We start from the raw sequence: 72089 nt of genomic DNA, 5'->3' as shown, positions 1-72089 counted from the left end.
ATTGGTGGGAAGCTAGCAGCTGGGGTGGGGACAGCAGAGCACATAGCTAGAACAGCCTACAGCAGGTAGTTAGCAAAGATCAGGACAACAATCTCTTATTCCTCCACCCAGCATCATGTCCTTCTTCAGTATCTACCCAGTAAGGAGATATGAGGTTGTTCTTAGAGCCAACGGCATTCAGGAGCAGACTCAGAATCACTCCTCTCCTCTTTTGGGAAGGGGGAGGTAAGTATTTGGCTATGAACACAAGGCCTCTGCTGTTTGAACGATGCCTCCAGCCCTCAGTGTCTTGGCAACCCCACTTTACAGACTTGGGGGCAGAGGTTAAAATTCCATGACTTGGTGGCCAAAGGTTGTTTGGTTAGATGGGACAAGCTGGGAGGGTGGGTGCCTCTGCTCCTGAGAGATTTACCTAGGCTGTTAGCCAGGTCCCCAGGAGCCAGTGAGTTTCATGCTTTGTAAATGCTGTGGCTTTTACAGAGGGATGTCGGGAAGCAATAAAAATCTCCAATAGATTTACTGAGCAGCTGAATGCCAGCATTTCTTCTCCCTCCTGCTTGCTCTAGGACCTACATGCAGACAGAGCAGAGGCCTGAGAAGGCTTTTGTGGCTGACAGCCAGGCCTTTCATGGTTTACAGCGTGGAGGAGACCAAGACACAGGGAGAGGGGGAGGGCAGCCTCCCTCTGGGGCTCAGTCAAGGGATAAGACAGACCAGTGCAAGAAGTCAGGGTAGTGGGGGATTAGCTTCTTCTCTCCCAGGGCCTTTCTGCCCATCCCACCATGCTCAGAGCTTCCTGGGAACCAAAAGAATCTTCATGGTGGGTCTTGGAGACTCTCTTGAATCCTGGCTGTCCCACATACCATCTGTGTGACCAGGGACTCCATTTTCTTTTCTGGGCCTCAGTTTCTCCAGGTCTACTCTAATAGTTCTTGACTCCTGCCAAGCATCCCCCTAAAACACTGGTCCCTGAACAGAAGCTCTGGTCTGGCTCCACTGGCAGGGACCTGAGTCAGTAGTTCTAGGATGGTACTGTTCAGGACAGTGGTCCACTTCAGCAGGCAGCCTGGGCCGAGACTCACTTCTGTGGAGGACTGCTGGTGCCAGGTGTTACTCTAGGGTCTTGCCCTCCTGCCTGAAGATAGTCACCTTCTTTAGGGGTAGTAAAAAGGCAGTAGTACATCCCTGTCTCCTACTGTGTCAGGCCCAGCATCAAGTAGCATCTGCTGGGAGTATCTGGTGCCACATGAAGGCCAGTGACCCCTCCAACACTCTCTCTCTCTCTCTCTCTCTCTCTCCCTCTCTCTCCCTCTCTCTCTCTCTCTCTCTCTCTCACACACACACACACACACACACACACACACACACACACACACTCTGAGCCTTCTTTTTCTCCTTCCTTATTTAATCCCTGAAAGCCCCACAGAGCCACCCTCTAGGCATGTCTAGGGTTTGTGCCTCATTCCCTCACTCCTGCCAGACACCTTGGCCTCTCCCTGCTTGACAGTTGTCCCTTGTCCCATTCCTCTCCCAAATATTGTCATCTGTTTTCCCTGCTCTGGCCAAAGTAACCATCAGCAAAAACAAAACAGACCTCATAGCACCCCAAAGGCTATTGCACTTCAGACATTTTTCCTACCACCCTCACTCATAGGGCCTTTGATCTGCTCCTTTTCATGATGGGGCACTGGGCTTGATGCTTTCTGACAGAGGCTTCAGGCATGGAGCAGGGATGTGGGACTGTGACATGGCCCCTGATGTCCACTCTCTGCTTGTCACCAGCACATGGAGAGGTACATTGGCTACTGGAAAAGATTCACCCAAGTTACTCCAGGAAGTGTGATCACAGCCTTCATGGTAGGAGGACAGTGATAGAGAGGTGAGTGGGCAGTGTAGCAGGAGCTCTTGGAATGGGGCAGAGGTAAGGAAGGAGCAGTGGGGAGCAGGGGGAGTGAGCCTCCACAGGAAGGTCCTGATCAGCCTGTTGTGAGAACTTTCCGGCACTTACAGATGCTAGGTGATGGAACAAGCTGAGCTCCTGCCCAGGCTGTGGAGAATGAGCAGAGGGGCAGAGAGTTGTTTAATGGTCTTGAAAATGCTTCCCCACACTCATGGTTCCATCCTGGCCTTGCTATGTGTACAAGCCATGTTGAAGCCAAAGGATGGGCTGGTCCTGGTTCCTTTGGGACTAAAAGTTTCCAGGAATGTGGACTCTTCAGAACTGAAGCTGGGCAAGTCTTAGGGATGAGTTGGTCACTCTGCATGAGAGCATCTGGTGGGGTGCACCCTCCCAAGCTATGTGGCTCTGTCCCTCACATGAACTCCAAGGCGGGCAGAAAGATTCAGGGCCTCCCTCCTTCCCAGCCCCACCTGCAAGGAATATAGCTTGGTCCTGCTGGGATGGCGGGGGGGGGGGGGGGGGGGGGGGGGGGAGGGGGGGGGGGACCGATGGAATCTGGGGACTGGAATCCTGGTGATGACAGGCCCTGCCTCTGGAGGCTTATCCCATTTGCCCTCCCCTTACCTTCATCTGTGACTCTAAGGTGGTGGCCTGTGTCTGGTAACTAGAGAGATGGATCCTATGGGCACCCACCACCCTGTGACATAGCACATTGGTTCCTTCTGTTCCTTCCCAGTTTCCCAGATGTTTTCCTACTGTGGATGGGGGTGGGGGAGGGAACATAAAGGTGACTGGGTCAATGTCACACAGAAACCTGGAAGGAAACCAGATCTCCCCAGAGAGTCTTCCAGATGAATTAGCATGGCAGAGCAATGTGTGCATCTGCCCTGCCCAGCCCTCTCTATCTCTAGCCTGGGCCTGTTTCCTCCTTTGTTGAAAATGGAGTCTGGTCCAGCCACACTTCTCAAATCTTTTCTCCTACCTCCACCTCCTGCTGAGATAACAAACCTCAGTTATGGTAGGGCCTCAACTGGCCAGGACTCCCATGTGTCCTCGGTATGTAGAGGGAAGGGCCCCTGATGTCAGAAGAATGGAGTGGTGGGACAGAGCTGGATGTGACCCTGTGAGTGTCCTCCTCAGCTTCCCTGCCTGCTGCTCATGGGTGGCCACTCTCCTGGGCTGTGTACTACAAAGGAGGCTGGCTGCACATGAGGCCATTGCGGCCAGTGCCCAGGAGCCCCATGCAGAGTGCAGGTTTCCTAAGGGAATTGGGCTGTGGGGCCAACTAGAGCATGTTGTGGAGGAGCCCACAGGAGGCCTTCTGCTGTCCAAGGCACAAGAACATTTTGCTCAGGAAGGCCAGAAGATCCTCTTAGAAATCTTAAAGAAGGGGCTGGGAAGGTGGCTCAGTGGTAGAGTGCTTGCCTTGCATGCATGAGGCCCTGGGTTTGATTCCTCAGCACCACATAAGCAAAAAGAAAAAAAAGCCAGAAGTGGCATTGTGGCTCAAGTGGTAGAGTGCTAGCCTTGAGCTGAAGAGCTGAGGGACAGCGCCCAGGCCCAGAGTTCAGGCCCCATGACCGGACCCAAAAAAAAAAAAAAAAGAAAGAAATCTTAAAGAAGAGGAAAGTGAGTGAACTAGGAACTGGACTGTGTCTCTCTGGTGGCCAATGAACTCCCTCCTCTCCTCCCCAGGGTAGGGGCCTTCCTCTGCCTTGTCATCCACCTTTCCCACTGTGCACACTTGCTCTAGTTCTATACATATGTTTAGTGCAAAGTTTCAGGTCCTGTCTGATGGTCTGCCACCCCACAGGGTAGAACTCTTGGTACCAGTTATATGATGGGGCACAGACAGCCTGTGCACAAGCCTTCCATCACCAGCTGGCAAGCATGGGCAGGGCCATCTCAGCTAGAAGGGCCAGGAACTTGGCAAGAATCCCATGTAATTGATATGGTGGTATTTGGAGTCTTGAGAAAGGCTTTCTGGAACAAGAGAATTTGGAGCTTGACCTTGAAGGCAAAGCAGAATTTCAAAGCATGGTGACTCCTGGATTTGCAGCTGGGGAATGCTAGAATAGAAAGGGGAACAGCATTCCCAGAGGGGTGAGAGAGAGTGCAGGGAGGTAGAGTGGGCTGAGTTTGCAGATCTGGGAAGTTCTGACTTAGAGGAGTGGAGAGCCAGAGGGTGACTGCACAGGGATCACTTGGCTTCATGACAAGTTTTTCTTTTTGTTTTGTTTGTTTGTGTCTCTTTTTTTTATTGTGAAAATGCCATACAGAGGAGTTACAATTACATGGGCAAGGCAATGAGTACATTTCTTATCAAGCATTGTTTCCTCCTCCTTTGTTTCACCTTCCCATCTCTCTTCCCCTCCTCCTCCCCCCACCAAAGTTGTAACATTCATTTTTCGACATAACGTCTTGTACATCTCATTGTTGCAATGGGTCCACCTGTATTCCTATTTAAACAATTTGTTTTTTCCCTTCTCCTCCACAAATTATCCCAATAGCAAATACAGTGAAAACAGGGGTTATACCATGGGGGAGGGACATACAAAGCAGCAAAGAAATCATCTTATAAATATGTTAGAAACAATAGCAAGAAAGAAAAACCATTTGAATACTTATCTTGGGGTTTATTTTGCCTAACATCAACTTGTCTGACCATTTCTGCTTGTCTCAGATATATACTAGTTCTTGCCAATAAGGGAAATCATGAGACCTATGTTTCTTTGGGCCTGGCTTACTTCATTTAATATAATTCTTTCCATTTCCTAACAAATGGGGAAATGTCATTCTTTCTGATGGAGGCATAGAATTCCATTGTGTATATATACCACATTTTCTTGATCCATTCATCTACTGAGGGGATCTGCATTGGTTCCATATCTTAGCTATGGTAAATAATGCTGCAATATAGTTGTGCTGGTAGTTTTAGTATGGTCTTGTTTGTGATTATTCGGGTAAATGCCCCAAAGTGGGATTGCTGGGTCATAGGGGAGCTCTATGTAGAGTATTTTGAGGAACCTCCATACTACTTTCCAAAGTGGTTGAACAAGTTTACACTCCCACCAACAATGAGTTTATATAGAGCCGGGAGCTGGTGGCCCATGCTTGTAATCAATGCTGCTCAGAAGGCTGAGATTTGAGGATTGCAGTTCCACTCTAGCTTGGACAGGAAAGTCCATGAGACTCTCATCTACAATTAACCACCAGACAATCTGAAGTGGAGCTGTGGCGCAAAGGGGCAGATCAGTAGCCTTGAGCACAAAAGCTCAGGGACAGTGCCCTGAGTTCAAGCCCCACAATTGACAAAAAATATATTATGCAGAGTTGAACGAGCTTGTGTCTCCAATGCCAACGAAGATGGCTGGCTGCCATCCTGCAGGGTGGCAGAGGGAAATTGGGTGTGGCCTGGCTGAGAGTGGCTTCTGTGCTCTGGCAGAGGTATTGCTAGACTTGTAGGTATAGCTCCCTCTGGAGGCTCCTAGGTAAAGCAGGGCCCTGCCACCCAGGTGCTTTGTTCCTGAGAGGGACTTTGAAGAGCCTGTCTCTCCAGGGAGCTCTTCTAATCTAGGCACAGTCTGGCAGAGGCAGAGGGAAGGGTCAGGATGGGCTGGCACTCTGGACTCTAATGTGAGGGACATCCTTCTGTGAGTTCACTCCCCATGTAGCTCTGCGTCCCTCTCTGGATGCTAGCATTGTGGTCTTCTCTGTTCTCAGTTCCTAGTCTATAAAATGGGGGTAACCACACCACTACCTCCATCCCTAAAGGCCTGTGGGGAAAGGGCAAGAAGAGCCACAGCCTAACCTCATACTGCTGCCTGTCCTATTTCTTGAGGGGCAGGGTGGGGCTGGAGAGGGAAGGGCATGATGGTGGCTCCATTGGTCACTTGAACTGAGATGAGGGGTGTCCTGCATGGCAGGGCTGGAGCAGAAAGAAGGCAAGTGTCAAGTCAGCACTGGTCCCTTGAGGCAGGATCTCAGCAGGTGATCTGTTGGCAGCAGAGGGCTTCTGACTTGTCCTTGCATGGAATCTACACTTTAACCAGCAGAGTCCTTCACTAAGGAGCTTCACCCATGGCTACTTTGGGAGTCTCCCTACAGGTTGGATGTGCTGGAGATGAAATTTTGATGGGAACTTGCTGAGATCACAGATAAGTGGGAGAACTAGGCAGTCCATCCTGCAGGCTGACTGCTGTTGGTCCTGTTTCTAGTATTCCTTCCAAACACTAGGGATGGGTGGTCATGGCAGTTTTGGGGATCAGGAATGAGACTCATTAGAGACAACAGCTGCTTGGAATGGATATTCAGCTTGGATTCCAGACCCCCACCGTCTGCAGGGGGCCACCTGTCAGACCTCAGACTGCCCCCCCCCCACGCAGTTCATATTCCAAATAGGAGTGGTGTGGTCACTTACTCATACCTAGTAAAAGCCAGAGGGAGGAGCAGAGGCAACTCCTGACTAAGGTCTCAGAGCTCATTTCTTTGTTCTGGCTCCCTAGGGGATGGAATAGTTGACCCTCCATACATTGGTCCTTCATGGACTTCCTGTGCCCTAAAACTTTCCCAGGAGTTTGGCATACTGGCTCAAGCCTGTAATCCTAGCTACATGGGACCCAGAAATTGAAGGATTGTGGGGATTGTGGTTCTAGACCAAGCCAGGCATAAATGTATTACAAAATAAGCAGGGCAAAAAGATCTGGTGGAGTGGTTTAGGTGGTAAGGAACCTGTACATCAAGCACAAGACTTTGATTCAAGCCCCATCTGCCTGCTGAGTTGGAGAAAAGAAGTAGGATGAAGTCAGACCCAGAGAACATGGCTTGTGGATCTTTGTTTAACTTCTCCTTCTCTGAACCACAGCTTTTGAAATGACAGAAAGTTGGGAAACTTGAGCCAAGTATAATGGATTATGACTATAATCCTAGCTACTTGGAAGTTAAAATTGGGAGGTTCATAGTTTGAGGCCAGCCTGGGCAAAAAGTTCTCAAGATCTCATCTTAATCAATAAAAACCTAAAGCCTTTCATAGACACCTGTTATTTCAAGTTTATGTAGGAAGACAAAATAGGAGGATCATGGTCTGCCTCACCATAAATGCAAGACCCTATTGAAGTGGTACAGCACCTGCCTAGAAAGCGCAGTCCTGAGTTCGAACCCCAATAAGAAGGCAGAGGCTTCTTCCCCATGCAAGCCAGGGCAGTAGGGAGAGAATATTTATCTGTCTCTTAGAATCTGTCCTTACCATGGCTGTACTTGAGACAGCTTCTGAATTATGGGGCCTTGGGAATATCAGCAGGCTATGAGGGACAGCTGTTCCAAAAGAATCCCCAAGAATTTCCACAGATAGAGACACCTGGGTAAAATGAAGACCTGGGTTTCAACAGATGCACAGTTCCGTCTACTGTCCAGGGAATAGAGCCAATTTGCATGTATGCAAATTGACTTGGGGACTCTTGTTGACTTCACATGAGCCAACGGTGGAAGCACAGCTGCCAGGGCTCTGGTGCTGGCTTGTGCTGCATTCACAGTGACCAGCTGTCCTGCTGTGTGAAGGCCACACTTGAGGACTTTACCCTCAGACAAAAGGCCAACTGTCTCCTGAAGAGAAGTGGACAATTCCTGGGCTACCCGCAGAGCTATGGAGGAGAGAGCGGGATGATGAGGGGATAAGAACACGCTGGCTGTTTTCCAGTGTCTGAGGTCTGGCCTAGGGAGGAAGAATCCTGCTGCTTCCAGGTGGTTCCTGAGACAGTGCTAGCTGTGGAGGTGGGGATAGCCCAGAGGCAAGTTCCAGTTCAAATGGGGAAGAGTTTGTAGCTATCACTGTCCCCATTGGCTACTGGAGAGACCAGAAAGGGAACTAAAGGTCTCAGCTCCCTGGGAGCTTTGTCACATGTCTTACTCATCCAAAAGAATGCTGGGTCCAAAGGCTTCTCAGAAATGGTATGAGGATCCACCCCCTGTTCTTGGTGTTATCTGAGAGATGGGCCTTGGACAAAACACTGAGAGAACCACAAGAATCAGGCTGGTTCCACCTGTCTAGAAGAAACTGGTCTGTGCACATGGTGACACAGGCTGTATGTGGACAGTGAGTAGCCCAGCCCTGGAGAAATGCAATGAAGTTCTGGTCACCGTGGGCCTGGGATGTAGAAAAAGGGATCACAGGTTTAGGAGTAAAGAAGGAGTTGGATGTGAGCAGTTGACCTCTGGGATTCCTTCATATCCACAGTTCCATAGTAGAGAATAACACCTGCCAGAACTCTAAGTGGCACACAAGATTACTGAGGATGGAGCCAAAACTTGAATATTGCTGGCTGGAGGAAAGGCACAAGCAGGAAGTGGGGAAGCAGGCCCTCAGAACAAATGAGGTGGGCATAAAATTAACAAGGCTGGAAAAGGCTGAGCTCAGGGACTCTCTTTTGAAAAGCACTTGTCTCTTAAGAAAAATGAAGAAAAGAAATTTGGGCCATGGAGTTATAATGGAGATTGTGAAAGTCTCTATCAACAGTGAGACAACTGGCCTCTTGGAGGACAACACAAGATGCAAATCTGTGGGTGTAGGGTGACCCTTAAATGCCAGGCAGGGCAGACATGAGTTTGCCAACATGATGCTGATGAAAGCAATTGGAGCCACCATCTCCTGCCATGCGTTGTAAGTTCACACTCAATTCTCCTGAGCATCTGAGGGTTGACACTTAGAGTAACCACACATTCTGAGGAATTTGTGGCCTGTCTGTGAATCACCTTAGATGGCCTCAAAGAATTCTCATGTTTGGTCCCACTGAGATAGTAGGGATAAAGGATGCTTCAGTCACTCTCTGAATGACTAGTGGCCTTCACTCTTTTTTTGCGGGGAAGAGGGGTCCTGGGGCTTGAACTCCAAGCCTGAGTGTGTATTTGAGCTCTTTTTGCTCAACTAGTGGTCTACCACTTGAGTCACAGCTACACTTCCAGCTGTATTAATGGTTAATTGGAGATAAGAGTCTCATGGACTTTCCTGCACAGAGCTAGCTTTGAACCTTGATCCTCATATCTTCTCAGCCTCCAGAGTAGCTAAGATTACAGGCATGAGCCATCAGCATCCAGCAACTTTTACCTCTTTGAAAAGAAGAGAAGCTGATGCCCAAGTGTCTTAATGTTCTGATACCCTCTCCACCCCATGGACTCTAGTGGATTCTTTTATTTTGGGGGGGGGGGTCCGGTCATGGGGGCTGAACTCTGGGCCTGGGTGCTGTCCCTCAGCTCTTCAGCTCAAGGCTAATGCTCTACCACTTGAGCCACAGCGCCACTTCCAGCTTTTTTTCTTTTTGCTTATGTGGTGCTGAGGAATCAGAACCAGGGACTCAGGCATGCAAGGCAAGTGCTCTACCACTGAGCCACCTTCCCAGCCCCCTCTAGTGGATTCTTTTCTGGTCTGTCCCAGTCCTTGGTCTGACACTGTGGGCAGAGGGCACACTGAGTGGACATATCTATTCAATCTGTGCACTTCTATGCCATTTGGAAGGGTTCAGGTAGCTGTGTGAGAATAATTCTTACTCAGAATTGAGCTACCATGTCCCTGAAGCAAAGGACAGCCCCCTATTCTAGCTCTTCTCAAGTTCAGGCTCCTTAGCTCTTGGCTTTCATCCAGAGTTTAGATTTAGGAGTTAGTTCAAAGAGTCTATCAAAGACAGTTGAGGAGGGTCTGCGCTTGAACTTCAGGCTCCTGCTTGGCTTCATTTGTCTGGGGAGTGCTACAACCAGTGCTCCAGCAGGAGTGCCACAAATGACTAGATGAGGGTTCTTTTGCTCTGTGCAGCTGGAAGTCACAAATAGGCAACAGACTTAGGAGCTAGGCTTACAAACCCTAGGCTTTCAGAGTTAGGCCCTTAAAGCTAAGAATTCATGAGTCCCAGCATTAAAGATCAGAGATCTATAGACCTATATGCGTATGTTTGATCAAGTTCTGAGCCTTCAAAATCAGGCTTACAGTTCTAGATCTGGAGAACTAGAGGCTTAGGGTTCTATGCTGCTAAATCCAGAGACTTAAAACTGCTCAGGCCATAGCCTTACTGCTGCCCAGCACTCACCCCTGAACATTGGGCATGAGAATCCTTGGTTATTAACAGCTGCTAGTGTTAGAGCTCCCAGGCTTTGTATGTCAGGTCCCTTGGGCTCTTTACCGCTGGATGTGCTCTGGAACTCTAGTTACTTTGAAGTCCCTTGCTTTCTGCAGTCTTAGCTATCCATATTCTCTGTTCCTGGCCCATCCTCTCTGAAAGCCTTCAATTATCTCCTTGCTGTTGTTGTTGCTGCTGCTGCCACTGTTGTTGCAGTTAGAACTGAGGCTGGAAGCTCTCTGCTCTTTATGCAACCATAAGCCTGTAAGACCCATGATAATGACCACAAGTGGGCAATACAAACAACTCAGAAGTCTTTATTAGGCCTAATGTTGCCAAACTGGGAAAGGTAATACAGAAAGGAGATCTTTCAGATTCTCCCAGAAAGTATGAAATAGCTTGGTTATATTGTAATACTACCAATCACAGCCTCCCATGTGCACAGCATCTAGGTCTACCAGTCACAAGCCTTACATAGCACCAAGCCTTAAATAACCTACAAACTGCTGCGTCACTGAGGAGGTGCTCCTCGATCCCGAGTGTGATTAGTTGTAGGACAGGAAGGGCCATCTAGAGTTCAGTGAGGAATGTGACCTGTCTGGAGCAGTTGTGACTGAAGAGAAACCTCCTGAAGTAGGAGCTGAGATTGCTGTGGCAGTGGGGGTGGAGTTTCCTCAGACCTACTCTGGTGTTCAAGCCTGCTGTGCTTCCAGGACAGTTGGAATAGGTGTCAAAGGAGTGGTGGCTTGGTTGAGGGCATCCAGCTCAGGGAACCAGGGCAGAAGGGAAGAGGTCTGTCAGCTGTCAACTGAGCAGCCAACTGACTTGCTCTTGACAGCTTCATCCATTTAAAACATTAAAGTGAGTTGGCAAGAAAGGCCTAGGAAATTAACATTTCCAACAATTTTAAACAATGATTACCCCCTAACTATAGGTCCTTAGGGAGGGGTGGGTCCCTCTGATCTTTTTCAGCAGGAATGGCATATGAAGGGGGACCAGTGGAGAAGTTTCAAGGCCTAGCCACCCTGCTCTGGTCTTGGGTCCTGCTATGCAGCAGCACTGGACTAAACTGAGCTTCTCCAGGTACTGGCCCACACTCTAGCCCAGGGAAGGAGAGAGATAGAGCCCAAAATCTGGGGAAGATCACAGCCTCAAGGCACCCCCATACACTGGAAACCTTCATAGCACTGATAAGATTTAGAGGCCTAGAGAGGAGAGAGTAGTGGCCCAACATGACACAGAACAAGAGAGGAGCAACAACGAGGAAAACCCAAATCAGAGCTCCATTCTCCTGAGCCTCCTGAAACCAGTGTCCAGGAACAGCTCCTCTGTCTCTTCAGCCTTACCTGTTTCTCAGGCATTTCTCCCTACTCCTTGAGCCACTGTTTTCCCCAGGTGTATGTGAGAGATGAGACTGGAGCTCTTTAAGGGGGGTATTAAATGGTTCCAGTTACCCCATCCACCAGGTTTGGTCAACATAAAAGGAGAATGTGAGTGGACAGCTCTCTGTCCCTAATGTGCTGGCCCTCAGCCCATTGTCTGTCCCTGGGAGCCTCCACCATGAGCTAGAAACCCCAGCTGCCCTGTGGGCCTACAGCTTGGGCTTTTTCTAGTTGAACTCATCTTTTCTTGTGGTCTTACCAGGTCACAAGGCCTTAGGAACTGTCACCAAAGCCCCAGGGCTTGGGGAAGTCAGTTGTACAGAGGCAGCACAGCCCCCTCCAGGAAAGCAGAGGACCCTGGGGGCAAGGAGGGGGAGGAGAAGAGGAGGCTGAGCTTGGCAGCTACTTCACACCTTGTCTGATAATTACCCCATTGATTTTGGAGTCCATTCTCCAGAAGGACCCAAAAAATCAATCCCCTCTAGAAGCTATTCTTAAAGTGGCAGCTGTCCCAGTTACTTGACTCAGCCCTTCTATTGAAGAATAGGCTGAGGAGCTCAGCGTACTTGGGGCTGATGGGTAACCTCCTCAAGATCTCTTATCTTTGGATAGGAAGAAAACTCACCTCATACCTGAGAAGGCTGATTGGAAGATGTTCAGAAAGTTTTTACCCCCAAATGTCCCTATGGCTATGATGTCCTGCTGTCATAATTCCACTATTAAGGTGTCATTTCTTTTGATGAATTCAGGTTAGTAGTTCCAGCTTCCAAAATACAGAGTTGCAAGAAGAGGAATGCTGTTTAGGGCTGCAGCATTCCAGTTCTCTAGGAGTGGAGCACAGGCCCCTGAGCATCAATAGAGCTCTGTGTGAATAGGGACAAGTGGGCAGATATCAGGATATGGAGAGGGGGAGTAACAACCTGTCTTGACTTAGTCTTTGGGGTGACTTTTCCCAATGCACTCTGGTTAAAAGCCCAGAGAAATCAGGCCTCCAGCTGGGCCTTAGGTGCCAGCCACAGATATGGGAGTCCCCCAAGTCAGGCATGAAGGGAGCAAGTTACCAGATATGATTGGCCTAGGGAGGCACAGAGCTGCCTCAAAATTCTGCCTCAGGTAGAAAAGGGTTGTGTCCTCCCAGGCTTATAAAGGGAACTCAGAAGAGCACTTGAAGAGCAGTTTGAGGTATAGAAACTTTAAGGGCTGTATCCTTGGGCCTCTGCTGCCTGGTGGACTGTCTCTGTAGCAGGGAGGGAAGATGGAGGAGCTCCTGGTGGCTGGACACCTGGTTTGTCCTGGTCCCTAAGCCAAGCTTAGGGAGGGCCAAGGATGCTATGGTCTTGTGGGACAGGTGCTGGTAGACAGTGTTGTTTCTTTGTGGAGACTCTGAGGGCCCTGAGGTCAGAGGACTGGCCAAGGCCACACAGTGGCTCACAAAGAACAGGCCTGCCACTAGGGTTTTCTGCCTCGCAGCTCTGAGATTCCTACAATGACATTGGTTTGAGAGGCTGAATAGATTTCCCTAGATTTCTAGGGAGTCAGGAGAGCTGCAGTGGGCAGGCATTCTGCAACCTGAGGTTAAATACTCCATCATTCAATAAACAAAGGCACAAGGGCATATGATTTGCTGATGCCACATGCTGAAGATAATGTGGTGGGGGCAGGGGAGCCTCTTCTGGGCTCCTCCTCTCTGACGAGCTGCCCCTGCCCACAATTCTACTGTTGGTGGGAAGTTCTGCTGCTGATCCAGCCTGGTTTTTGTCCCTAGCCATCCCATTGAGGCTGCAGAGATGTGAGTTGTGTCACTGAGGATCAGCCATGTGCTGTTCCTTGGGGAACGTGATGACATCACTGTACTCTGGCTCGCTGAAACTATATTGTTAGCTTATTGCTCCTTGTTCCCACAGCCCACCCATGAATGCCTCTGTCCTCAGAGGACTGAGGATGAATAGAGAGATTCTCTGGCCTTCCCCACTATTGCAGTTCCCTGTAGGGTGTGTCCATTTTCTGTCAGGCTGGTGTGTGTATTTGTGGGGGAGAGGGTGTGTGGGAAGCAGCATTGTGAAATCTTTACTGCGGTTTATCTTTTTTCCAGTCTGCGAGCCCCATGAGTGCAAGCATCATGTATGTTTTGTCCATCACTGATCCCTATGTGCCTGGCTTGTGTGGGAGTAGTCAGCAAATGTTTGTTGAATGACTGAATGATTGAGAGACTGAATTAGGAATTGCTTCTCCCTCTACCCAGTGGGAGACAGGAAATCTCTGGGTTGCTCACCATGCTATGTGGCCTTTGGTGAGTTGTTGGATGTCTCTTTGTGCCTATCCCTAGGAAGGGTATTAACTAGATAGAATGGTTAGTGACAGCTAAGCACTGGTAGAGGTAGTGGGCAGGAGGGTGCTTTGTTTGGGGAAGGCACCTGTAGTGTGAACAGCTCTGCCTCTTCCAGGGTGATTTCTACATTCAGACTGACATTGGAACTAAGGGGCACTGGCATAGGTGAGTTGGGCTCACAGTGGTCCTAAATGGAGAACTCAGCAGGGTTAGGCTGACTCTCAGGTTCCTTCAAGTCAGAGTCAGGCTCAGCCTGGAGCAAGACAGAGTAGCTGGGAATGACTGATGTTTGGGCCTGTTTGCTATAAGTGCCAGTCAGCTGAGGCTTTCTGAGGGTGGCAGTCAGCACAGGGGGAGTGGGTCTCCTCTAATTGGTTTCCCACACATTCACAAGTCTCTACTATATATAAAACCCCTTTCTAAGCTTGGTGTCAGGGGCTCATGTCTGTAATTCTAGCTACTAAGGAGGACTGAAGTTCAAATCCAGACAGGAAAAAAAATCAATTAGCCAGAAAAAAAAAGGCCAGCCTAGAGGTGTGAATAAGCAAGCTGAGCAAGCATGAAATCCTGAATTCAAGCCCTGGTACTTGAAAAAAAATCATTTGTCTGATGTCTGGCCGTCCTCTCCATAGCCCTGAGAAACAGGCATGACGGGAGATGACATCCATTTTACAGATAAATGAAATAGAGACCTGAAGAAGAAACTTGCCCAATGTGGCTCAGAAGATCGGAGCAAAGCTGGGCAAAGCCTCAGGGCTCCTGACTTTTCCTCTGGTTCAGTCACTGCCTAATGGCTAGTTGTTCCCAGCTGTTTGGGGCATTCACACCCACAGCCTTGTACCCACCAATGCCTTACAAAGGTAACAAATTAAGCCTGCCTATGGTGCTGCCAGCTCTGTCCAAGTCACCCCAGTCATCTGCAAGTCATATCACTGACATCATGAATGTGTAAAATTAATTTATTTAGTTAAGGGAGGTGTTAATTAAGAGTTCTCATTTATTGTGTCTTTGCAGATAGCTCTAAGGGCTTCTGAGTTGTCACTGGTAGTGACAGCAAAAGCTAATGGTATCATAAGTTATTAATAGGACAGTTCAGAGGGAGGAGTGGGGGGAGGGGCTGGGGCTGTGGGGGAGAGGCAGGAGAAAGCTGAGAATGTGGAGAGGATGGTGCCCTGCCCTTTCTTGTCAAGACAGACTCTCTTCTGTAGGTTGGTCCAGTCATAGACATCCTCCAGGGGGATGAAGGGCTTACTGCTAGGCCCAGCAGTGCTCAGAATTTGAGGGGAGATGATATGTTGGTCCTACCTACACTGCCCACTCTGTTTTGCAGTCTGGTCACCTTCTCAAAGCTCCTGTATTTGCCTGAGGCATGCTGGTTCTTTCTCTGCTTGCTTGCTGCCTCTTTCACCCCACTACAACTCTAAACACCTGGCGGTGCAGATAGTGACTGGTTTAGCCATGGACCTCTGGAGCCTGTAACAAACTGTGGAGGCCTGCAGAAATCTGAAGGAAGAATGAAGGATCCTCCATCTCCTGGATAGTCTCCAGTTCTGGTCTTGCTTAGGGAACTGGAGCTGGGATTCCTAGAGGAAGAGGGCAGGTAGATCAGGACACCACTAATCCTGCAGCCTCCCTCATCCTCCCAGCCTTGCAGCTGTAGACATTCCACTCTTGGGAATATTTGCTGATGAGACATGGAGGGTGTCTGACCCTTCAGCTCTGGGGAAGGCTCGACAGGATGAGGTGGTGGGTAGGAAAGCTCCAGTAAGTGTTACACCATGGGGATGGTAAAAGAAGAAGGGATCTGAAATGACTTTTAGTTAAGTCACAAGGTTGTCAAGAAGCCACTTGGTGCAATGCAAGGAGTGCAGCTGAGGAGCTCAGACATTCAGGTCTGTTCCTCAAGATGGAAAAGGAAGAGTCTGGGGAAGGAGGCTAGGGTCTAGCTCGGGCTCTAGAGGGAATGACAGTTTCTTCATCTGTAATGTGGAGATAAAACTATATTGCCCCATCTCTTCCTAGGGCTATTTTGGGGATCAGAGAAGATCATTGGGGAAAACAGATCATGGAAGTAAAACTACTTTAAAAACCACCATTTACCATATAAAGTCCTCAGCAGTGGCAGAGAACTGTGACTAAAGCCGAAGTGACTGGATTCTTGTAGGCTGGAGACTCTTCCAAGGGTCCAGGTAATCCCTGGTCACAGGAAAAGCCATATGTCCCATGCTTCCATCTCACCAAGGACTGTTCAGACCAGGATGCAGCAGAAAGGGCTCGTGGGGAACCCTTATTTTTGGCAGGGCCACCTGAAGTTCCTGCTCAGGGACCTAAGCATGGAAGTTCCTGGGGATGGAGGAGAGGAAGCAGAAGAGGATAGATTAGTAGTTATAAACCAGAAGCACTGCAACCAGTTGGGGACGGGACACCTTCTTCATTTCCTTCTGGGGGCAGAGATACCCCAGGATATGGTAAAGGATCTCCTGTCCATATTCAGCTGCTGAGCCACAGGGAAGACAACTCTGGCCAGGTTGGCGGGACCCATTGTCTCTTAGAGGTCATGTAGCTTTCCTTTCTTATATTAGGCTAACACATCCTGTATTCCTTGATCCCAGCCAGACTAACTGCAGCCCCAACTGTAACCTCTTGGGTAGTCTTTGGGCTCTGCATATAAAATTGGGGGGCTGACAAGGTATAGATCTTGAGGCAGAAGGTACAGAAATGAGGAGTCTCATATGCATGGCTCTGGGCCCAGAATCCCACAAGACATGGAGTCATTCATTGCCCATAAAAGGAAAGTTGCTGTGCAGTAGGGAGGGTGAGGGAGCTAAGGCAGGAATAAGTGTACACCCTGGTTTGGGATGTCTGGGAAAGGTGTGTTCTCTAGAAGAGACTGCCAACTTTCAGTGCAATGTGGCTGACACATGGTTACCCTTTGTGAGCTCCCTTGGGGCCAACATCTCTCCAGCATCTCTCTTGGATACCAGTAAGAGTACAAATGGCCTCTGTCAAGCTGGTTTATATCCTAGGGCATTTCTCTGTGATTTCTTTCTTTTTTTGGGGGGGGGGTCCGGTCATGGGGCCTGAACTCTGGGCCTGGGCGCTGTCCCTCAGCTCTTCAGCTCAAGGCTAGCGCTCTACCACTTGAGCCACAGCACCACTTCCAGCTTTTTTTTCTTTTTGCTTATGTGGTGCTGAGGAATCAAACCCAGGGCCTCATGCATGCAAGGCAAGCACTCTACCACTGAGCCACCTTCCCAGCCCCTCTCTGTGATTTCTTGATTGGAGAGGCACTGGACAAATGATAAGTCCTCACTCTATAACTGAGAACTGTCTAGAACCCCTCATCTCCCTGATGGCAGATAACCAGAGCTCAGAGACCATTCATTCAGGGTGAGGAAGGCAGCACTGAGAAAGTTTTTGTTTTGATTCAGGTGCCTTTTTAAAGTTTAATATAGATTCAGGGGCTTGCCCAAGTGGATTCTTCAGAACTTTCTTTTTCCCAAACAATCCCTCCAGAGATTAGCTCAGCTTGTGATTTAAGTGAAAATCTCCAGGTTTGTGATGATTCTGGTTTTCTCTCAATCATTTAACGCTTAAACCCAGAGTATGCTTTCTGAACAGGGACCACTGAAAGCACTCATTTTGGAAAGACAAGGGTCATGGCAGACATGTGTCAAGAGGAGAGAAAACGGGGAGAGGAGAGACAGGAATGCAGTAGGAGAGGTGAAAAGACGGTATCAGTAAACCAAAGAGAAGGAAATGTTACAAAATCAATGGGTTATGAGAGAGGAGGAAGAGAGAGAAAAGATTGAAGGAAAGAATCACAGATGCAGAGTAAAATGTGGAGGAAAGACAAGAGGCTGAAATGAAAGGGAAAAGGAGAAGCAAGGGCCGTGAGGTAGAAAGGTGTGAAGGGGGTGGGAGTTAGGGTGGAGGCACAGAGGCATCAAGAGCTGGAGTCTTTTTCTCTACCAAGCATCTGTGCGACCGATATACAGTACAGCTGGGCTTTTTTCTTTTCACTTCTTAATTGACATCTTTGAATCTGTCCTCACTTGACAAATCAGGCCACTTATTATTAGTGATGACAGGGATAAATATCACAAGCATTCATTTTACATCTGGGTCCCCTGATAATAGAAGTTAACACATCACCCCTCTCCCTGCTACTCTCTCCTCCTCACTCCTAGGACTTCTTTGCAGAGAAACTGTGTGACCAGGAACTGTCCATGGCTTGCCTGGTGCTGAAATCACTTACAAACCCCTTTTGGTTGGGGGAGGGGAGAGATGCGGAGGGAGTGCCTGGAAGGAACTGTACATGATCTTCAGTGCTCAGTGACCTTCCAAGCCCTCAGTAATGCCAAAGGAAAAGATGATGGTGGCTGGGAGCAGTTAACAACCTATATACTGTGGGCAGCATCCACTGTCCTCAGGGCAGGAGTGGTGTGACCCATCTCCTCTTCATAAGATGAAGTCCTTGTAGACTAGACAGTGACTTACATTTTTTCATGTCTGCTGGTAGCGCTTCACAACCTAGATATTTGCAGCATGTCCAGTCCTCCTTCCTGTCTCAGGATTCCCATCCACAACATGAAGGCTTGGATTGAATATTCTCACAGGCTCCTCCAAGCTCTCCCTACTCCTAAAAGCTATAATAGATCCCCTCCACTTACAGGATCAGGTACAAACCCCTAAAGAAGGCCCTGAGCTTCTCACTGACCACTCCCAGTTCCTTATACTAGACTAGCCTTCTGTCTAGCTCGAGCCATGCTCTTCCATTTTTGTCCCTGACCCTGGGCCATCTGCAGCATCCTGCTTCCTCCTCTAACTCTCTGTTGCTAATCTGAAAGAACTGATTATTCTGGCGCTTTTCTACATGTTTCCAGATTCTAATGCCAGGGTCTTGACACCAGGCCTTTATATTCTATGGCTCCCCTTTAAGGGCTGTGGTCCACGATGTGAATAGCACTCAGGCCATGCTCTGGGGAGCAAGGATGAGGGCATTGTGGTATTTTGACTCATCTGTTTCTTCCTTTTTCTTTAATTTTTACATTTTTGATTGTTAAGATGTTGTACAGAGGGGTTACAGTTACATGCGTAAGGCAATGAGTACATTACCTGTCAATCATTGTTACCACTTCCCTTCCTTGTTGTCCCACTATCCCTTCTTTTCCCCAGTTCCCACATTCCTATCCCCCCATCCTCCTCCTCTCCACCCAAAAGTTGTAAAGATTGTTTCCAGTACACTGTCCTGTGGATATCTTTGTTGCAATAGTCATCCTGTGTCCTTGTTTCAGGTTTTTGTTATTCCCCTTTCCCTCCCCAGATTAAACATATATATATTATATTATATACATGATTCATATTCAGGATATCAAAATTAAGTACAGTGACAATAGGGGATATGCCATAGGGGAAAGAACAAAGGAAACAACAACAACAACAAATAAAATCACATGGTACATTTAAAACAGCAACAATATTGCAGCACCATTTACTGAAGAGGCTGTCTTTCTTCCATTCTATATTTCTAGCTCCCTTATCGAAGATTAGGTGGCTATAGGTCTGTGAGTTTATTTCTGGGTTTTCATTCTATTCCATTGGTCCTGAGGTCTCTTCTTGTGCCAGTACCAAGCTGTTTTGATTACTATGGCTTTATAGTAGAGTTTGAAATTTGGTATTGATATTCCTCCAGCACTGTTCTTTCTGTTAAGAATCGTTTTTGCTATTCGGGGTCTCTTATTGTTCCATATGAATTTTTGGATTGCCTCTTCTATTTCCTTGAAGAATGAGGTTGGAACATTGATAGGTATTGCACTGAATTTGTAGATAGCCTTTGGAAGTATTGCGATTTTCACGATGTTGATCCTTCCAATCCAGGAGCATGGAGGTTTTTCCACTTTCTAAGTTCTGCTTTGATTTCCTTTTTAAGGTTTTTAAAGTTTTCATAGTAGAGGTCCTTCACTTCTTTAGTTAATCACCTGTAGAAAACTAAAGCTAGATCCTTATATATCACCCTGCACCAGAATCAACTCCAAATGGATCAAAGGCCTCGGAGTCAAAACAGACACCCTGAAAATATTACAGGACAGAATAAGAGAAACCCTAGGTCTCCTTGGCACAGGCTGAAATTTTTTTAATAGAGACCCAAAAACACAACAAGTCAAAAAATGGTTGGACAAATGGGAATGCATGAAGCTGCAGAGCTTCTGCATGGCAAAGGACATAGCTAGCAAGATCAGCAGAAAGCCCACAGATTAGGAGAAGATCTTCACTAGCCATACAACAGCCAAGGGTCTCATATCTAAAATATACTTGGAACTCAAAAAATTAAATCCCCCAACAACAAATCCACAAAGAAACAACTGCCAGATAAATAAGTGTTCTAAAGACTTAAAGAGAAACTTCTCTGAAAAGGAAATAAGAATGGCCAATAGACACATGAAGAAATGTTCAACCTCCCTAGCAATAAAAGAAATGTAAATCAAAACAACACTAGATACCACCTCACCCCAGTTAGAATGGCTATAATCAAGAACTCTAATAACAACAGATGCTGGAGGGTATATGGACAGAAGGGAACCCTACTGCATTGTACACTTGTTCAACCACTTTAGAAAGTAGTATGGAGGTTCCTCAAAAGACTCCACATAGAGCTTCCCTATGATCCAGCAATCCCACTTTTGGGACTGATCACAAACAAGACCATACTAAAGCTACCAGCACAACTATGTTTATTGCAGCATTATTTACCATAACTAAGATATAGAACCAACCCAGTTTGTAATCCAAGCTCCTCCCATTTGTTTGTCTGACCACCTGCAGGTGGCAGGAGCACAAAGGCTCTTTATAGTAGCATATACTACCTGCTGTGTGTGTGTGTGTGTGTGTGTGTGTGTGTGTGTGCGCACGCGTGCGCGCACACGCACATATGCATGCACACCCATACCAGTACTGGCTTGAACTTAGGGTCTTGCAGCCTTGCTTGGCTTTTCCACTCAAGACCTGTGCTCTATCACTTGAGCTACACTTCCACTTTGGCTTTTTGCTGGTTTATTGAAAAAGAACCTCACAGAATTTTCTGTCTGAGTTGGCTTTGAATCATGATTTTCAGCCTCCTGAATGGCTAGAAATAAAGGCAGGAACCACCAGTACTTGGCTACTACCTACTTTCTAAACACCATTCTTGTGTGTCTCACCACAAAACCAGTGTCTCCCACGTCATGATCATTCAGACTCCCTACCCTGTGAGTAACTTTCTCTTCCCTACAGCCTGTAATGTTAGACCCTGCTATCCTGGCATGTAAGGGATATACCAGACCTAAGAAGGGAGAGAGACTGAAGTGTAAAAGGGAAAGCATATCATTAGCCTCCATGTGAACCTCCAACAGTTTTATCCCTACTGTGGCTATTGAGATCTTCCATGATCCAGGTGGTCAGTCTGGCCTAACATGGGCCCATGGTGTTTGACTAAGGAAGTAGATAATATGTGGTTGCTTTCATCACTTCCTAGCCATTTGGAGTACTCTTGGAGTCATTAGCTCACCTGATACCAGCCATCAAACCCCTAAGGGTGAGACAATTAACACTGGTTCTATCTTCAAGATGAGAACACTGAGGTCCAGAGAGGAAAATGATCAACCCAGTATGGTAGATGGGTGAGTAGCATTCAATCACCACTTGAGAGTGCCCTAGGAAGCGGCACTGTGGTTCAAGCAGTAGAGCGCTCACCTTTAGCTGAAGAGCCTAGGGACAGCACCCAAGCCCAGAGTTCAAGCCCCATGACTGACAAAAAGAGAGAGAGAATGCCCAGCCCCCTGTCAACAAATATTTACTAAGGTGCCATGCTAGAAACTGGGAGTATTCAGGCAAGTGAAAGTGATGTGCCCCATGGCTTGCAGGGTCTTCTGGAGGCCTCAGGCTTCTCCATCAGTGGATCTCTGACCTCCAGAGGGACATGCACCACAGGCTTACTGGCTTGAGAGCTCTGGGTTCAGATTTCCTTTGAGGTTGGAGGTATGGCTCAGTTGGTAGAGTGCTAGCCAATGAGCAAAAGCATTGGGTACTGAGTTTGAGTACCAGTCTCAAACAAACAAAAAAAGGGATTCCCACACCTGGGCTCTTTCTCCTTCCCATGGGGCTTTCACTGAAACTCATCTACTTCAACCTGAGTGTACCCCATCTTTGGAGTGTCTATTGACTCCTCACAGGGTCTCACCTGTAGCTTCTACCTGCCAACACTTCCTTTATTCCTATAAAATAAAATCCTGAATGAAAAAATGAAAAGTAAAGAATCAACCCCAATTTCTTATTGCCTCGAGATGTAAATAAATGGAGACATCTGATCAACCTATAGTCAGGCCCTCCAAGTTTTATCTAGATGTTCCCACACATCAAACTCTCACCTCATCCTCATTTTTAGCCCACCCAGGCCAGCTTTGTCTTGCAAAGTGGCATCATCACAAATGCATCAGCCTCTTCTCCTGCTAGCCCATTCAGGCTCAATTACTTCCCAAGCTGTCTGGGGTAATTAAGTTACATTAGGACGCATTCCCCATATCCCTCACAATAATGCAGTGTTCAAAGCCCTAGGCTCCTGTCTCTCTCTCTCTCTCTCTCTCTCTCTCTCTCTCTCTCTCTCTCTCTCTCTCTCTCTCTCTCTCTCTCTCTCTCTCTTCTCTCTCTCTCTCTCTCGGAACTGCCACTGCTGTACCAAGCCCATGTCTGCCTAATGCTCTGCACTGTGATTGTGGCTAATTACTCCACAAACAAGCCTCATTAGCAGTGGGTTTGGACTGGAAGGCGGGGAGCAGACTGCCTTCTCTGCCTCCCTCAGCTCACCTGGTCAGAGCCTGGTGTCCCTTTTCCCTCCAGTCCAGCTTGCTTTGCTCTGTTGTTCCACTGCAATTGAAAGGGGGCTAAGGACAGTCTCAAAGAAGGTTCATCTCGTTGATCAAAGGCATAGACTCAACTATAGGCCTTCCAGAATTTTCTACAGAGCTTTTCCCCCACTGCTGGGAAAACAAACTAAGTCAAAGAGGAGCTAACAAACCCACTCAAGGTCACATGGCACAAATTAAATGTGCTATCTTTTCTAACTACCAGAGTCAGAGAGGCAAGGATAGACTAAGTCAAATTATGCACAGCCAGGACCTTTCTAGGTCCCAAGGGCACCTAGAGGGGTTGGATGGTACATTCTGCCAAGGGCTCCACACTTTTAGTCATTTCTAGGCCTTGATATGCTCACATGGGATAGTGTCCTGCCATACTCTCCTTGTCACCTAACTCCAGGCTGGCACCTTCTATCACTGAGGTCTGGCTTTCACAGAGAAATCTTGCCTCACCCCATGTCTGGGTTGATTCTCACATGTGTACCATGATCCTCTAGGATAAATATCAGCAGGTACCATTCTTTTTTATACATTTTTATTGTAAAAATACTGTACAGAGGGGTTACAGTTACATGAGCAAGGTAATGAGTACATTTCCTATCAGCAGGCACCATTCTAAGCAGGCAAACCTAACATCCATAAGGACTATAACTCTACCAGGGTCAGCACTAAACTATCCCATTCTTGTGGTCTGCTCAGGGTCAGCTTATAAGTGGCCTCTGACAAGAATCAGTAAAAGGAAGATGGATGACTAACAGTGGTCATCCATCTCTGTGAGTTTATATTTCCCAGTCTCTCTCTGTTTTAAGTTGGTAATGTGACTTGTTTCAGGCAATGGAATGTACAGAGATATACTTGTTACTTCTAGAATAATGTGACTAAGTGACTGGGGTATTTTCCCTAAATTCTTTTCTCTTGTCTGTTTTCTGGTTGATATCAAGGCGATCTTGAAATTGCAAGATGGTGAAGACCCAAGATAGAAGAAGCCTGGATCTCTGAGTCACTGCATAGGGAAGAGACATTCAAGAAAGCTGCACTCATGGATCAGATTTTGCATGAGTGAGAAATAAGCTTTTTTCTTTTGTTTTGCTCCATTTTGTTTTGAGACTGCATCTTGCTATATGGCTTGGGCTGTCTTTAAACTCAAGACCCTCCTGCCTCAGTCTCTCAAGTGCTGGGATTACAAGTGTGTGTCACCATGTTGGGCTCAACAAATAAAGTTAACTGAGCAAAGTCACTGGGCTGTTGAGGCTGTTAGAGTAGCTAATGAGAAGTACTCTGACTAGTATAAAGGAGTTGAACTTGGTGGAATGCACATAAAGAATGATTATTTCTTCCTTCACAGACTTTAAATTTATTCCTATCAGCTCTCCTTTTCCTACCTCTTGACAATACCTTGGGCAGATTCCATTGTTTTTGGTCATTATTGGTTGTAAAAAATATCTAATTTTAGCAATTAGGACTCAATTTCAGGGCCAGTCCTGTTTTAGCCAAAGCTCCATACTCAAATCCAGTTTAAGACTCCTTCCTTGCCCCAGCTTGGGTCTGACCCATAAATGGAGAAGAAACTTGATTAATTTTCCTTCTGTCTTCTCCCCAGAGATCAGTTGCCCCCAGATCCTGTCCTTGATTCTTCATGGCAAGGGAGATAGAGGTATAATAGAACAAAAGATCAAAGATCATTGATACCCTGGGAGTTAGGATCCCAGAGGCCAGTGGTTTGGGTAAAACTTTTGTGGGTTTTGGATGTGTTGGGTGACCCACAATGCAGCATATTTCCCTTGTGTGGCAATGCAGAATGCAGCCCAGGATGACTTGTATTATTCCTGTCTTCTCCCCCTTCCCACATAGTTTCCACCAGAGTGGATATGTCCCAAACCCAAGGAAATTCAAGACTTATAGAAATGCAGCAAGCAGTCTACTCCACTAACCCCTCCTGTTGAGTGGCACCTAAGCCAACATGAGCAGCAGAATGGCCAGAAATAATAAGTCCTAAAATGCTTGCAGTTGTCTGTCTCATTTCAGGGGTCCTAAAGAGGGAGGAAAGAAGCTTGAAAAATAAATGGGGCTCAAAATTTGGTAACAAGAAGTTCAGAACATTTAAATCGAGGGGAATATTTGGGCTCATAAAAGGCTTCTGGAATTTACTAATTTAGGATTTGGCTAAGTGGAAAGGTTAGGGTGGGAACAATTAAAGCATGAGTCTGTAACATTGGTAGCTCATGCTCTGTGGAGCATGTGATGAAAACTCCTTAGGAAAAGTTGTATGTATCCATGTATAGACATTATTTCCCAGAGCATTTTCCAAAATCCTGAATCCCTAATCCCTGAGTCTCCCAGAGTGTTCATGAAATTCCAGTTAATTACTTCTGAGCCAAGGTGCTGGTTCCCCTTCAGGCTGAATTCTTCAGTTCAGACCCCTATGGGGCCCTGCTCCCACCCTTGCCTTCTGCTCAGGCTCTTCCCAAGACAGAGAGCTTGTTCTTCCTCTCTTCATCACAACACTCCTGCCTCCATGGCTTCTCCTCTGTTGCACCTCTGGCCAAGGCTGCTTTTCTTTGTGTCCCTTCAGGTTTCACTGCTGTGCATTCTTCTTAGGAAGTTGTCTATAGTAGAATTCTTAAGAGGTTACCCGTAGATTCCTGTTCCTAGATACTCAATTGACTATGAATTCAACTATGTAATGGAGGAACTTTGCTGACAGAATGTCACTAACCAACCCACCTTCAATAAGGTAGATAATAAGCCTAGATTATGTGGGCAGGCTAAATGCAATCATGAGCCTTGAAAGCAGAGGTGAAGATCAACATGGTGGCTCATGCCTATAATACCAGCTACCCAGCAAAGAAAGAAGTCAGTCTGGGGTCAACTGGGGTAAAAGTAAGAGACCCTACCTGAAGAACAAATAAAAGCAAGAAGACCAGCTATGTGGTTGAGTTAAATCCCAATAATATAAGCAAAGCAAAAAAAAAAATGGCAGAAGGCGACACAGGAGCCCATCTGAGAGACACAGAAGAAAGGGAATGCAGTCTCAAGAAGAGGCAGAAGGAGAAGTGAGTGTGGTTTGGTGTGTGAGGAAGACTTGGATTTTTATTGCTTCTTTGAGGATGGAGAACAGTACCAAGAGCCAAGGATTGTGCAGTCTTTAGAAACTAAGAACAGCCAGCAAGAAAATAGGGCCCTCGATCCCACAAATGCATGGGTGTGAGTTCTGTCCACAATATGAATAAGTCTAGGAACAAATTTACCCATAGAGCCTTGAGAATGAAACACAGCCCTAAAAACACCTTGATTTTGGGTATAAACCCAAGAACCTAGAGCCAGCTGAGTCATGCTATACCTGAACATCTGACCTGAAGAATCCTGCTTTTAAATCTGTGACAACTTCTTACAATGGGAACATAAAATGAATGTATCTTTTTCGGGGGTGGAGGGGGGTCCGGTCATGGGGTCTGAACTCTGGGCCTGGGCACTGTCCTTCAGCTCCTCAGCTCAAGGCTAGCGCTCTACCACTTGAGCCACAGCGCCACTTCCAGCTTTTTTTTTCTGCTTATGTGGTGCTGAGGAATCGAACCCAGGGCCTCATGCATGCGAGGCAAGCACTCTACCACTGAGCCAACTTCCCAGCCCCACGAATGCATCTTTGTACTGGCAACACACATATTGGTTTCTTGGGGCTAGAAGCTGCCTTATAAGAACTTTGGTTATGCTGAAGTGCCTTTGTTATAAAGATTAAAAAAAAACTAGCCACAAAGAGAAGCCACGTGGGAAGAGAGAGATGTCAGCTCCCAGCCATGCCAACTAAAGCCACAGACATCACCAAGCAAAGACAGCCATCCCTATGGATTCTTAACCCACAGTATACTGTGAATGTTATTATTATGTACAGTATACTGTGCATGGATTCATTAAGAGTTGAGGTTGTTTGTGGTATAGAAACACGTAACTGGAGCAAAACATATTGGTTCTAGCTCCTAGGGCTCTCTTCTTTCAGTACCTGGGCTCACAGTGCTGCACACACTAGATTCCAGAAATACAAATAGCTTATAGTGTGAGGGCTCAGGTCTAGGTTGGTCCATCGCTCTGTTCAGCATGTTGCACTGCACATCTCCAGATGCTGCTGGGCAAAGCCAGCATTCAGAGCCTGCACCTGCAGTCAGTGTCTGTTAGAACAGGGATAGCAAGCTGCTGTCTTGGAGCATACCACTAGATCTCTCCATAGGCCCTTGGTGCTACCTGAAAGCTAGTTGGTTCTGGTGGGGACAGCTCAGTCATGCTCTGTTCCTGCCCAGGGACTGCTTTGTTCATGTACCTATGAGTTTGGAGAAGTTCCCATCTCTTCCCTATTATCTCCTCCAGGGCCCACCCCCATCTCCATCAGACCAGGGTCTCCATCAGATCTGCCCCAGCTCCATAAAGCTAGCTGACTCCCAGCTACTCCCAGGGTGTAATAGGGAACCTTATACAAACTTCATAATAGGTTAAGGTCAAGCCAAACAACCCAGAGATAGCAACATGTTTGTAATCATTGATAGCTTTGTTGTCTTAAGTAGACTCGGGCAGAGTATGCCTCAGATTTCTTGAATCCCAATGATCCCCAGAATGAGGCTGGACACCAAAGAATAGCCTGGCTCCTGATATTTTCTCCTACATCCCAATTCCCACCAGTATCATTGACCCCTCATATGGAAAGGGCAGAGTGATACATAGCACAGCATGGACTTACATACTTCCAGAAATGGGTTACTCACTGTTTCCAAGGCACAGTTCTAATGGCTTAGTGCTGAGCATTCTTAGAACATTCTATTCTTCCTCCTTCCTCTGTGTGTGTGTGTGTGGGGGGGGGTGTACTGGTACTAGGGCTTGAACTCAAGGCCTTAGGCTCTCACTTGACTTTTTTGTTTAAGGCTGGTGTTCTACTTGAGCTACACCTCCCCCTTTTTTTTTTTTTGCCAGTCCTGGGCTTGAACTCTAGGTCTAGGCGCTGTCCCTCAGCTCTTGAGCTCAAGGCAAGCACTCTACACTTGAGCCACAGTGCCACTTCTGGCTTTTTCTGCTTATGTGGTGCTGAGGAATCGAACCCAGGGCCTCATGCATGCAAGGCAAGCACTCTACCACTGAGCCACCTTCCCAGCCCCTACACCTCCACTTTTGGCTTTTTGCTGGTTAATTGGAGATAAGAATCTCATGGACTTTCCTGCCAGAGCTGGCTTTCAACCACAATCCTCAGCTCTCAGTCTCCTGAGTAGCTAAGATTACACGTATGAGCTATTGACACCCTGGCTCATTTTTGCATGTGTATGCACACCTGTATTTGGGTAAATAATTGTGTATGTTTATGGTGAGTCAGGTGAACATGTATATGAAAATATGTGTGTGTGTGAGAGAGAGAGAGAGACACAGAGAGAGAGACACAGAGAGAGAGAAATGGCAGGGTGCTTGTGAGACTGCTGCTGGAGAAGATGGCAACAGACCAACATGGCAGCCTTGAACCTTTTCCTGAGCAGCTGCCCCTGTGGTCCTAGTAGATGATGCATTTGTCACATAGTAGGCCCACACAGTAGCTTAGTGAATTAAATCAGTGCCTGCTGTAGGCCAGTGTGGTTTCTGGGTATCCAGAGCAGATATAAAGCTAAGAGGCTTGCTGGCCAGAGGCTTGCTGGTCAGTTATGTGGTGCTTTCTGGGTCACCTGACTCTTCTGCTGGGCTGTTTTCACCAAACCTGGTATATTTAATTCATTGCACTGGTGAGGGTCCAGCCCAGCCAGGGCTGAAACCAGGACACTTCCCTCTCCCTCTAAAGCCTGTCCGACTCTGCCTCCCCCTTCCTCCCACGCTCTCTGCTCTGGGAACAGGAAGCTGCCACAAGTACCCATTGACATGGTGAACTGTAATTAGTATTTGTCTTGGTGAGAATGGCTGTGGGCAGTTGGCGTCGCCAGGGTAACTACATCAAATGTTCTTTCTACTCTCTCTGTGTACCTGGGCTGTTTTGCGGGTCACCCTACACTGGGGCCCAGCATCTAGCTGGGTGACTCCAAGCCAGCCCCTATCTTCTCTGGTGTCAAAGAGCAAATGGGATGGCAGGTGACAATGGCTGGCACACAGAAAGTGCCTAATACATGTTGGCTTATCAGAAGAGCCCTAGGCTCCTCCCCAGCTGCGGGGGTCATGTTCAGGGGGGTGAGGGAAGAAGATCTCAAGCCTTTTCTCCTAGTTTTCCCCAAGGCCAATGGCTACCTGGGAAGTATCTCAGGTCCTATTATTTGCCAGCCAGCTCACTTGCTGCTTCAGTCTCCAGACATGCAGTGTCCCCAGACTTTACTGGAGCCAAGGGGAATTCCGTCTACCTTCCAGGGTAGCAAAACCCACCCCTAGGCTAACATTTGCTGAAAAGTGACTGGCCTAGGGGTGCAAAACCCTAATGGACATTATCTTCTCTCAGGGTCTTACCCTAAGGGAATTTGATATTCTTTGCTGGGGTGCCTTGGTCAATACTCCCTTCAGGAGACTCAGTTTCTCCATCTGTAAAACAAAAAGGTTGCTCCTTACCACTCTCAATGCCCTGTGTCCTTATGGCTCTTCTGGAACACTACAAACTGTCAGGTAGTGTGGGTGGCCATGTGGTTTCCTTGGCCCTCCTACCACAGGCCAGACCCAGTAGAGCCCACTGTCTATGAGGCTCTCCTCCCCACCACACACCTCACCAGCTCAAGGCTGGCCATCAGCTTGATGAACCTGCCCTTGGCCTCAGTCTGCAAGGTGCTGGGTTCACTGAGAACCCTGCTTTCTCATAAGAATCAGGCCAGGTAAGGGGAAGAAGCTCACTAGAGAATGCAAGGGCCAGAGAATGGGCAGTTTCCTAACTAGTCACAGGTGCTAAACTCAGATTTAAAACTGGTTCTCCTCTGGAAGCTGGGCACCCCTCAGCATCCTCTCAGGAATAAGATTGGAGGCAGTAGTGTGGCAAGAACCCATCTCTATGGGGTAGCTAAAGTGTCTGGGATGTGAGGACTTCCTCCTCAGTCCCAGCAGCCCTCTGTGCTTCTGCTCCAACCCCTGTAATCGCCCCCCTCATAGCTGTCATCCTCCTGAACCCTGCCTAACCTATAGCTCCCCTGGTCTCTTCCCACTCTGCCCACCACTCCTCTCAGGCCAAGCCCACCCAAACTCTTGGCCTGGCTCTTGACCTGTTCCCATGGGCACACCTCCCACATGATTGATCCTCCCTATCACAGTGGTCTAAAGCCAAGCCATTACTCACACAATAAACACATATTTAGTACCTACTGTGGACCAGATCCTGTTGTAGGCCCTGGGGAGAGAGCAGTGAAGATGAGCCACCCATTCTTTCCCTGAGAATTTGGTCTGGAGTTGAGCAGCATGTGTGCCAGTGAGCAGCAGGACTGAAGGGAATGGGGACATCTCCCTAAAGGACAAACCCTCAGATGCCCACACTCCAGAGTTCCAGGGTGTCGGAGGCTCTCTCCTCCAGGCTGTCTACCTTTGCAACACAGGTAACTGGGAGAGTGGAGTAGAGCTGAGGGGCTTTGGGCTGCCCACAGGGAGGTCTGGAAGCAATGGGAGGGGACAGGAGAAGGTGGGGCTCTGGAGAGCACACATTAAGTGAACAAGCTCTGTGATTATTTGACCTGTGGAGTCCACTCTTGTCAGCATACCGTGGGGCAAACTGAGGACTAGTGGGATTTGCCTGACATCACCCATGGAGTTCAATCTTCTAACTCTCAGTCTCATGTTCTTCCCACAGGATCTCAGCTCCCTCTTCCTAGATATAGTCTTTGACACACCCACCCCAGCCCCTGCCTCTTAAGTGGCCTCAGTGTAGGCCCTGGCATTGTTGTCCATCCAATATAGGTCAATCCCTGAGCACCCCAGTCTTTAGTGAAAACCTTTCCCTGGTACCACCTCGTAATGTCAATTGATTAATAATGACATATTTTAGTTGATGGCATAAATTTATTTCTGAATTGTGCCATAAGTGAGTCATTAATTTCTTTGCCATGGGAAATGAAGGTATCTCTGACAAGTATGGTATCTAATTCTATAAAAGAGGAGAGGCACTGAACAGATGATTCTATTAAAGCTAACATTGATAATCCCCACCCCCATTTCTCCCTCTAGTGTGAGGATTTCTCTATTTTCATCCCCCCACCTAGTGTCGGGGGCAGCATCTATTCTTCCAAGGAGAAGTAGGGGCTCTTGCAGTTGGGGAGGGCAGCCTCTCAATACCTTCAGCAGTAATCAAAAGATCCTGTGTACTTACTGCAGCCAAATAATGTCCTTATTGGATGCTGTTAGGATACGGTTGCCATGGAAACACACAGGATCTCGACCTGCCAGGTTTGGATGCCAAACCAGGAACATGTATTTTCTTCTGTAAATGGCTAGAGTCCTAGGGCTGATGGGAGAAGAGGGGACCAAGCTCCAGAGGTTGTGCTGTCAACTTCTATACTGGTCCTTTTATGAGATAGTATCCTCTTCCTCCAGAAAGTCTTCCAGAATTAGCTTTTTCCCATGTTTCACCTACTGTCCCCTTCTCCTCCCACATGGGTGGTTTCTTAGCCTGCCTGACACTTGGACTTCTTCACCAACCTCATGTTCCTGTCTCTTAGACTGTCCAATATTTTTATCCAAGTGGCTCTAGGCATGCCATTCAGCCTTTCTGTGTCTTGTTTCCTCATCTTGCATGGTGGAGGTGGGAAGGGGTATCACTTTTTTTGTCTGTTTATGAGAGCTCAATGAGATCATGAATAGAAAGTGATTAGATGTGGCTGGCCTGGGCCAAGTACTTGATCTTTGGGAGACTTGCACACCATGGCAGGGGAGCAGGAGCAGGAACTAGAATCTGTTCTGATTTGGCTCTGTGGCTGGCCTTTGGCTGGTTGTGTGCCTGGGCTGGTCTCAGAGCCTCTGCTCCTTGGATTATCTTTCCAGGGGAGATGATTGTACAGGAAGGATGGCCATGCTGCCCAGCCTGCCAGCTCACGCTTGGCATAATTACTAACATCACAGTGGACACCTGTTAGGTGTTTGTTACCCCCAAAGAGGCCCCAGAGTGCTGGGCTCCCAGGAAGTCTCAGGCCATCTGACCCACCCCTACAACCCCAGAGAGACTGAATTGGGCTTGGAAGTCACCTCATTAGCTCAGACCTTGGACTCCCTGGGGCAGCTTCCTACAAACCTCTTCTCTAAGGTCAGAGACCAGGGGTCAAAGGTTACTTGCCTCCTGCCTAGCTCCAAATACTATGTCTGGTCAGATGCTGGGGCCCCGTCTAGTCAGTTCAGCTCCAATTAGTACCCTGGGAGAAATCCCAGCAGTGGCCTCCAGACTATGGGGTCCTGGGGCACCTCACACTCCTCCTACCATGGAAGTTCTGACCCAGAGGGCACAGCTGGGCCCCCGTTCCCTATCCCCTACTTAATATGGTCTTGTGCTGGGTGACCTGGGTGAGCACCCTCCTTGCCATCATGTCTCTATCTATAGAACAGGGTGGCACTAGCAGGTCCCCAAGGCCTTGGCGCTCACAGCCCCACCTGGCCCTGGCCTCTATGGCAGGATGGGCTGTGGGCTGATTACAGGATGATGAATGGGAAGGGTCTTGAGGTACCCAGAGCTCCAGACAATTTGGGGAGAATTACTAGTCACCCTCTATTTAGCACGTGATTTAGCTGACTCAGGATTGATTACTAGCATGGTCATTAATGGCATTATTAATCATGCTGACAGCAGTAGCCACTGTGCTTTTGTTTTTATTCAAATTACCTCCCTCACCTTAGGCCAGCCTCTTCAGGAGCATGCTTTCTATCCTGATGTACATTTGGGTAAACCAAGGCAGGGAGCTGCTAGGTCTGACTAGCTGAGATCAGTGAACAAAGCTGGAGAGTAGAGCTCAGCCTTGCCAGTTCTGAGCCCAGGACCTTTAGTCCCTAACCCAGCTACTGCTTCCCCTGGCTCCTCATGGGATTCTAGTCTTGCATGTCCTCACCAATCTCTGCTCTGCTCTACATGAAAGATCTCTATGCAGCCCACAGCTCACCAGACTGGAGGTTCTGGCCTGTTCCACACAGCTTGAATACTGAGAAAAGTGGAGGCTGACCACCTTTGACTACAGCCAAATGAGTACCCTAGGAAGGGAGGTGCCAGCGCCTTCACTGGGTTTGAGGCAGGTCATGCCCTGGCTGCCCACAGAATTCAGTCCTCTCTTCTCTGCCATAGCTTAGCTGTCCCAGGGCTCATCCTTGCTCACAGCTCTTCACTGGTGACCCCTAGGTGGGTGGAGTCCAGGCCTGAAGTGACTCTGCAAACTTCCATTCTTCTGCTCTCTATCTCTCCCCTGTGCCCAGGTACCAGCCCAACTGACTCAGCCCTTGATGGCTCCAGCCTCTCTTTAGCCTCTGGGCCTCTCATGTTCCCTGGCTTGGCAACTATTCTTCTCCCCTCATTTCATCCTTCTACCTTACAGATGTTGCACTTTCTAAGTATTTCCCAACTCCTCTCCCCTACCCCAGCTCTCCCTGGGTGTTTATTTTTTGTTTTGGGGGGATTTTTGGCCCTTGTAGTACCTCTTCAATACCCATATCCTCTCCATGGAAAATTGGGGTTCCAGTGGGACTCCTTCTCTGTCTCTTCCTAGTCCCTTAGTATCCTTCTCTTGTGGTCCAGGAAGCCCACAGCATTTTTACTCTGTCCTCTGAGCAGCTGCCACCCAAGCCGTTTGGGTTCTCACTATGGCAGGAGGCAACCTGCCAAAATCATCCAGTTGATTACCTGCTGACTGGAGATAATTCAATTTTTTAAAAAAATTTGGATTAAAATCTTTTCTTTAAAGATTGTCTTTGAGGATAAGGTCAAGAAAACAAACAACTTCGGGAAATATGATAAACAGACATCACACCCTTTTTCAAATAATGTATCCTTCCAACCCCCAGGATGCAATTTGAAATGTGTGCAAAGATTTACATCCAAGGAAGCTCATCACAGCTTTGTTTATGAGGCCAAAATCCTGGAAATAGCCTAAATGTCCAACCCAGAGATTGGTTAAATAAATTATGTGGAACCCATGTGATGAAATACTATACAGCCATTAAAAATGAATGTTTAATGACGTGCAAAAATGTTCACAAGATATTAAAGGGGGAAAAACAGTTTGCAAGTAACATGGTCTGTATGGCTCCAACTTTGCTGAAACACAAAGAAAGGAAGAAAGAAAGAAAAGAAGGAAGGAAGGGAGGGAGGGAGGGAGGGAGGAAGGAAGGAAGGAAGGAAAACAAGCCCAAGGCCTCTGAGGTTATTTATGATATTGGTTCACTACTTCTGAGATGCCAGCTTCATTAAATCCTATTTCCATTTAGCTCCATGGAGAATGAAGGCCTGGTCCTGAATCCAGTTGGTACTGTGTGTTCTCTAGGTGGCACTGGAGCTTGAGCCTCAATTCCCCTTATCTATAGGATGGGGCAAGAAATGATATGATGGCACAAAATGCAGAACAAATGCTGAGTGCTGGCAGCTCATACCTGTAATCCTAGCTACTCAGGGAGCTATGATCTGAGGATCACAATTGAAAAGCAGGCCAGAAGCAGGAAAGTCTGTGATAGTCTCCAACTAGCCACCAAAAAGCTTCAAGTAGACCTATGGCTCAAGTGGCAGAGTGCTAGCCTGAGCACAAAAGCTCAGGAACAGTGTTCATGCCCTGAGTCCAAGCCAAGGACTTGCACACACACACACACACACACACACACAAAGATGTTAAACAAATAATGTTCAAAGATAGCATGTGTCTGTGTGAAATGTCTTCATAAATAAAGCCTGTAGAATTGTACAAAGAGCAAGAATAATGGGTATTTATTCTATTAACCTGAGGACTCAGTACAGGAGCACTGAAGTGTGGGACCCCAGCCCACCGTCATCTCAGGCCTACCCTTCCACCCCTTCTGAACTTGTCAGCTTTCTCAGTGCTGGGTTTAGCACCCCCTGCTGGTCCTGAGGGCTCCCAGCACCCTCACACCCCCAGTCTCCCAAAGTAACGAGTGACCATAGTTCTATGCCCAGCCTGAAGACCATGGTCCTTCAACACCTGGTTCCTACTTTAGAGCCCCTTCTCTGGCTCCTAGCAACCTATCTATCTGCCACCTGTGGGGTGGGGCTGGACCATGCTGGGAGCTGGTCCAGCCTGCACTGCAGGCAGCAGAACCCACTCCTGTTTCTCTGTACTCCAGTCAGATCATGTCTTCCATTCCTTCATTGGCAGGGCTGGGTAACTTTACCCACTCCATGAGACAGGAAAAGAGGTTCTCACCAAAAGAGGGTGAGCTGCTCTGAATCAGGGAGTCACTGAGTTATGACAACTCCAGGCCTGGCTCTTCCTACCAGCTCTCCCTACCAGCCCCTGTAGAGGATTTGGAGTACACTCAGGAATCAGCTTTGGAACACTACACTCTATTGTTTCTCTCCTCTCTCTCCTTGCCTGTCTTTCCCTCCTTTCCCCTCCTTTCCCCTCTTCCCCTTCCTCCTTCCCTCCTTCCTTCACATCCATTTTTTGGCAGATGGAGTCAGTGATCTTCAGATTCAGCAGTAGAAAATGACAAGGGGGTTCAGTGTAGTGAAGGGCTGAAGAGAAGATGCTATTGAACCCTGCCCATATCTTTGTCCAGCTGCCATCCTGTCCAGGAGCTGAGCTTACAACTCTGGATACTTCTCTCGGAGAAGCTGGTGGTGCTGCTGCTGCTGGAGAGCTAGAAGTGTGGCAGCCTCACCTCTCAGGACCACCTGCCTGTGACTTTCCAAGAGGGGACAGAAGCCTGGCCAGACTCAGGCCTGACAGCCCAGCTGTGATCTGCTCTGCAGCCTCCTGCTCTGTGCCCTCTTATGAAACTTTCCTGCAGAAGTACTCCCCTAGTGCTTCTGGTGCCCTAAATCCTTGCCTCAAGCTCTGCTTCCAGGGGCATGACATGGGACAGGTGGGGAGGCCTGGTGTGCCTTTGCTAAGTATAGCAGCTAACACTACACGTGGAAGTTCTGTGCCTAAATAGAACAGCTTCCAAGCGTATTATTTTTAGAGAGAGAAAAAAACTTGAATATACCAAAAGATCTACTAGAGACAGTATTGAAATTGAGACCTAGAAACACTTTTGGATAAACGTGGCATGGTGTTTATTCCTGGCAGAGGGGCCTAATGACAGGGACTAGATCTGGAGGTGTGTGTGACGAGACCACCATCATACTTGGGCACTGTGTGTTCCGGGCAGAGCCTCCTGCCTTCCAGCTGAGGCACAGGAAGATGGACCTCACCTGCACCCAGCCTCTGGGGAAGGCTCTGAGCCAGCACCCTACAGCTCCTCCCAGAGCTTCTCCTAGAGCCCAAAGGTGTCCCTTCTTCAAAGGATACCTGGTGGCTCAGGAAGCCATGAGAGGAATTTTTGTCCCAGTTTCTCCCATTGTCTTTCAAATCTCACTTCCTCCAGGAAGCCCACAGGTGGCACCCATCCTCTGAGCTTCTCCAGCCCCATTAGCTGGCTTCAGATGGCCTGCACAGGGATGCACAAATGGGACAGAAAGACCTGGAATTTGGGGTCTTTGGGGACCCTCTTATGTGTACAGGCTGAGCAGCTAGCAGAAACAGTGGTGGAGAAATGCACACTTCTAGGTAGGAAGACATGGGGTGGCTGAAACTCCAGGCAGCCTTCAGGTGGTAGCACAGCATGGCCTGAGTCAGGCTCACACGGTTACCCTGGGCTCTGAGTTGTAGTGGGACCTCTGTGGGTCTCATTCTCTGCTCTATCCTGGTTCCCAGGACAGAACCTGGCACGTGGAAGTCAGTTATTGAGTACTGTGGACTGAGTCAGCCCTGAGAAAAGGCCTGAGCCCAAGACTGGATGATACTGAACACAGGCAGGCCCCACGTATCTCAGGTTGCCAGGCCAACCACAGACCAGGAAGATGCCTTGAAGTTTCCAGCTTACCAGCTTCTCAGGGTAGAAAGAGACAGAAAGGCTGCCTCAGGGGAAGAGGTACTGGGCTGACAACTTTGGCTCCCAGGGTGGCCAGGCTCCAGACAAACAAGCCCAACCTGACCAGGATTGTGCCAGGTGCCATCGAGCAGTTTACACAGGCTGCTGAAGTGTGCCACAATTACAGGGAGGCATATTTCAACACTCCTCATCCACACACCCTCTTCTGGTATCCCTCTTTTGGCACCCAACCCATCCTTATTGTGGCAGGGACAGTCAGGAGTAAGGAAGATAGAGATAACCCACCGTACCTCCTGGTTAAGCCAGGAAGGACAGGTAAACAGAGGGGATGTCACAGTAGTCCCCGCAAATGTCCCTATGAGTAAAGGTTCCTGCTGGAAATGGGGTCCATTGCTAAGTGTTCTAGGAGAATTTAATGAGAAAAATTTAGCTGTGTAAAAATAGAATTAAGGTCTGGGAGCCAGTGGCTCAAGCCTTCAATCCTAGGAACACAGGAGGTTGAGTTCTGAGGGTTGAGGTTCAAAGTCTATGGGACTCCTATCTCCAGTTAACCATTAGAAAACTGGAAGTGGCACTGTGGCTCAAAGTGGTAGAGCACTAGCCTTGAGCAAAAAGTTCAGGGATACTGCCCAGGCCCTGAGACTGACAAAAATGAAGAAGGAGGAGGAGGAGGAGGAGGAGGAGGAGGAAGAGGAGGAAAAGAAGAGAGGAAATCAACAAGTGTGACACTATAACCTGAGGTCATCCTCAGTGGCTAACATCTGTACCCAAGGCAGAGGGAAGGAGGGTCCACATATCTATAGAAGGTGCATGTAGAACAGACACCCCATGAAACCATGATGGGGGACGTCAAGGAACAGATGCCCCTACCTCTCTCACTATCGCCATCTGTCCTTGAAAGGAGCAGGTATATATGTACCAGATCATTGCTGGCTTGTTATTTTCTGTTTCTGGTATTCCCTTGAAAATTTATTCCCAAACCCTCTGTGCTTCTGGGAGTTTCTCAAGTTCCCCTGTAACTTTCTAGAAGATACTGTTCATTTAAGTTAGCTAGACTTAGTTTCCATTGCTTACAACTATAAACCCTAAAAGATACAATGCATGGTCCTGTTCCTCAACACAAGAAAAAGGCCTGCCTCTGTTAGTTCTCACAATCAGGCAGAGGGTCCATAGAAAGGGCATTGAACCCATCCATTAGTCAGTAAACCTTTGGCCATCAAGGACCATAACCCAGCTGGAGTCTAGCTGCCATCAGGGCCCCAGGCTGATCACTGATCACCTTTCAGAAAGAATTTATGGATAGACTTGTCCAGGGTGGTCTCTTTTGTTGGGCTGACCACTCACTATTCTCCCTGACTCTATAGTACCCACAGTAAGAGGAGTATGTGGAAGAAACATGATGTCCCTGGCTCAGAAAACAGGATAAAGCAGGCTTGGGTGGGAAAGGTGAGTAAAAAGTGACCATAGTGGTCTTGGTAGGACCAGAGCTGGAAATCCACTGTGAGCTAGAGACAGAAGATTCTAAGGCACTGGAAGGAAGGCAAAGGATGGAGCTGCAAGTGGTCCAACCAATTCTGCTGTCAGTCAGACTTGAGGCTCAGAGGCTAAGAATGTTACTAACACATCTGCTTTTCTTACTTCCAGAGCTCAGACAGGGCTGGAGACAGAGAGGCCACAGATGTGACCTCTCTCACTTCAAGCACCCCCACCTCATTCAGCCTCCCTGCCTAATCTCAACACCCCCTCCCCATCAATTACTTAGTAAAAAACCTTGGTTTTCTTGCATAAGCAAGAAGCGCTTTGTTGGACATAAGTTATAATCCAATTACACAATAATTACATTGGGATGGCTTTATAACTACAACATTAATTAACTTTGATAGATCTCATTCATTACACACATGAGGATTCCAGAGTGGGTGGAGTCTAAGAGGCAATAAGATAGAGCTAGGAAGCCATTAGTGTCCCAGACCCTAGGAGAACAATGGGGGAGATGTCTTTAGGCCACTCCAGTCTCCCGAATGGATGTAATCTACAGATTCAGATGCCCCAAACTTTTCCTCTCCCTCAGTGCTTCTAACTTTATATTAGGAGGAAGTCAAGAAACTCTATTGTGGCCAAGTGCCAGTGGCTGATGCCTGTAATCTTAGCTACTTAGGAAGCTGAGATCTGAGGATCACAGTATTGTTATTATTAAGGTATTATACAAGTACCATTTTACAATCCAGGTAATGCGTACATTTCTTTTGGGGGCAATGTCACTCCTTCCTTCATTTTCCCCTAGTTTCCCCTCCCCATTTCTACCTATAAGTTGCATAGATCATTTTCCACATAATATATATTGAATATTATAATTGTGTTTATTCTCCCCTCTTTCCTTCTCTCTGAGTCCCTCTTTGCTTCCCTAAGAAGCAGAAAAAGAAAAACAAGCAACAACAAAAACCACACACACACACACACACACACACACACACACACACACACCACAACCAACAACAACACTATCACTAAAAACCTGTGAGACTTTTGTCTCCAATTAGCTGTCAAAAAGCCAGAAATGTCAAGTGGTAGAGTACTAGCCTTGAGCACAAAAGCTTAAGGGCCATACCTTTAAATTCAAGCCCTGGGACTAACATACACACACACACACACACACACACACACACACACACACACACACGCACACACCAAACAAACACAGTGCTGTCAGAAGATTTCCCAGGGCAGGAAGAACATAGAGGACCTATCTGCTTATCCAGGGAGGCATGGGAATAGATGGCCATGGGCTCAGACACTGGCTGGGATGCAGCCTGGGCCAGTACCTAGACATTATCCACACGGTGCCACCTCCTCTCAGGCTTGTGTATTGGTGGAGTGTAATAGGGTGGAGTTCTATGATGGGAGGGGGGAGGCTACAATGTTTTCTCCCAAGCTTCAAATCTGGCAGGACATCCATACCTGGCTTCATTTGAGGAGCTGAGTCTGCAGACAAGCACTCAGGCAGTGTGGATACTGAGGGTCATAGTGCTGGCCCCAAGGCACCCAGGTGCCAGACCTCTTCACTCTTGACCTCTGAACCCCAGAAAATTCCCAACCTGTCATTACCATCAGGTCTGATATCACCTGCAGACCCCAAAGCAAAGAGGAAGCCCTGACATTTCTAGCTTGGGACTTTTTCTCCCAGTAGAGGAGAAATCATCAAGATGGGTAGCCCCATGTTAGCCCTGGGATTAAAAATGGGCCTCCCATTGTGATTGCTAAATTGTGTGGGCCTTTAGCAGTCCTGTGCTGTTAAATATGTAACAAGTCAGCTCTCTGGGTGGTGGGCATGGGGAATCCCATTTGGTTGTTCCTACTGATTTCCACAGTGTAAATATTCCCAAATGGTCTGTGTCCAGCCACCCACCAAGTGCCAGCTGGCTCTCAAAACTGCTGAACATGGACCAACCAGCTCCCCTCCACAAGTGTGAGCTGTCTATGGTGAGAGTCCAGGTGAGGAATTGAATTTTAATACTTACAAGCCAGTAGATTGTGGGTTTTGTTTGCAAGGCCATTGCAATCATGCAGCTGTTACAAGATTTTCTTTGGTCAGTTCTAAGGAGCACCATGTCCCTCCTGGTTCTCCTGGGGACTCTGGCTAATTTTGATGAATAACAAGGCTGAACTAAGAGCACAGAGTATTCTTTTATTGTCATTGTTTTGTTTGTGCTGGGTCTTGAATTCAAGGCCTGGGTACTGTTCCTTAGTTTAATTGCTCAAGGCTGGTTCTACCACGGTGAGCCACAGCTCCACTTTTAGCTTAGAGATAAGAGTCTTTGGCTGGGAAGGTGGCTTAGCGGTAGAGTGCTTGCCTTACATGCATGAGGCCCTGGGTTCGATTCCTCAGCACCACATAAACAGAAAAAGCCGGAAGTGGAGCTGTGGCTCAAGTGGTAGAGCACTAACTTTGAGCTGAAGAGTTGAGGGACAGCACCCAGGCCCAGAGTTCAAGCCCCACAATGGACCAAAGGAAAAAAAAAAAAGAGTCTTAGGGACTTTCTTACCCAGCCTGGGTTTGAACCATGATCCTCAGGCAGCTAGGATTGCAGGCTTGAACCACCAGTACCCATCTAGTATTCTTGTTTAGAAAGAGTACAGTAGAAATAGAGAGGCAACTCTCCCTTTCACAACCATTAAAAATCCCCCTTTAAGATTAAATTAAGGCTAGTGTGGTGATACACCTCTGTAGTCCCTGTTACTGTGGAGGCAGACAGAAAAGAGGAAGACTGAGGTTCAAGGCCCACTTGGGAAAAAGCATAAGACCCCCTATCCCAAAAGTAAAACAAAGCTCAAGTGGTAGAATACTTGCCCAGTAAATATAAGGCTACAAATTCAGTCCTCAGTACTGGCCCCTAAAGATGATATTAATACAGTGTTTTGTTCTTAATGTATAATACTTGCTTTTACCCTTTACACTGTAGGATGTATCATAGCAGGCAAAGCTTGAATCATCACACTGGATCCCCAACACTGCAGTGCACCAAGCTAGTACACTTGATGGGTTCTGTGGGGAGACCAGATGTTTGGTCATCCAAATTTGGATGGAGTACTTGTTATACAAAGGCAACGGGAGCCATCTTCCCAGACACTCTACAAGTTTGGGAACTTGTGATCTGAAGAGGTTAACTCACCTGGTTGTGTGGCTGCTTGTAAGATGGGTGCCCTTTGGGTTTTGCTTCAGAGACCTCAGGGTGATTAATGACAGGTTGTTATATCCCCCTGGACCAAAATGTCCCTCAGCTGTCACTAAGAAAGGTTGTATGCACTGCACCCCAAGTGGCACCTTACCTTTGTAGGTCCCTTCCTGAGAACCAGGTCTGAAAGGTGAAGGCTCTGAGGACCAGTGGTGAGGATGACTGCAATGGCTGTAGTGGGGTGGCAGATACCATGGCTCACTGGCTTTTTTCTACAGACTGCCCAAACAAGGCAGCCAGTGTTTGGCAAGTTCCCTGGGCTGGGGAGAAGTTGTGGCAGAAGGGTGCAGAGCAAGGCCTGCCTTCTTTTTACTATCTCTCAGACCCCACAGATACTGCACCAGCACAGCTGGTCTGGCCACTGGATTTGCAACTGGGAAAGCTGCTCAGGAGCAGCCTTACTCCAGTCATCATTTGCCTCCTGCTTTGTGTTGGGCAAAGGAGAAGGAAACAGCCTGAGAGATGTGGCCCATGGCTGGCCACTGCAAGGCTATGCTTCACACACCCAGTCTGGGTCATAGAGATCACATCAGTCAGGTAGCCTCTGGGCCTACCCCATCCTGGAAGCCTTTCTAGACCCCTTCCCCAGAAAGATGAAGTAAGTCTCCTCCCTGGGCTCTCAAAGCCAAGGTTATGCCTCAATAGCTGCCCCCTACCCTGTTAGAGGCTAAATCCCTTACTTCTCTCCTTTCCAACCTCATTGAGCAGAGGAGATGTTTGGCAAACATACAGGAAGCAGACTGATAGAACAAGTGGGCCTAGGACACCATCTTTAAGGACAGCTCATGCATTAAACACTTACTGTATACAAGCCATGGTTGTAAGGCATCACACCTGTTAACGTAGTTAATCCCAACAATCATGTAAGGGCAGTAGGTCCTACTATTTCCCCATTTCAGATGGGGAAACTGAGGCTCAAGGAAGTATGTTGCCACTTTACATGGCTTGGGAAAGAATCTAGTGTAAGGATGTAAGAAGAGGTCAGACAACTTGCCCCACATGGGGCAATTAGCCTGTCTGTTCCTCAGTTTCCCCACAAGTCAAATGGGACTACTAATTCCTTTCCAGTTCCCAGGAGGATGGCCCTGCCCCTCCCAGGGTTTCTGACAGGATCATAGGGGATAATGGACGTGGTTGCTCTCTGTAAATCACAGGATGTTGTACAAATGTCAGACATTAATACATGTTGACTCCAAGGCCCTCTCTCACAGCTCCTCTGGTCTTCAGAAGATGTGGTTCTTCCAAAATCCAATCCCCTGGGATAAAAACTGGCATTTCCTAATCCCCTCCAAGCACAGAGGCAATTTGATGTCCACAAAAGACTTCTTCAGAGAATTCGATGACCTGATTAAAAAGGAGGTTGTGGGAGCAGATGCCTCTTGAAAAACATTGGTCAGAGCCCCAGCTTCAGTAAGACTGTCCCAGAGGAGATCTTTGTTTCTCCTTTATTCTTGGAAAAATATTTAAAAATCACTAAATAATGGGAGAGATTAGAAAATATAGACTGGCATTAAAAATTAAAATTAAAATATCCTTTAATACCATGCTATCCAGAGAGGATTGCTCCAAGTTTGGGTTGAAGTTTCTGAGCTTTTATGTAGAACCAGTACCCATCATGAACCCATTTCCTCAACTCCAGGCAGCATTCTGACAGAGGAAGTTGTATATAAGAAATACTGAGGAAGCTGGGCACCAGTGGCTCACACCTGTAATCCTAGCTACTCAGGAGGCTGAGATCTGAGGATCATGCTTCAAAGCCAGCCTGGGCAGGAAAGTTCGTGAGACTCTTATCTCCAATAAACCACCAGAAAATCAGAAGTGCACTGTGGCTCAAGTGGTAGAGTGCTTGCCTTGAGCTGAAGAGTGCAGGGGCAGCACCCAAGCCCAGAGTTCAAGCCCCACGACTGACCAAAAGAAAAGAAAAGAAATAGTGAGCCAGGCACTGGTGGCTCATACCTGTAATCCTAGCTACTCAGGAGGCTGAGATCTGAGGATCACATTTCAAAGCCAGACAGAACGGAAAAATCTGTGAGACTCTTATCTCCAATAAACCAGAAAACCAGAAGTGGCACTGTGGCTCAAGTGGTAGTGTGCTTGGCTTGAGCTGAAGAGCTGAAGGACAGAGCCCAGGTCCAGAGTTTGAGCCCCACAACCAAGAAAGCAAGAAAGCAAGGAAGGCAGGAAGGCAGGATGGCAGGGAAGGCAGAAAGAAAGGCAGAAAGGCAGGCAGGCAGGCAGAAAGAAAAGAAGAAAGAAAACGAAAGGAAGGAAGAAAGGAAGGAAGGAAGAAAGGAAGGAAGGAAGGAAGGAAGGGGAGCAAGGGAAGCAAGGAAGGCAGGAAGGCAGGACAGCAGGGAAGGCAGGGAAGGCAGAAAGAAAGAAAAGAAAAAGAGAAAGAAAGAAGGAAGGAAGGAAGGAAGGAAGGAAGGAAGGAAGGAAGGAAGGAAGGAAGGAAGGAAGGAAGGAAGGAAGGAAGGAAGGAAGGAAGGAAGGAAGGAAGGCAGGAAGGGAAGCAAGGGAAGCAAGGAAGGCAGGAAGGCAGGACAGCAGGGAAGGCAGGGAAGGCAGAAAGAAAGGCAGAAAGAAAGAAAAGAAAAAGAGAAAGGAAGAAAGAAGGAAAGGAAGGAAGGAAAGGAAGGAAGGAGGGAGGGAGGGAGGGAAGGAAGGAAGGAAGGAAAGAGAGGGAGGGAGGGAAGAGAGGGAGGGAGGGACGGAGGGAGAAAGAAAGAAAGAAGGAAAGAAAAGAAAGAAAGGAAGAAAGGAAGAGAAAGAAAGAAAGAGAGAGAGAGAAGAAAAGAAAGGAAGAAAGTGAGGATAGATGAAATGGCTCATGCCCGTAATCCCAGCTACTTGGCAGGCAGAAATGGGGAAGATCCTGTTTGTTATTTTGGGCTGGTTCTGAGACTTGAACTCAAGACCTGGATGCTGTCTCTGAGCTTTTTTGCTCAAGGCTAGCATTCTACCATTTGAGCTACACCTCTACTTCTGGTATTTTGGTGGTTAAAGCTAAGAGTCTTGTGGACTTTCCTTCCCAGGCTGGCTTCAAATTATGACTCTCAGATCTCAGCCTCCCCAGTAGCAAGGATTTATAGGCATAAACTCCAGCACCCAGCTGGTATGTTTTATCCAGCTTGTCATCTGCCTTTTGACTTTGTTACAGGGCTCCTATGAAGAACGTTGTAAGAGATCTGGTTAGATCAATATCTGGTAATAAATGATATGGTCTTCCTTCTCTGAAAATTAAGGGAACAATGAAATTGGAGGAAGACAGGGGAGACTGACCACTGGTTTAAGGAATGGCCTCAGTTCTGGGGCTGATCAGACTGTAAAGAGAATGAGCCAGGGCCAGTCAGCCTCCGAGCTCCTAGCTGGATCCACTCTGGCCCTTCCCTTCCCCACCCTGAGACCCAGGCCCACAGAATGGCCTATCCTAGGAACATGTGTTCAAAGTTTCCAGAGCCTTGAGCCCAGTGTCTGGCTCATAATGTACACTTAACAAAACAGCAGCTGTTCTGATTCATCCAATAATGTGTCAGTGCTGCTCTGGGTCCTCAGGGTGCTGGCAGGAACCAGAGAGACTGGTTATTACCACTTGTGTCTGAAGGGAGCTGGGTGTGGCTGGCTCAGTGCTAGAAAGCAATTTAGAGGTCACTTAGTTCAATCTTATTATGGGCCACCTAGGGAAACCAAGTCCCAGGGATAAAGGGACTTGCCAAGGTCATCGATCCAGTCAATAGTAAAGATTGAATTTGCATTGGGGTCAATAAAGGCCGCAGGTACCTCTCAAGCACCATTTGTTTGTGCAAGAAGGTGAGTGTTGTTGCGAATTAGACCATGTGACACCACTTGACCTGGCAGGGAGTGACAGTCATCAGTCAGCTGCTAGAGATGAAGGAATAGTCCTGGGCTCAAGGGGAGAAGAGGGCTCAAGTATGGAGGGGACAAAGGAAGACCTCGACTCCCCTGAAGTTGGAAAGTGTCTGTTCCCATCATCCTACTTCTGAGAAGGAGAGAGGCAGGAGTCCACTGTGGATCAGAATGAAATGCCATGGCCTAGTGTGGCTTGTACTGGGCCCTGGGGATCAGCCCAGCTCACTCTGAACATGTTGCCTCCCACTGCCTAGCTGGACAGGGGCTGTGGATCTGGCCCTCCTCTGCCTCTTCATACTTCTGGTGGATTTCTGGCCTGATGTTTAACACAAAAAGCCCCTCTTGTCCTTCCCTCTTTAAGAGGTCTAGACACATCCACTCTGATTGGACCACACAGAACAGATCCACAGCTCAACTGAGAGCTGGGAGGCATCAGCTAGGTTACCTGATGGCATCCTCCTGGCACCTGCTGGCAGTATGGCCCCAACAGGTGCTTAGCAAGCAAGAAGGTCAATTAATGATTTAAAAACAATGACAACAGTGTTTAGTGAGGAGAGATGAACACTTCTGAGTTTAATTGCCCTCTCAGCAACTGCCTATGATCTGGAAATAACCCACTACATGAGTGCCCCAAAACCTGAGTGAGTACTCCATCACATTAACTTGTTTGTTCAATAGTACACACACCCACATATACACACAAGCCAGAGAGTTACATGGATTTCTACAGGTATCCCTCCCATGCCATGGCAGATGGGCTTTGCCCATACCTAGAGTAGGGCCAGACATGGTGAGGTTGTCCCTGAGGGAGGCTGGTCCAAGCCTGTGTAGAACTGACTTCCCAGCAGAGGCCAAGTATAGACACCAGTATAGGTACCAAGGCAGAATTCAAATTGGACATTTCCAACATGTTAATTTGGGGTATAGGAGAGATTTGAACATTCAGATTACAGCGTTCTACCTCTATCCACCCACCCTCTACTTCACACCTGAATGTGGTCCATTTCATAGCACTTCTCATGGCTTCTAGGTCTGTACTCCCACTTCTCTCACTAGGAAACTGGGCTCAACAAGGTTACCTCATGTGGGCCACAATGGATCACTCATTGATAGAAAGTGTCCAATGGTCAATACCGGAGAATTAACTGCTTTCTAGTGGCAGAGGTCACTGGAAGAGAGACCTCATGGCCTCAGGCTGAGAGTAAGATCTCATATGCCCAGACAGGGGAACGCCAGGAGCCCTGGGTACCACAGGAAGAGTTTTCAGGTGAGGGTGTCCCCTGATATTCTCATTGTTGTTTCTGCCACCTATCACGGGCCCCACAGCTGAATTGGTCCTCATATCTCCCATAGCTTCCTGAGGACTCCACAGAGCAAAGGCCATTGTCCAGACACATGCCCCAGAGAGCTCCTAACAGGAGAGCAGGGGCTGAAATTTGCCCCCAAACTAGAGGAGAGAAGTTTCTCCCTCCAGGTCCCAGGCAGTGAGGAGACAGGCAGGAAGATACACAGGAAGAAGCCTGGATATCCACTTTTACTCCAGCCCTCACTGTTCTCTTGAAAATGAAGCCATCCTTCTGGGCCTCACATGAGCCTTTCTATAGTTGTGTGTTCCCAATGCCTTAGCTGTACTTCAGGGTAATGGAACTACCTTTTAATTGTCTCATCTTTGTCGATGCCTTGATGGTGAGGGAGACAAAGATGTGGGTACAGTTATTTATCTCATTAGAGATCTGGGCCCAGGAAGAGGTGGTCCTGACACAGGGCCTCCACCCACTTAGGATAGAGAAATGATTTACCCCTATTAACTCCCATACTCCTCTTGTCAATCCAAGGAGGTTTGAGAAGCTATGTCCATGGCATTTGAGGTCTAGATGGTCAGGAGCTGGGAAATGACACAATTAGAGATAGCTGAAGGGACAAAGGAAGGGGTCAGAAGACACTGATGTCCCCACTGGTGTGTGAGTACAAAATCTCTCTACATTTCACCTCTCCAGAGAAAACAAAGAACACAGAATTAGGATTGAAAAATTATCAACCATCACTATCCATTCATCCATCCATCTGTCTAACTATCCACTCATCCATCCATTATCCATCCATGCACCCATCTAATCCAATCATGCATCCATCCACCTTCCCACCATTTGTCCGCCTACCCATCCAAGGGGCTAGGGAGAAGCCAACATGTGCCATACCTGTCACAAATTCCTTCCTCCTGTCTCAATAGTTCCCACAACTATTTTGTTCACATTGAAAAGCAGAGAAAATGAGATGCAGACAACAGGGACTTGCTTGATGATGGACAGGTACATAAGTATCATGGGTGACTCAGTATAAAACCTCCTGGTAGTCACACTCTGGAATCCTGGACTGAGGGATGTTTGGGAATTGAAATTCAGTCCTTGTGTCAAGGAGTGAAATTGCTTACAAGAATCAGGGAGAGGTCCTTTCTCATACAAACTTACTCTCTTGCCCAAGTAAGACTCCAGCCCCAAAGGTGCCTCTCCCAATTCTAGGAAGAAGTTGGCTGGGATATTGGTAAGCCTAAGATCACCCATGGCTATAGGAGTGCCCTGGAGATCAGTGGGCATGGGCTTGGTGAGCAGCACTTGGTACTTAGGAAGAGCCCAGGCCTCATAGCACTATGGCCAAGCCAACTAGGGACTGCCATCACCAATTTCATGGCAAATGAGCCAAGGCACTGAGGTTTCTAGTTGGTCACTCTTTAGGGTCAGCTACCCTCTATGTTGTTTGAACCAAACAGTGAGGAATTTTCTTTGGGCTTTGATATGGTCTTAAGTCAATTTTATTGATGGCCAATGAGCACAATAATAAAATGCAGTTACTGAAAATGTGCAGTTCTGTGAGTTGGGCATGTATAGGAACTCAGGTGACTGACTACTACTGCTGATACAGAGATACAGAATATATCTCTATCACCCCAGGAAATTTTACCCGGCTTTTTGCAGGAGGCCATCTTACCCCGATGTGACCCCCAACAAGGCAGCCTGGGGGGCTTTCTTTGGTGACTGTGAACAAAGCTGTTGCATACATCTGAGTCCAAGTTAGTGTGAGGGCATATGTCTCCATATTTCTTTTGGCCCAGCAGTCCTACTCCTAGATGTTTAGACTGACAAGAAATTATGACACCTTATGTGAGGTGGCTATGCCACCTAACACTGTTGCCAGCCAAGTGTGAGAGTTCCAGCTGACCCACTTCCTCACCCCCATGAGGTATCGCCCTCTTTCCTCATCCGATAAAACCATATATCAGAATGGTTTTAATAGGGGACTGTTTGGGGCCCTTAGCCTTAGTCTTTTTGTTGTTGTTGCTGTTTCTTAGCCTTAGTCTTTAACCTTTCTCTTGAAAGCCTTAGCCTTTCTCTTGACTGTGGCGTATTCCACACCACTGACTGTACCTCAGACAGCAGACAGTAGGGCCAAAAGAGAAATTGAGTCAATGCTGAGTCAGCGCAGAGCCAGGATGCTCTGGAGAAAGCCTGTTTTCTCATCTGCCAAATAGATACCATCCTTTCCCTGCTTAGTCCATAGGTCAGCTCCAAGTTAAGAATTCAGAGCAGAGGGAACAAAATCTCCTTTTGAAGGGACAGTAACTTGGGTTTAAATTTAGAGACTCACACTTGGTAGCCAAACTCCTAGTCTATTTGTTTTCATTATTTTTCAAATAGAGTCTCGAGTTTATAAAACCCTGTACTGCAATCCTCCTATTGATATTTCCTGGTGTAACTTGGATGACAGATATAAAATGCCATGCCAACTTTTATTGGGTGGGGAGTGGTGTTTCACTAACTTTTTGCCTAGGCTTGTCTTCAATCATGATACTCCTGATCTCTGCCTCCTGAGTAACTAGGATTACAAGTAGGGGCTACTGAGTCAGGCAGAAAACCCCTTTAACAATCTGCACTCTGGGCCTCACATCCTTCTTCCTCAGAGCCACAGTAGTAACTGTCACACCCATGTATCAATAGGGGATGAGCTGCACAGCGGGGCTGCATGGAAGCATATCTGTATTACTGCAAACACTGAGCCAGTTGCTTCAATACGAACCACAATGCTACAAAGTCCCCCAGGCCTGGGAAAGGTGTCAAGTGTCATCACAGTCAGCAGACAAGTATCAGCTGGGATGTGCACACAACCAGGTTTCCCTACTACTCTGGCAGCTCTTCTGGGTGCTCAGATCCCTGGGGTTCAGATGCCACGTCTGTCACTCCATTATCTTGAGCGGCCTCCCCAGATCCCATTACTCCACTGCTGCTATTATTTATTCATCTAGAGGATCTTAGCCTGTGCATGAGCACTTACCATGATGTCCCTGACAGGGGTCGGAGCCCTACTCAAAGCATATTAATCACCAGCGGCACCACTGTAGCTTTGTCCCTCAGGATAGAGATCATGTTGCCGGCAGGGAGGAACTGTCAGCATGTCCATCTTCTATGCAAGAATCAGCTGTCTGGCATCATAGAACAGAGAGCATCTGTGCAGGCCAAGAAACTGAGGCTGGGAGAGAGGGGGCTACCTTGAGACCCACAGCTCACTGAAGCACCACACTTGGCTCTGAATAGTCTATGTACAGTGACCCTAACTCTATTTACAGGGACGGGCTTTGCAGTGGAATCTACTCCCCTATTTGATGCTATAAAGAACTCATCCAGAACAGTAGGAACTTTTAATCACATAGAGAGGAGGGTGGATGAATGGATGGACAGATGGATGGATGGAGATGATACAGACATTGCCATAGAAATTCGAGTTTTCAGAAATTAAGTGACCTACTGTATGTCAGGGTTAATTAATCATAAAAACTGAGCTAGGATTCAGGGGCAGAGGCCCCAGCTAAAGGGCTGAGGCCAGAAAATACAAAGTGTGTCTCTAGGTTCTTCCTTCCTTTCTGATCCACTGTGTGCGTGTGTGTGTGTGGGGGGGGGGGGGGTTCCTCTGGTTGGCAGGCATAGAATCCCTCTGGGAACTGGGCCCTTCCTCACCCTGGGAAGCTAGGTAGGGGCTCCTGCCCTGCCCTCCTTCTGCTGGTCCTTGATCTGTTGCCTCCAGACTCACAGGAGGAGGGGCTCTGGGCAGCTAGCTGGACACCTGGTAGAGACACTGCTGTGGAAGCTGAAATTTAAGATGGCCTTGTCACTCATCAGGAAACAAACAGACAGCACTCACCACTACAGACAAGTTCCCTTAGAGTTTGTGCCCCCCTCAAGGTAGCCAGCCAGGAGCAAAGCCAATATCAGAGAGCTTGGAAGTCTCTCCTGGGTCCCTGCTCACAAGGCATTTGCCCTGCCAGAGCTCCTCTGACAGTCTGCTAACAACAGATGGAGGGTAACTTCAGTGAGGCCATGCTCTTACTCTCAAATGTTCCATGGTTTCTCATTGCCTTTGTGAAAGTAATGGGATTCTAGAAGACCGAAGCTAACTTCTGCCATCTTTTTCTCACACAGAGAAGGGGAATCATATGATGCTGAAGAGCACCTGGGCTTAGAAGTTTGTGAAGAGTCTAAGAAAACTAAGCCAAAGCCGGGCGCTGGTGGCTCACGCCTGTAATCCTAGCTACTCAGGAGGCTGAGATCTGAGGATCGCGGTTCAAAGCCAGCCCGGGCAGGAGAGACCGTGAGACTCCTATCTCCAATAAACCACCAGAAAACCAGAAGTGGCGCTGTAGCTCAAGTGGTAGAGCGCTCGCCTTGAGCTGAAGAGCTGAGGGACAGTGCCCAGGCCCAGAGTTCAAGCCCCACGACCAACCAAAAAAAAAAAAAAAAAAAGAAAACTAAGCCAAGCCAGGCACCGGTGGCTCACACCTGATATCCTAGCTATTCAGGAGGCTGAGATCTGAGGATTGCAGTTCAAAGCCAGCCCAGGCAGGAAAGTCTGTGAGACTTTTATCTCCAACAAACCATCCAGAAAACTGGAAGTGGCACTGTGGCTCAAGTGGTAGAGTGCTCACCTTGAGCTGAAGAGCTGAGGGACAGCACCCAGGCCCAGAGTTCAAGCTCTACGACTGACAAAAAAAAGGAAACTAAGCCAGGCATGAGTGGCTCATGCCTATAATCCTAGCTACTCAGGAGGCTGAGATCTGAGGATCAAGGTTCAAAGCCAACCTACGCAGAAAAATCCAAGAGACTCTTATCTCCAATTAACCAGCAAAATAAAATCTGGAACAAGAGGTATGGCTTAAGTGGTGACAAAGCTAAGCAAGAGCTCAAGGTCCTGTGTTCAAAGCCCCAGTACCAGCATAAAACAAATAAACAAAAACCATTATACAGGAAATGAAATGGAAACTTGGATAGGAGAGATAGTTGACTCTACCCATACTGCTAGAAGTGTTTGAAGCAAGAATCATACCCAGGTGTTTACTCCAGAACCTAGGTTCTTCTTTTTTTGTGGGGGCAAAGTAGGTTAAAGTCTAATTGTGTCATCCAGACTGGCCTTGAACTCAAGATCCTTCTGCCTCCTAAGTACTGGGATTATAGGCGTGTACCACTATAACCATTTCAAAACCCAGGTTCCTAACCCAATAGATGGAAGGGGTATAGGAGAAGGAAGAGGGATATCTACCTAGCTTCAAGATCAAAACTAGATGTACAGGATGGAAGTTAGAGAGATGGACTCTAGTCCACGTAATTAAGAGCATCCTTCCTGTCTGAGCTGGCTGGGATGGAACAGATTACCTCCCAAGGAGCAGAAGGAGCTCCTCATTAGAAGAGACATGCAAGTGATGCCAGTAAGCTGTCTGCTGGGAGTGTTGGAAGGCCTCATCCTAACTGACATTAGTAGATACTCATTTAACCTCAATCAATGAATCTTGGATCTGGCTGGCCACTAGCAGTCTTCCAGATTCACTCCACCTGCCACTAGCCTATCTGTTTATTCCTCAGAGATCCCTGGGAAAGGGGTGCTCCTCCTTTACCAGTCATTGACACCCCACCCACCCACACCAAGAGAATAGTAGAAGCTGTGATCCAGCTGGAGGGGGCAGGAAAGGAGACATGGATGGAACCCTGGGCACCAGTCATCTTGCTTTAAAGCCAACTTGCCCCAGTGAGGAGAGTGCTAGAGATAGTAGCACCCATAGCAATCTTCTTTGAGCCTCACATTGACTCCTGGGCACCCCCCCCCACACACACACACACATACACACACAAACTAAACAGAAGAGGCTGTGTTTGTCAGCTCTGGGACTCCCCAGACCTGTACAGACTCAGCATCTATGGGACAAAGATGGAGCTCTTGTGACACCCATTTATCATGCTGGAGACAGTAGGCAGCTTGCCAAGGCAAGCTTCCCCTGTAGGAAAACTGCCCACCAGAGAGCAAGAGCTCCTGTCTTTAGAGAAAAGGATGCATTACACTTGGTCCTGCCCCTTCTCAAACCTGAAAGATGGATAATGGTCAAGAGGATGCAGGGGCTACTTGCCTGAGTGAAAATAACCTGCCAGAGTTCACAACCCCTCACCAGTGTCATCAAAAGGGACAGGCACCAGCAGCATCCAATTGTCACTTCTCTGCCAGAACAATGGCTAGCACCTGTGTGCCCACAAGCTCTGGTCCTTTGCTTATAAAGAAATGGTAGAAGCTGGGCACTGGTGGCTCACACCTGTAATCCTAGCTACTCAGGAGGTTGAGATCTAAGAATCATGGTTCAAAGCCAGCCAGGGCAGGAAAGACCGTGAGACTCCTAATCTCCAATAAACCACCAGAAAACTGGAAGTGGTGCTGTAGCTCAAGTGGTAGAGCGCTTGCCTTGAGCTGAAGAGCTGAGGGACAGCACTCAAGCCCAGAGTTCAAGCCCCATGACCGACAACAAAAAAAAAAAAGAAAGAAAGAAAGGTGGAATGCTCCAAGTCACTAGGAGACTGGCAACTTAGGGGCCTAAGCCACTACCGCCCTCTAGGAATGCCCACCCACCCTCCTTTAGCAGGGCTGCATTCTTCTTCTTGCAGAGCAGGTGTCCTGGCCAGAGAAGGAAGAGGAATGGGGGGAGGGGTGACACTGGCTTCAGCCCCTGGGATCACCAGGTAATTATGCATTAGGAGCTAATATTAATAAAGGCTCCAGGAAAAGGGGTTTAATTCCAGATCTCACCACCAGATTATTACACATAAGGGAAATCGTAAGGCCCCAAACTGTCTCCAGCTCTTGTCTTCCTTCTCTAAGCAATCTGCTGTTTTTATTAATTCTGACTTGATCTTCCCATGTCAGAGAGGGAAGGAGGCACACAGAAGGAAGGTGTAGGGAGAGGAGGAGCAGAATAGTTTGGAGCAGACTTCAGGCCTTCTTCAACTCCTCCCCACCTCACCTGCACAGTCCTTGGTGCTCCTAAGGGACAGTCTGCAGCTGTGCCCAGCCCAGCCCCACCCTGCTGGCTGCTTCCAGACATGGAGCCCCTCCACTTATGCTCCTGTCCTCTTCCCCCTTCCCCCTCAGCTCCTGCCTTCCTTCTCAGTCTTTCTTCCACCAGGACCCATAATGTGAATTCCCACCTCCAAAGCTTTGAGTGATACTGAGACTCAGCTTCTAGGAATTTTTCAAAAATATATATAGATATAGATATATCCATTAAGGGAGCTTTGTTTTCTAAATCACGTCTAACCATACTTAAGAATCACTACATGTTATGAAATGGAATAATAATGTAGAAGATACATTGTTGAGAGGAAAAAACATGTACTTCTCTTTGTGTAAATACACACACACACACACACACACACACACACACACACACACACACACAATCTTTGCTAATTCATTGCATGGTTGTCATGGAGACAAAATGAGAAAATGTTTATAAAACATTTAGAATCATGAACATTCCATAGTAAGTGCTCAATTAATGGTTGCTAATATCACTTGACATCGGCTCCAAGGTTCCTTCCCTTCTATCACGAGGTCTCTGGCAAGGGCATCTGTGTCCTCAGTGCTTGAAGAGTGTGGTTGCAATAAGAGGAAGCCAGTGTAGGCTTTGGGGGCAGAAGGAGACCCTGGGCTGGTCAAAACCCAAGAGGGCTCTTGCATAGGGGCTCATGAAGCAGGCCCAAGAGTCCAGACCTTCAAAAAGTCAGAATACAAAAGACATGGAAGAGACTAGAACCATTGAATCTGATTTCTAGGGAGGCAGTGGTCTGGACATTATCCTATCAGACCTTCTAGCATCTGATCTATCCATTCATGGTAAAGACCCATGAAGCAAATGAGGAACACAGAAGAACTTCTTCAACTGAGGAAAAGGTGTCTAAGAAAATCTTTATCTCATGTCATGGTCCTCATGATGACAGACTGGATGCTGAATGCCATCCCCTGGGACTGACAGCAGGGCAGATTTGCTTGCTCTGACAGCTCCCAGACTACACTGGGTGGCAGCCCTGACCAGTGAAATAGGCAAGAGAGAAATTTTTTTAAAAAAGAAAGAAACCATCAAAAACAGCAGCATCTCTAACCTCAGAAGATGGAATACCTGGGCAGAAACCCCAAGAAAAAACTTTCTACAGTGATTAAGTAAATTTACCCAGGTGCCAGGATGCAAAGTTGACACACATAAGCCAAACTTTTTCTACAAACTAGCCATGTGCAATTGCAAACAGAAGCATGAAACAGAAGCTTTCATTAGACCTCCCAAAGTAAAATCTAGCATGCTTGATACTACCTTTAAAAAAAGATGAACTAAATCGTCACAGTGATTGACAGAGACTATTTGCTACAAGCTTCCAGATAATGAAGATTTGGATATGTGGGTTCATGCCACACTGCTGCAGGTCATAAGATTACATATACCAGGGGGAGGGGGGAGGCTGGGAAGGGGGTCAAGGGTAAACAAAGGAGGAGGCTGCAATGCTTGGTAAGAAATATATGCATTATCCTGCCCATGTAATTGTAACCCCTCTGTACAGTATGTTCTCAAATAAAATAAAATAAAATTTAAAAAAAAAAAAGATTACATATACCAAAACCTGACTGCTGTCTAGCAAGAGACATCGCACACTCACTGCATTACAGCCCCTCCCAGAGCTTCTCAAAATCCCCTCACCCCATCGGTGGGTCTCAGGCCCCCCCCACACATACACTTCTAGATGTTTTGCTGTGCAGCAGAAGATGACCTATTCCAGCTCTGGATCCAGGTAGCAATAGACAGGTGTCTGGTTTCTTTTCATTCTAGGCTTTTCATGTATGTTGCCTGTGTTGCCTTGTATGTATGAGTTACACGTGCACCCACGCATACACACACACACACACACACACAAACACACACACACACACACACACACACACACACACACACACAGAAATGAAGAGTGTGAATTTAATCCACCCAGCTGCAAACAAGGAATCAGGGAAGGGAGAGAACAAGGTACCAGAAAGAGTTCCTAAAAGTACTTCCACCATCAGCCAGGACGCCTAGCAGCTGTCAGGTCTGTCAGCCAGCCCTGCAGGTGGTCTGTCAGCAGTGGGGGGGGGGGGGGCTGTCAGCCAGGCAGCAAGCTGCACAGGCAGTTAAGCAGTGGTCAGTCTGTCAGCTGGCCAGCCAGGCTGGCTGTCACTGCACAGGCCTGTCTCCTTCTAACAGCCAGTGAATTGATTCATTAGAATTGTGGTCTTCAGCTCAGCTGGTCAAGGTTCAGTCATTGCAGTCAGTCAGTCACTGTCACTGTGACTGTCAGGCAGTCACAGTGACTGTCACTGTGAGGATGAGTATAAAAGGTTCGGAGTGGTCAGTTATCAGCCTATCCATTGGTAAACCAACCAGCTTGTTACTTGGTCAATCATAATGACTGTTATTGAAATAGACAAACCCAAGGTAGCCCATGATGAAACAGCCAGGCAGAACCAAGACCATCTTTAGTCAAGCAACCTGTGAGTCTGTCAGGTAGACACAGCATCATCAGTGGGTAAACTGACCACCCACCAAGTCAGTGATCTAGAGGGTCTGGACAGTGCAATCAGCTACTCTACAGGTGCCATGTGCAGACTTTCACAGTGTCTGCCCATCAGACTGACTGTCAGTCAGTCCCTGCAGCTATCCATCAGTCTGTGGAGCAGGTAGCTGCCAGTCAGGCAGCCACAGAAGCATTTCACCCCCTCACTGAGCTCCTCCATTAAGTGCTGGGCCCATTTGGAAAGAACTCTGGGACACATTCAACAGCAAGCTTGTTACTATTATTACCCAAGACACCTCACAAGGCTCCGGAAAGAGGAGGAGCCATCAATAGCATAACCCTCTCCCCTCCACTAATGAGGTTCCTGCCACAGACAAGAGGCGCTTCCCTTCCCGGAGGCCAGAATGGGAGGATGGGTGTGTAGTGACTAGTTCCAGTCAGCCATGGGTCTACTTGATGACCTCCTGAGGCCACAGCTATCACCATAGGGAGCCTTCTGGGCTGGTTCTGGAAGCCCCTTTTCCCTGGCCTGGTCCTACCTGGCCCTTCATCCTGTCCTACCTCCTGGCCTAAAAGCTGAGCCATCCTCTCTGGATGGCTGAAAGCAGGGCTGAAAGGTTGTAGCTAATGCCAGCATAGAAAACATAGAAGGCTTTTATTTTTTTAATCAACTGTTTTTGTTTTGTTTTTCTCTTTTATCATCAGCTAGGACTTATGAAGAAAAGGAAATCCCATAGCTGTTGTGGGATTTTGGTTTTGAGAAAAAGCAACTCATCCCAGATGCATCTGGTTCCAGCATCCAGTCATTCCACTGGACCTGCTACCTGGGGGCTGCTGGGGGCTTTCTATTCCCAGCCTCACAATCCCATCTGGAGAGGAGGCTTCTGAAGCCTCTCAGGCTCTTTGCTCTCTGTGAGAAAACCAGCTCTCTCCTGAACTGGCTCTTAGAAAGCCTGGGTCCACCCAGGAGATGGGATAAGGCTGCAAAAGCCATTCCTTGGCCTAGGCTATGCAGTAATTGGCCAAGTCTCTTACAAGAACCTGGATGGATAATGCCAGGAGGGGAGCTAGGGCCCATGGGAGGCAGAATCCTTCCTGAAGTCATGCAGTCAGCATCCTATCAGTGCTTCTACTCTCCCTGAGACAGAGTTCTCATCACCTTGTAAAGGAGCCCCTTCTGTATAAAAAAGCCTCAGCCTTTTGAAAGTCCCTTCTTGTCTCAGCCCACCCCTTTAGGTCTCATGTCTGCATTTTAGTGCCACTCAGCTTAAGAGGACTAAACTCCCACTCAAGACTTGGGGTGAACTAGTGGGCTGAAGTTTGGAGCAAGGAAAATGGCAGATTACTGAAAGATAGTGGAAGAGCAAGGCTATGTCACTGGCCTCCATTCATCTCATCTTGCTATGTCTGTGAAGCAAACGTTACTTGCTTTGGCCAGGGTCATCATAACAAACTTGCTGTAAGGTAAGGTTTGTAAAGATGCTTGGGTGTTTTCTGCTTCTCTTAAACTCCAGCCAGCTTCAGGAGAGCAAGCCCTAACTGGTCTGCTGGTCTGCAAGGGAGACAGGGACAAAGCCACTTTTCCTACCCAGGCCATCTCCTGGCATCCAGTACCAGCTAAGCCTCTAGCTCACAGACACTGGAGCGGACACAAGCAATCACTCTAGATTAGACCAAACATACTAGACCAATCACCCAGATTATTCAAACCACTCAGCTGACCTGTATGTATATACTAATACTGGGGCTTGAATTCAAGGCCTGGGCATTGTTCCTTAGCTTTTTTTTTTTTAATTGTGAAAATACTGTACAGAGGAGTTACAATTACATGGACAAGATAATGAGTACATTTCTTATCAAGCATTGTAGCCTCCTCCCTTTGTTTCCCCTTCCAATCCCTTCCCATCCTCCCTGCCCCCCCCCCCACCCCCTGTTCCTTAGCTTTTTTGCTCAAGGCCAGTACTCTACCACTTGAGTCACAGTCTTACTTCTGGGTTTTTATGGCAGTTAAATTGGAGATAAGAGCAGGGCACTGGTGGCTCATACCTGTAATCCTAGCTACTCAGGAGGCAGAGATCTGTGGATTGAGGTTCAAAGCCAGCCCAGGCAGGAAAGTCTGTGAGACTTATCTCTAATTAATCACAGAAAAAGCCAGAAGGGGTGCTATGGCTCAAGTGGTAGAGTGCTATCCTTGAGCAAAAGAGCTTAGGGACAGCAAGCACCTAGACCCAGAGTTCAAGTCCCAGGACTGGCAAAAAAAAGAAAAAGAATAGAGATAAGACTCTCATGGACTTGTCTGCCTGTGCTGACTTGGAACCATGATCCTCAGATCTCAGCCTCCTGAGGAGCTAGGGTTACAAGTGTGAACCACCAATGCCTACATAAACTGTTATAATTTTAATAGTGTGTAGTATATTAAAGTGTGTGGTAGTTTGTTACCCAGCAGTAGCTAACTAAGAGTCACTGCAAATTGCCCAATTTTCAGTGTAGGCAGTTGGACTTCCCATATAGTACATACTCTGGGGCAAGGATTGTAGCTCAGCAATAGAGTGCTCGCCTAGCTGGAAGTCTGTTATTACCTGTGAAGTGGGGCTACTAAACTCTGGTCTTCCTCCTTTGTCAAAAGAATTGATGGCTAGGGAGGGCATTGCTAAGGGTGAAGAGAATGGGACGGACAGGGGATTTGTCCCCACAGCTTTATGTGAGGACTCAGCTGAGCAGAAGGTATGCAGTACATTAACCCAGCTCCCCTCCTGCTCAGAAGCCGGAATGCCAGGCTGAGTGATAGGCCAACCCAAGACTTATTTACAAACAGCTCTCTCGCCTTTGCTTCCTCAGTAAGCCCCATTGGCAGCATATAAATGAGAATCAATAGGCCAGTTATTAAACCATAATATTCCTCCCCTCAAGCTCTCAGGCCATGAGCACTGCTCTCTCAGCTGAGGGCAGCTGAGCTGGAAGCCCATTGCTCCAGGCTTATCAGGTGAGAGGGCAGAGAACTCCCCTTATGGGGTCTGCCTCATGCCCAGCCCCTCTCCTTCTTCCTACCACAACAAAAGCACCCCAAAACAATGAGCTTAGAAGGGAAGGAGAGAGGTGTGAGCAAGGCCCTGTCCCTCCTGGTCAGCCAACACTAGAATATTCAAGTCAAAAGCACTTGAGAAATCCTTTATCCATGCCCCTAAAGTTCTGTGCATGCAGAGCCAATCCAGGACCCTAGAGGGCTGCAGAACATTCAAAAACATTTAGCCAGAAAGTGACAGAATCTAGACTTGAACCCAGATGTGCAGCCTTGTTTAGTCTGTGCCATCGTTTAAGATATAAGAGAGGTTGCGTGAACGGGAAAAGCCTGGTAGTTTGGTATAGGGGAGAAGAGGATGAAGGAGTGTGTGTGTGTGTGTGTGTGTGTGTGTGTGTGTGTGTGTGTGTGTGTGTGTGTGCACGTGCATGCGCATGCTCGCACGCTTGCAGTCAGGGCACTCACTTGTAGGCACTTCCTGTGTTCCTCGATTATAGGCCTCAGGCAGAGGCTGTGTTAGTACCTTGTAGTAATGGAGAATGGGTAAGATTTTTGTGGGTATATTCTTTCTTTTAAAAAGAGTGAAAGGAAATCCAGAAGGAAGGTAAAGGTATCAGTGGTGGTGGTAGTAGTGGTGGTGGTGATGATGAAAATGATGACAGTGGTGATAGTGATGGTGGTAGTAGTAAAGGGTGATGATAATGATGATGGTGATGATGGTGGTGATGGTGATGATGATGATAATTATGGTTATTATCACATTTTTAAAGATATGGTTTTGCCATATAGCCCAAGCTGGCTTCTCACTCAGGATCATCCTATCTCAGCCATATGCCACCATAGCTAATTATCACTTGCTAGAGGACTTCAGTACATTATGACTTGTGCCAGGCACAGTAGTGGGCAGAATATAGCAAGGAGCCCCTTCTCAGCCTCCTCACCCCAAGTAGAGGTCCAGATTCCCAGTACCTGAGGTTCAATTCTCCAATCAGGTAACACATTGTTACTTGGGGAACAGTCAATGCTGAGACACACCTTGATTCCTGCGAGTAGGGCTCAAGCATGGATATATTTCATGTCTGGATGATTCACCTGGAGAGTCAGGCTTGGAAACCACTGGGAATCACACTCAGCCCATGCTGGATCCCATGTGTTCATGATCTAAGAAGCCCTGATTCACGGGGACAGCTGGTGACTACTTCATGGGGTCCATAGGAAAACTAGCAATGTAGCCAGCTCATGCCACCTCAACATCCTTGTTGATGGACATTGAAGGATGTCAGATGGAGCCTTGAGCCAGGGAAGGCCATAAGCAACATGTTTCTCCCTGCCCCTTCCCATGCAGTGGTAACAGCAATCACCCTGCCATGCCTAAGTTTTTGTCTGTGGAGGGGCATGGTACTGGCATCACTGATCTTATAGTTCAGTGTTTTGTGTGTTCTTTGATCCCTGAGAACCATGCCTGAACCAGAAGATAAACAGAGAGCTTCAGGACCCTATGCATGAGAACCCAATGCCAAGTTCAAGTTTGGGTCTGGATTGATCCTCAAAGGTCCATGTGTTAAAAGGCTTAGCTCCCAGTGTGGCACTATTCAGAAGTGGTAGGAACTTGAAGAGGTGGAACCTAGTAGAAAGATTGCCAGGGGCTGATGTCTCTCACTATAATCATAACTTTTCAGGAGGCTAAGATCTGAGGATCAAGGTTTGAAGCTAGCCCAAGCAGAAAAGTCCATAAGACTGTTATCTCTAATAAACCACTCAGAAAAAACTAGAAGTGGCACTCTGACTCAAATGGTAGAATGCTAGCCTTGAGCAAAAGAAGCTTAGGAACCGTGCCAAGGCCCTGATTTCAAGCCCCAGGACCTGATTTCAAGCCCCAGGACCGGCAAAAAAAATAAATAAATAATATAGATTAGATTATATATAATAATAAAGGCTTCAGGTCATTAAAGGTGAGTCCCATTAAAAGGGATTATGGGACCCTGGTCTCTTCTCTTTTTCTTTTTTGCTTGCTGGCTGTGAGGAGAGCAGCTTTGCTCTGCCATGATGTTCTGCCTTGCCACAGGCCCAAAGTGATAAACTGAAACCCACAAAACTGAGGTCAAAAATAACCTTATTAAGTGGATCATATCAGGTATATTTGTTATAGCAATGAAAAGCTAACACAGCTGGCTCCTTGGTAGCCTCATGAAGGGAGAAGAGTATTATAATAAGAAAAGCCCCTTTCTCATCAGGGTGCTGCCGGGCTTAGATGAGGCAACCTTCACCATGGCTCAGAAGAGCAGCTGGCACACAGCAAGTGCTTGACTTAGTCATTATTTTTATCTTCAACCCACCTATGGCCTTTCTGCATGTGGACACTTGCCAAAGGCGGGTTGCACTAGTGCATATTTCCTGCCCCAGATCTGAACCCTCTTTCTGGATCTGAAGCTTTCCATTTGTTGCCTGCTGCTATAGAAACGGAAATCTCGGCTGGTTGCTTTCACAGCCTCCCTGGCAGCTGGGTGGGGACCCACTCCCCATAGTCAGGAGACTGGATGGGCCTGCCTTCCAGGACAGGGCTGCAGTGGGTGGCAAGAAACAGTCCATTGGTCATGCAGCCTTCTGTGCTCAGTGGCTGTGTCCTTCCCACACCGTATGGCCTGTGGTCTGGCTTTGGGACTGTCCACCCTTTCCTGTAAGTCACTGGTACCTGCTCCATGGTCTTCGTTCTTATCAGAGTTGAGCCCTGCTGCTGCAGAGAAGGGTGGGGGCTGTTTAGGACCTGGGGAAGGACTTAAGCACTGTGAGCTTCTTGCAGGCTAAGCTGTTTCCTGGAGAAACTGGACCTGGTACTCAGGCCTGGCTTTGGCTCTGCATATCCAGTGGAAGAGCACATGGGGAAGTCTCTCTCCACAGCATGGCCACCAGTCTGCAGGAGGGGGTCAGCCACCAGCTGTGACAGCCTAAGTGACTGAGGATTAAAATGCCCCTCACTCAGGGAAGGGTAGCTGGTGTCCTTACCTGCAGATCCCTGCCCACTCCACATGGACAGGGCTGGATCACCACACAGCAGTGGTAAGAATCCTTCCTGTTTTGGCTGAGCTCTTCATCTCATTTCTGACTACTCCAGAGGGGAACTGCACTTAAACACACACATTAGCGGTTAGCGGAAGCTAAGGTCTCACAGCTACCTGGGATTGAAATGTCTAGGCTGAAAGGAAGCTTTGAGGAAATGAAGTCCCAGGACTAGGGTAGGTAGGTAGATTTTGAGTTGTATTAAAAACAAGATAACCCCAAATATTTATGACCTTGAGATGGAGCAGCCTGCCATGTGAGGAAATGAGTTCCTTATTGGTGAAGGTGTGCTGGGGGACGTGGGGGTCACGAGGCAGGCAAGGGTGTGCTGGAGGGCAAGGATTTACACACTGGCTGGGCGCTAGCTCCTGGGAATATGTGTTAAAGGGGATGTGAGGGGGGATTGAAATTGTTCTGGTCCCTCTGTGATTGGAGCCAGTTTAATCAGGAGACTGAGAAGTAGCCTGATGTCATTTGTCACATGAGAGATCTCAAGCTGCTTAGAAGAGTACAGGGGAGTTAGAGTCCTGCTCCCTGGCCCTTCCCTTCACCTATACTCACATATACTCAGTGTATTTTACAGATGGAGAAACTGAGTACCTGAAAGGAGAAGCCAGAGACCCTGAGCAAGTAGAACCAGGTTAGTAACAAGAAAGGACAGCACAGCTTTGGATACTTAGCAAGGGTATGGTCAAAGCTGTGATGGAGAGCAGGAGGGTTTGAAAGATCAGAGGTTTTCCCCCACCCTCTAGTCTTGTTAAGTGAATCCAAGAACTGTAACCATCATCCTTCCCCTTCTGTCTATAGCAGCAGTTCTGAGTGGGAGGGGACCCCAACCAGCAGCCTCCACATCCCTTGGAAGCACTTTAGGAAACTGAATTCTCAGAAATTCCAGGGCAGAACCCTGCATCTGAATTTCCCTAATCCTTCTAGAAGATACCAGTATGCACTAGAAGTTGACAGGAATGGACATTAGGGCTCTCTGTTAAGGCACTAACTGACCTCCAGTCCATGGGTGGGAAAGCTTTCCTATGATTAACCTGGCTTGTCAGCTTTCTAAGCCTCAGGATGAAATGGCTTCCAGGCTACACCCACACATTTTCATCTTAGTGGTTAGCACCCCCAAAGCTCAGGACTAGAGAAAGCTGGTGGGTTACTCAACAACATAGAGGCTCATGTAGGATTAGAACTCACAGCTTTCAAGTTTTCTGCCTGTGATCAAATAGATCTTAGACCTGATTCCTCTTGCCCACCCTACATGACATCATGGGGTCCTCACTCCACCCCCAGCCAGGTAGGAGACACTCTCTGGGCACAGTTCTCCTAGCCCTGTTAGCAACAGGCTTTTCTCCAAGAATCCTGACTACTCTGGGCAGGGAGGGCTGGCTTGGTTTATTTATTACTATCATTAATTAGTTTTGTTGGGAATGAAAGAGAGGTCCCCGGAGAAGACCAGTGCATTACAGCCCATTATTCCATCATTGCTCTGGGCTTGCAGGCAAAATGCACAGCACCTTTCTGCTGTCAACCCCACACAATTAATTAGCCTTCAGCCCAAGAGGCAGCCCCCGTGTTCCCCTTGGGTGGGGAAGGCCTCTGTTCTGGCATCTAGCATTCTCCAGAACTCCTTTGTCCCTAGTCTAATGGGGAGAGATGTTGTAACTACCTCCCCCTCACCCACAGGAGGTAACTACAATAGCTGGGTGTTAAAGGAAGGTGGGGGTTCCTGTCTGGGTCCCTCTCTTAATGAGTCTGTTATTTATTTTTATTCCCTTTGCAGGGTCCTGGAGCTTAAGCTTTGGGCCTGGGCACTGTCCCTGAGCTTTTTGCTTAAGGTGAGTGCTCTACCAGTTGAGCCACAGCTCCACTTCCAGCTTTTTATTGAGTACATCCTTTGATGGGCCTGATAATGGCCCAGTGCTTTGAGTTCACACATGTCCTGAGAAGCACATTATAGGCCTGAGGAAGAAATGGGGGGGATGATTTACCCAAGGCAACCAGACAAGAGTCCACTAGGGTCTGCCTGGCTGAATGCTGCCTGAGATTTTAGTTCTTTGTTTTGGGCATATACTCAGAGTGTCTCTTACAGCTGAGGACCAGGCCTGGCCCCTAACAAGGAAGCAGAGATTATGGGGGTGGGAGAGGTGATGTGGCCCAAAGGGCCTCCACACAGCATGAACTCAGAAGCTATGAGTTTGAGTCCACATATAAACTGAACTCATAACTGTGGCCAATCCCTCAGTTTCCCCTTCAGTGAAAAGATAGTGTCCAGTGACACAAATTCTCTAGACAAGCAGAATAGCCTAAAAGTTCTGACAGGTGGCCTTTGGGGAGTTACTTTAGTTTTCTCTTCTGAAGACTGGTAGTAGTAATCTTCTCTTCTGAAGACTGGCAGTGCCGTGGGCCTCATGAGGTGGCAATGAAGTAATATACAACAGACCTAGGCCAGCATCTGACACTTAGCAAGTTCTTGTGATGGAGTAGAGGGTGATTGACAGGACTGAGGTTCAGGTCACTTTCTGTCCCAAGTCTTGATAAGTAAATCCAGGAGCCACCAAAATGGCTCCTTGTTGCCATTCACCAACACTGAGGACCCTGGGCAGGGAAGAGATGGCTGACCTAGAATAACTCTTCTGCTTGCCTGTGGCTTGAACCCAGGCATGGCTATGCCTCCATTGGCTACAGCAGTGGCAACAGCCCCCTCCTTGGTGCCCTGGCCTTACTCCTCCTCATCTGTGACCTGAGCAGATTGGCCAACCGCAGTCCCCTCATCTTTCCCCACTCAGGCAGAAGTGGCCTCTTGGAAGACAGCCACAGGCCCCCAGCCTGACTGACTCAGGCTTTGCCCAGTGGTGGGGCCAGGCTGCCTGCCTGAGGGAACTAAGATGTTAATTAAACCTCAAAAAGTCATTTGTTAATAAAGGGAACGGGGCTGGGAAGGTGGCTCAGTGGTAGAGTGCTTGCCTTGCAAGCATGAGGTCGTGGGTTCGATTCCTCAGCACCACATAAGAAAAAAGAAAAAAGCCGGAAGTGGTGCTGTGGCTCAAGTGGTAGAGCACTAGCCTTGAGCTGAAGAGCTGAGGGACAGCGCCCAGGCCCAGAGTTCAGGCCCCACAACCGGACCCAAAGAAAAATTAAAAAAAAAAAAAGAAAAGAAAGGAAGTGATGGTATATTCAATACCAGCTAAGGGTTGAGGTAAAGTAATGATTTTTTTCTTCAGCTTTGAATAATGGCATCCCTCCCTTCCCAACATCCCCAATTCTGAAGGATGGTCCTGGGGAAGCCATGGCTCATTTTAATGGCCTGGATACTATGGAGTGGAGCCAGTCGGGACCCAACACATATCACGTCCTGCCAGAATAATGGGCAGCTCTGTATTTGCTGGAGTCTTGGGCCCAGCAGATACCATTCTTTCCTCTTCCCCTCTCTCCATCTTTCCCCATTATCTGCTCTCTACCCTCCAGGGCAAAGTTGAAGGCCCTGGGTGTACAGCCAAATCCCTGGAATTGCTTATGAGTAGACAGGCCTGCTATGTCGCAGGCTTAAAACACTTTGGAAGGGGAAAGAGGAAAAGCAGAAAGGGAATGCTAGGCAAAGGATCATGGCTGCAATCTTAGCTACTCAAGAAACTGAGATATGAGGATCACCGTTCAAAGCCAGCCTGGGAAGGAAAGTCTGTAAGACTGTTGTCTTCACTAGAAAACCAGACATGGCACTGTGGTTCAAAGTAGTAGAGTACTAGCCTTGAACAAAAAAGCTCAGGGACAGGACTCAGGCCCTGAGTTCAAGCCCCACAATTGACCCAAAAAAAAGGAAGTATTCTTTACCTGATTTATGTAACTGTAATTCCTCCATATATCACCTTAGTAATAACTTTAAATATTTTTTAAAAATAAAGGGAACGAGGAGAGCTTAACTGCCACTTGAGCCAGTCTATCCCAGCTCCTCCTATCCCTTTACCCCAAATCCCCATCACATCTGTATGACTACCCTGCAGAAGATAACCTGCCTTGAACATCCAAAAGACACACACTCAAGAGAGGCATCTACCTGGGCACCAAGCTAGTCTGACTTCAGGGCCCAGCACTGTAATTACAGCAGGTTTCCTTGAATTCTCTGAATTATTTTCTCCACCTGCATCTGAATTGTTGTGGGCGTGGCCACACAAGGGCCTTGAGGACAAAGATCCTAGCAGGTCCTTGGGAGCAGGGCATTACACTCAGTAGTCACACGGCTCATCTTGTGCATCTGTACCCAAGAAATTTTTCTGGCAGTTGCAAGGCTAGAGCCACTCCTGCCCTGATGCCCACCTTGGGTCATCGTCCATCTGTCTGTTAATCTCTGTGGGCTCAATACAAAATCCTGGCATTCACAGGTAATTTTAATCCACCACCCCCAACTTACACCTGAGGGAGCATGCTCACAGCTGAGAAATAGGGATCCCCAGGGCCTCCCCCTCACCAGGTGGGCCTGGCTTTGTCTCCCTTTGTGACAGTACAAAAAGATGCAAGGCAGCAGGGAGGGAAGGGGCTGGTGGCCCAGCAGGTGTCTGTCACCGTCCTGGCAGCCAACATGGGCAAAGTAGAAGGAGAGGCAAGCAGCAGCCATTCACTAGCCAAGCTAGGGACAAGGCACCTTGATTAGACGTCTAAGATAATCGCTGCACACCTGGGCTGGCTCCCCTCCCCCTCATAACCACCCTTTTGTCTACCTGAGGACTATCCATCTTCAAAGCCCAAGATTGCAGTTGATATATTGGACTGGAGCCAGGCCCTGGAACCTGAGAGGCAAGCGACACTGGGGAGGAAAACTTTGGGACCTAGGGATCAGAGTCTCTTCCCACCAGGATGAGCCATTCTGGGAGATGAAAGGCCATGTTCTCTGATTCCCTGGGCGAGTGAATGAGCAGGGAGTCAGAAGCAGAGAGGATTGAGTGGGGAGAGGAGGAAAAATGGAAGAGATGTATGAGTGTAAGTAATGTGTGTGTAATGTACACATGGATGACACATGTACATATACATGACCAAGGTTGGATGGATCTGCCATGGTGGGTGGTGTCATTTCTTCTAGAGAAAGTTCTGTGGCTAAAGGAATGTGCTTGGTCCTCAAGGGGCAGGACAGTGACACACTTCAAGCCAGGAAGAATGGAAGGAGATGTGCATGCCTGACACTATTGCTTCTTGAAAGGGAAGTGATTTTGAGACATATCTGTCTAGTCTTCCAGATGAATCTGAGGAGGCTCAAGCTGTAGTTGCTCCCAGCCTTCATAGCCCTTTCTCTCTCCTGCTTCATCTCACACTCTTCCCAAGTCTCCCAGAATTTTTGGTTTTTGTTTTGTTTTGTCAGTACTGGAGCCTGAACTTGGGTCTAGGCACAGTCCAGGAGCTTCTTTTGCTCGAGGCTACTGCTTTACCACTTGAGCCACAGCTCCACTTCTGTCTTTTTTTTTTTTTTGTAATTTAATGGAGATAAGAGTCTCTTGGACTTTTCTTGCCTGAGTTGGTTTAAACTGCTATCCTCAGATCTCAGCCTACTGAGTAACTAAGATTACAGGTATGAATCACCAGCACCCAGCTTTCTTCCTTTATTGCTAGGAAGAATGGGCTCACCTCTCCTGATAGATTAATTGTACCCAAGCTCTTGACCTAGGGCTACCAGTATGGATAAGCAGAGGGAAGGTGAATTTCGTTGGTGTGCCCTGTCTGAGGCTGAGGGCAGGGAAGGGTTAGGAAACAAGCCTAAAGGAGGCCTATCTTGCTGCCTGTCTTCCTGCCAATTTCTGGGAGTCCAAGGTGAGGACACCCAGAGGAAGAGTTGAGGATGAGATGCTTCAGGACATATGTGGAGCCACAGAAAACTCCACTTGCATTGACAAAGGACCCGTCCTGTCCTGGGGATCTTGGGAACTTATGGTTGGGGATACATGTAAGTGTGAGAAGATGATTGTTTTTGTATACAAGTATGACAGAATGTCCATGATTTTGTATGTGTGCATGCATACTGGCATGCACCTGTGTGTGTGTGTGTGTGTGTGTGTGTGTGTGTGTGTGTGTGTGTGTGTGTGTGTGTGTGTGTGTTCTTTCCAACAACAGAATCAGAATCAGGGTTGCTTCTGGCTCTGAGAATTTGACCTGCTGGATCTGGTCCTACCTCCAGATCCCAGGACCATTCTAGCCTCTAGTGACTCTGTGGGGAGTGGGGGGCAGGAGTGTGAGGTGCCTCCCTGCTCTACCCCAGGACAAGCTCAGTGTGAGGCCAGCAAAGCTTGATCATATTTAACATCCCACTGAATGGATATGGCCTCTCCTGTCCCCAGGCCTGGGGCTGCAGTGCCAGGGTTGCTAGGAGAACCACAATTTCTGTCCCGCCTGCTGCCTTTCATGTCCCACCTCCCCCCTTGTCCATGTCACTCAGCAACACCAAAACCCTGTTTCCTCTCAGAAAAGCTAACAATGAGCTTGACTGTGTGTTGGCAAGGCTGAGGGCTGGGATACTTTCTGCCCATGAAAGAGTAACCTGTGTTCAGCTTTTTGGCAGAATGAACCATGGCGTCCAGGGTCCAGGTTTAGTGGAGGCTCAAGGATCCTTGGGGTTGATTGCCCTGGACTGGGAAACACCAAGTTGAAAATGCACCTTTCCATTCATGCAAGAGCCTATGGAGGCCAGCTAGGCCCGGTCCTTATGTCTTATATGGGGAAAGCAGAGCCCAGACAGGAAAAGACAGTTTCTCAGGGTCTCCCAGGACTGCAGAAGGGCCTGAGTCCTGTTTGTTTTAATCACCTGCCCTGTAGGACCCTCTTGTACCATGGAACCTGGGTTGTCCTGCCCTGACCAGGAGCACCAGGCTCCCTGTTAAACATGGGCCCTGAGGATCTGAGAAAGCTATAAACAGTGATCTCACTCCATCTCCTTTTTCCAGACAATCTCACCCAACAGTTCCACAGGTCTCAGGCAGGCTCAGAGAACCCTGCTTCACTCCCACCCTGATGCTAGCCCTTCTGTGCTGAATCAGTGAGTGTCCCCTTGAAATTTACAGTACTCTCCCCATCTACAACCCATGAATATTTTTATTTGGAAGCAGGGTGTTTGTTTCCAAAATGGGAAAAGATAAGGTCCAGTTAAAATGAAGTTATAGTGAATTAGGGCAGGCTCTGATTCTATGATAGATGTCCTGGGAAGAAGGAATTTGGAACTCACAGAAACACACAGGTATAATGTCATGGATGCTGTGGACAGATTAGAGTCAAGCATCTGTGAGCAAAGAACCCAAAGGATCACCAAGCAGCCACCAGCAGCTGGAAGATGCAAGGAAAGGTTTTCCTAAGTTTTTTATTGTTGTTGTTTTTTGTCCCAGTGCCAAGGCTTGAGCCCTTGGTGCCTTGTGCTCTTATTCAAGGTTGTCACTCTACTACTTGAACCAAACCTCCACTTCCAGATTTTTGCTGGTTAGCTGGAGATAAGAGTCTCTCAGATGTGTCTGTCTGGGCTGGCCTTGAATATTGATCATCAGATCTCCACCTCCTGAGTAACTAGGAGTGAGCCATCAGTGTCCAGCTCCTCTAGAACTTTCTGAGGGAGTATGGACACACTGGCGTTTTGGGCCCTGGGCTGCACAAATGTGTACTTCTGCTGTGCAAAGTCACTAGTCTATAGCGGTGATCCTGCTTCCCAGGGACAGCAGTTCAGCTTCCTTGGTCCCTTACCCCAGAACTTGACCTCAAGTCTCCCTGTCTGCTGCTGAATCTCTCCTGAACTGCCCTTCTACCCATTCTCAGCCTCCCTATCTTATCCTCTCGCCATGGGGCCCTGGCTGCTGGCAATCCCCACTGCTTTCCCCTGCGGCTCCCTGGCCAGCTCCCCTGCCCCTCCTTGCCTGTCTGAGTCATGTACCCATGACTGGCAATCTCAAATACCAGACTGGCACCAGATTCCTGAGTGCACCTGCAGGCAGGTTGTTCACAGCCTCCAGATCTGGGACTTAAGCTCAGGATCACATAACACTGCCAAACACCTTCATACTGGTGATTGGGAACAGCCTAACACCTCCAAGGTATAACTACCTGGTCCCACCCTGGGGACCAGGAGGCCCTGGTGAAGGTCAAGGGCAGCACACGAGGTACCAGGAAAACATGCCACCCCCCCCCCACTATGCCCCACCCCTTCCAGAAGCCCATAAATTTCACCTGTCCCCATGTGGGGAAGATGGGTATCAAGGGAGATAAAGGGCCTGTCCCTCTGCCCAACCAGATATCTCTCCCAGATCAGGCAATTTTGCTCATGTCACCTCCCTGGAGATATTAAATATTGATAATACCATAAATTTCCACAGTACTTTATGAGTCATGTCTTGTGTGTGCCGAAGAGAAGACAAGTAGGTTGGGTTGGCTCCATTTAGGCTGACATGCATCTATTCTTCCAGCACTCTGGGAACTGTGGCCTTGTGCTGACAGTTCTTAGAGGGGGCAGCTGCTCTGTTCCCTGCTGCTGGCCCAGACTAGGGTGAGCATCCTGTCCTCCATGGAGGAAGTCACCTGGACTGCCCATTACAATGACCAATCACACTTCTTCTCAAGAAGGTTCTTCAGTTCTAACTTATCATCCATACTGTCCAGGAGTCTGGTACACAAGCCCCTTATCTTGACAGCCAAGTGACCCCAAAATACCTTTGTTCAAGAGGTTGAATAGGAATTGCTTAGCTTTCTCCCTCAAGGCTACCCCTTGAGCCACACAGCTCTGTTTCTAGCTTAATTAGAGATAAGAGTCTCAAACCTTCCTTCTCCAGCCTGGCTTTCTCCTGAGTAGCTAGGATTATAAAACCGAGCCACTGGTGCCTGGCTTCCAAAGAAGCGGAGCACCCAAAGGGGCTTAGAGATTTCACTGTGACCGGTTTCTGAATATCCATTTGCTGTGTGGCCTTGGGCAAGCTATAATGTCTCTGAACCTCAGTGTCCTCTTCTAGCAAATAGATGGTAATGTCTGCCCAGCTACCCCACCCCCCTCTCCAGGAGGCTGGGAGCTAGGCTTCAGCAGAGGTGCTGTGTGGAGGGAGGAGCTGAGCCAGTTCTCTAGGGTAAACAACTGGATCAGATGAGACAATAAATGTGGAAAGACTTTGTAGATGTAAATTGCTTTGTAAACAGTGCTGTGTAAGTAAGTGTTAGGGATAATTATATGCCTCAGGAATTAGGCAGCTTCCTTAGAAGGGGAAAGCCTCCCAAATTATGCCCATGCTGAGGACTGGGGGGAGTGGGAAGAGGGCTGTGCTCTTGTGTATTGGGAAAAGTGGGGAGCCCCAACCACCACTCAGCCTGAATTGGCTGTGTTCTTTCCCACCTCTCTTCTCTCCCTACCACCCTGCCCCCCCACTTCCAGCCAGGTTCAACTCCTGATTAAAAAGACCCAGGAGTGGGGAACTTATCAGTTACATGGAATCAATAGGTATTTTCTTCATATTTTTCAATTAAAAAGAGCCGACAAAAGAAAGAGAAAAACTCAAGGGCCCTGGCCATCAATAGCTGTGGGCGAGGAAAGCACAGGTCAATGGGCTGGGCTGTCTGTCAACTGTTCTGCCCACCCGACCTCTCATCATCATTTGGATGGGCCCAACAGAAGAGAGAGCAGTGTGGGGGTGGGGTGGAGGCTCCTTCAGATTACAGCCCTCCCTTGCTAGCCCTTATTTGTCAGGATGCAGCAGATGATGATATAACGACCCTCCCTCGGCCCCAACACACACACACACACACACACACACACACACACACACACACACGTACCCTGCCCTTGCAAGGGGCTGGCCAGCCACTGCCATGATCACATATGGGATGGGGGCACCCTGAAGCCTTGGGGTGGGGGCACCCTGAAGCCTTGCTTTTTTTAGAGAAAGTGCTCACCTATTGTTCTCCTAAGCATGAGAAAACACAA

The sequence above is a fragment of the Dipodomys spectabilis genome, unplaced genomic scaffold (assembly GCF_019054845.1).
Source record: "Dipodomys spectabilis isolate Male_0828 unplaced genomic scaffold, ASM1905484v1 ptg000136l, whole genome shotgun sequence".
NCBI classification, from domain to species: Eukaryota; Metazoa; Chordata; class Mammalia; order Rodentia; family Heteromyidae; genus Dipodomys; species Dipodomys spectabilis.
Note: the sequence above shows the minus strand (reverse complement) of the source record.